Source organism: Martes martes (assembly GCF_963455335.1).
Source record: "Martes martes genome assembly, chromosome: 7".
Classification (NCBI taxonomy): domain Eukaryota; kingdom Metazoa; phylum Chordata; class Mammalia; order Carnivora; family Mustelidae; genus Martes; species Martes martes.
Window position 1 is genome coordinate 143,861,941 of NC_137894.1, and position 67,925 is coordinate 143,929,865.

At 65.6% G+C, this 67,925-nt stretch overlaps 4 protein-coding genes across 5 annotated transcripts in view; 3 read left to right on the top strand and 1 right to left on the bottom strand.

Annotated features, from left to right (window-relative positions):
* The window catches only part of CEP170B (centrosomal protein 170B), a 23,865-nt gene extending 20,003 nt beyond the window's left edge, over nt 1–3,862 (top strand). For both annotated transcript variants that reach the window (XM_080808719.1, XM_080808718.1), the window contains one exon: nt 41–3,862. In XM_080808719.1, coding sequence (XP_080664845.1) covers nt 41–276 — 236 coding nt within the window. In that variant the 3' untranslated portion in view covers nt 277–3,862. The remainder of the gene's footprint in view (nt 1–40) is intronic.
* A 6,170-nt stretch (nt 3,863–10,032) lies between these two features.
* On the top strand, nt 10,033–17,346 carry PLD4 (phospholipase D family member 4; the record flags this gene model as incomplete). The annotated part of the gene is made up of 11 exons (XM_080809773.1): nt 10,033–10,117; nt 10,163–10,209; nt 12,237–12,430; nt 13,193–13,376; nt 13,525–13,645; nt 14,184–14,311; nt 14,873–15,073; nt 15,706–15,845; nt 15,992–16,157; nt 16,236–16,332; nt 16,834–17,346. 11 exons carry the CDS (start codon nt 10,033–10,035, stop codon nt 17,034–17,036), a joined length of 1,566 nt encoding a protein of 521 aa, XP_080665899.1. The 3' UTR covers nt 17,037–17,346.
* Nucleotides 17,347–19,820: 2,474 nt separating this feature from the next.
* On the bottom strand, nt 19,821–60,327 carry AHNAK2 (AHNAK nucleoprotein 2; the record flags this gene model as incomplete). Its single annotated transcript, XM_080809774.1, has 7 exons — nt 19,821–42,031; nt 42,191–42,375; nt 42,661–42,802; nt 43,278–43,391; nt 43,979–44,077; nt 44,173–44,231; nt 60,273–60,327. 7 exons carry the CDS (start codon nt 60,325–60,327, stop codon nt 20,564–20,566), a joined length of 22,122 nt encoding a protein of 7,373 aa, XP_080665900.1. The 3' UTR covers nt 19,821–20,563.
* Nucleotides 60,328–66,060: 5,733 nt separating this feature from the next.
* Nucleotides 66,061–67,925, top strand: part of CLBA1 (clathrin binding box of aftiphilin containing 1) — a gene marked incomplete at its 5' end in the record, with an annotated part of 6,174 nt that continues 4,309 nt past the window's right edge. Inside the window, 2 exons of the mRNA XM_080809775.1 lie at nt 66,061–66,507; nt 67,787–67,917. Coding sequence (XP_080665901.1) covers nt 66,061–66,507; nt 67,787–67,917 — 578 coding nt within the window. The remainder of the gene's footprint in view (nt 66,508–67,786; nt 67,918–67,925) is intronic.

The following is a 67,925-nucleotide window of genomic DNA, read 5'->3' on the forward strand; positions in this document are numbered from 1 at the left end:
GACCCGCCAGCCGGCCTGACCCTCCCCGCCCGCCCCACAGTCATCAACGCCATCGTGGACCCCAGCGGGAACTTGGACCTGCTGACCGGGACCCGGGGCCCCGCGGGGTCCGCCCAGCTCGGGAAGGGCCGGCCGGCCGCCCAGAGCCCGTGCTCGCCCCCCTTGGCCCTGCCTCTGAGGAGCTGCCCACAGCGGGTGAACTGCGGCTCCCCAGGCCTCCCGGACCCTGCCGTCCTCCCCGGCTTCCTCCCCGACGCAGAGAGGTTCCTGCTCTAGGCGGCCTCCGCGTGCCCGGGGTCCAGCGCCGCCAGCGCCCCTTGTCTGCCGCCACGGCCCTTTCCGGCTGCGGACGGTTCACCGCAGACCCCCACATGTGCCATAACCCTGTGGGCAGGTGCCTCTGTGCCCAGACCCCCTCCCTAGCTCCCAGCCAGCGCCCCAGCTGGACGGTCCGGCCCCTGCGGCCGCCCCCGCAGGCCCTCTGGCCCAGCTCCTGTTGTGGCCGTCCCGAGGGCTGGCGTCCCAGGCGTGTACCCTGTCTCCTCTCTCCTCCTGTTATTTTCGTCTTTAGCTTTTAAGGACAGAGTGGTCTGTGCCACCACAGCAGCCCCCGGGCCTGGAAGGCCATCGTCCCGCCCGTGTGCTGGGGGCAACTGTTCTGCTACGGGCTCTCTGGGCTCCGGGGTCCTGTCCCTGTGTGCTGGCCGGGGCCAGGCCGAGGAAGACGGGCTGGACCGGGGGTGGGTATCACTCAGTGCCAAACACGGGCCGGGAGGGGCTGCTGGAGCCCCAGGACTCGAGGGCGGGGTGCTCCCGGCTGGGCACTTGCAGCCTGCTCTGCCACGGGGCCGGGCGGCTCCCGCTGCCCCAGGGTGGGGTGGCCTGTGGAGTTGTTTGGGGCGGGAACCCCACTACTTCAAGCCTTTGGTGCCAATGCAACTGCCAAACTGACAGGTGTGCGGGCCGAGGCCACGCAGGCCAGGCGTACGGGCACACGTGCTGGTCAAGCGCGCCCACTCTCACGGCTGGCCCAGGCACGCGCGCGCACGGCGGGGCAGCCCTTCCCGGCCACGGAGGCTGGGCTCCTGCTCGGCCTCCTGCAGTCTGAGGCCGGGGCTGGGGGGCGGGAGGGGAGCACTAGCCGGAGGCGGTGGGGGGTTTCCTGGGCTGCACCCCTCCCCCAGCCCTCACCCCTGTCCTCCCTGATGCCGTGGGCGTTCCTGGGGTGTCTGCAGCCGGCTCGGGGCCCTGCAGGCTGCTGTACTCCTGGTCCCGTGGGGGTGGGGGGCACGGAGAGCCCCCAGGGACAGTCTTGCCTTCTCAGGGTTCTTCCAGCTGGGAACGCGGGTGGGCAGAGCGTGCGCCCCCCCCCCAGGGCAGGGGGTGTTTCTGGAGCCTCTAAAGCCAAAGAGCCCATGGGGGGTGGCAGGTGGGGGCCGCTCCGCACCAGCCCGGCCCGTGTGAGTGGCGATTGCAAGGGGGGGGGGCTGGGCGGCGGGTGTCAGCCCAGCCCATGGGCGACGGGTGTGTCTGTTTACGTGTCGCCGACGCACAGTCGCGCACATGGGTCCTGGGCCCCTCCCGCTGCGTGTCCGCGTATGCGTGAGTGTGTGCGAGTGTGAGTGGTGGCTCCCTGCCAGGACCCCGCCCTGAGCCTGCCGTGTCCCCACGGAGGCGGCGCTGGGCCCCTCCCGCCCCTGCATGCCGCACGGTTGCCCGCAGCCCGTCCCTGGAAGCCCGGTGGCCGGTGGCCGTCTCATCCACACCCACACTCTGCCGTCGCCGCTTTTTCTTATTCAGCCCCTCCCGCCCCTCTCCCTTCAGCCTTCCACTTGGGATCGGTAACTTACTGTCTGGCTTCTTGGAGGTACTTCCGTCCGTCCGTCCTTAGGTGGTCTCATGGATGTCTTTCAGGAAACGGTTATTTTATATGCGTTGTCATGGGATTTGTTCTAATAAATCATTCTGTCACATGGCGAAGATCCTGGCATCTGCTGCCTTGGCCTGGGCTCGCCGCGGGGGGTCTGGGGTGGGGTCTCCCCTCCCTGGCCGGGGACGCGGCAATGCCCGGAGCCATCCGCCAGGGGGCGGCGCGGGCGAGGACGCGGCCCGAGATTTCACGTGTTTCTCCCCCAAGAGAGAAGTTGCTTCCTTCAAGGGCGCGCAGAGGCGCCCTCGGCCCGGCCGGGGACGTGCAGCGGTCCCGGCTCCGAGGGCCCAGCCGCAGCTCCTTCCCATTCCCTCACGCTTTTTGTGGCTTCGGAGCGTCTCTGACCTGACCCCGGGGCTGTGGTGACGTCCCGGGTCTTCAGACACCCCCCCCACCCCGGCTGCAAGGAGGACCCAAAGGAGCTGGACCAGCGGGCTGGGGAAGGCCCAGGAGGCCGGGGCCACAGAACCTGCCCTCCAGGTCCCTCGACCACGCCCAGGAGTCACTAGTATCTCCCCTGTGCCCCCCTCGGCTCTGTGCCCCCAGCCGTCCCCCTCCTCAGCTGTGGACACCCCAAACTCTGTGCCCCCCAACATGTGGACATGATGCTGCAATAAGAATTCAAAACAGTAACAAGGAACGGAAAATGAATGTATTAACAGAAAATGGTTCATAATATTCCTTTGCTTTTTTGAAGTGTCTGTAAGACCCGTTTCCGGGCTCTCGTTTTCACCCTAAACAGTGGTGATTCACACCTTCCTCTGTCTGCTCAGGTGTGCTGGGGTCTACAATCTTATTACTCTTTGTATGGAACCAGCTGTTTGGTTTTGTTGATTTTCTCTGTGATACACTGTTTTCTGTTTCGTTAATTCTCCTCTTCATCTTGGTTAGTTTCCCCCCTTCCCTGTTTTAATATTTTTTTCTTCCATGCTTTCTTCCTTTCTTTATTTTGTGAGATTAATTTTCAGCTTTCCTTATTTTCTGATCTATGGATTTAAGGCTACAAATTTCCTTCTAAATATAACTTCAGCTGATCTCACAACGTTTGATGCATTGTATTTTCATTATTATTAAGGTGAAAAAAAGTTGTAGCGTTCATTAGGATTCCATCCTTGGCCCATGCGTTATTTAGATGTGTGTTGCTAAATTGCCAAACATCTGAACATTTCCTAGTTACTCCTGTGTAATTAATTTCTAGCTTATTCCCACTGCGGTCAGATTATATACCTTAAGTTGTTTCAGTCTTTGGAGAGGCATAGAGTATTCTTTTCACCCAGAAAAGGGACAATTGTAACAAATGCTTCATGTGCCCGTGAAAGTAATACATACTTCCATTTTTTTGAGAGAGATGACCTTTTGTCAATTTGATCAGCTTCATTGTGTTCAGATTTTCACGTACATCCGTTAACGTTATGTCTCCTCCACCAGCTGCTGTAAGGCCGTATTAGTCCGCACTGACTATGGGTCTATTTCTCCCTTCAGTGCCATCAGTTTTTCCTTATGTATTTTGAAGTTATGTCATTAGGTGCATACAGTTTACAATTGTTGTATTCCTGATGGGCCCTTTCGTCGTCATGAAGTCGTCTTTTTTTTTTTTTTTTAAGATTTTATTTACTTATTTGACAGACAGAAATCACAAGCAGGCAGAGAGAGAGGAAGGGAAGCAGGCCCCCTGCTGAGCAGAGAGCCCGACGTGGGGCTCGATCCCAGGACCCTGGGATCATGACGTGAGCCGAAGGCAGAGGCTTAACCCACGGAGCCACCCAGGTGCCCCCATGGAGTCTTCTTTATCCCTAGTTATTTTTCTTGCCTTAAAGCCTATTTTGTATGATATTAGTATAGCTATGCTAGCTTTTTTGTTTGTTTGTTTAGTGTTATGATAACATCCTTTTCATCCTTAAACTTGTGTAGACTTAGTTTTATAAAATTCAGTGTGACAACATGTGTTTTTTAATTGGAGTGTTTTTAGTACATTTATTGCAATTATCAATGTATTTAACTTTGAATCTTCTGTATTACGTCTGTTTTTCTATTCTTTTCTTTTTTAGGATTAATGAAGTATTAGTATTATTATTCCGTATTTCCCCCACTTGCTTGTTTGTAAATGTACTTTCATTGTACTCTTTTTTTTTTAAAGATTTTTTTATTTTTTATTTGACAGAGATCATAAGTAGGCAGAGAGGCAGGCAGAGAGAGGGGGAAGCAGGCTCCCTGCCGAGCAGAGAGCCCGATGCGGGCCTCGATCCCAGGACCCTGAGATCATGACCTGAGCCGAAGGCAGAGGCTTTAAGCCACTGAGCCACCCAGGCGCCCCTCATTGTACTCTCAGTGGGTACTCCAACAACTATAAAATTCATCCTTCACTTATTATGGTCTAATGAAATTCTTCTTTTTACTACTTCCTGGCAATTACAAAACAATTCACAATTATAAAATTCAATGATAAAATTTATCTTTCACTTAGTAGGGCCTGATGTAAGTTTTCAGTTTTACCACTTCTTGGTCCCTGTAAAGACCTTCCAACACTTTAAATCTGTCTGCTTCTCCCACCTTTGTGCTACCGTGATCAGGCATTTTAACTCTGCAAATACCGTAAACCCTACAATGAACTATTTTATTAATTTCTGTAGTCGACACGGCCTGAAGGTACTGCCGTGTTCGTGTCTGCTGCTCCCCCCTCACTCCTGCGTGACCGTGTTCCCGCGTGGGATCATTTGCCAATAGACCGTCTTTGAGTGTGTTTGTGGTATCGGTTTGCTGTGATAAAATCTCTCAATTTCTTGAGTAGGGGGTGTTTGGAAAAGTTTTTATTTTGCCTCTCCCTTTCACCTGGTGTACTGATAGAGTGTTCTAAGTCACCAGTAATGCTTTTGGGCGTGCAAACGTGTTGTCCGTTGTCTTCCGGATTTCATTGCTTACGTGGAGAAGTCAAACGTGTTACTGTAGCCCTTCTAGATGGTGTCCTTTTAGACTTCCTCTTTCTTTGTAGTTTTTCTGTGGTTTTCCTACAACGACAGGCGTCTTCGCACTCGTCTGTGTGGAGGTTTGTGGTCCTTCCTCCAGGGGTGTCTGTCTGTCCGGCTTTCCCCGGTTTGGGGAACACCTCATCCATTTTCTCTTCAGACACAGTCAGCCCCGTCCCCAACTTTCTCTTGCTGGGATTCCCTTCCTCTGCGTGTCAGACCTTCGCGCGCGCCCTGTGCGTCTCTCGCGCCGTGGTCCGTGTTTTCTGTGCTTTTCCCACCTTTTACCCTCTGCTGACCCTATAGCGGCCGAGAAGTGCTTCAGTTCTGTCCGGCTGGCTCTTTACTTCGGTTATTTTATTTTTAGTTCTAGAGTTTCTTCGATTTAACAACACTATATGTCATTTCTGTAAGTGGCAATCTCCATCAACCTCGTCCGAGAGCTCTGCCACCTGGACCCCGGCCTCTGCGCTTGGTTCCGTGGTTGGATGTCAGGCGGCTCTTGATTTAAAGTGACAGACGCTGTGAATGGGGCAAAGAGGGGTCCCCTGGAGGAAGTCGCAGCTCGGAGAGGGTCACCGCTGAGCAGGGACCGGTCCCGTGCAGTCAGCGACGGAACTTCAGGTGTGATGAGGCGCGCTCGACCTCTTGCCTCTTGTCCGCCTGTCCTCCTGGGGCTCTGCTCTCCTGGAGCCAGCAGGAGTCCCACCTGTGGGTTGCAGCTGCCAGCACCCTCTCCCCCTTGGAAGGAGAGCCCGAACTCAAGTTTGAGTCCCCAGAACCGTAATAGCACTGAGCTCTGTTCAGCTTCTCAGGCTCAGGGCTCTCAGCCTCTTGTCCCTGCGCAGGACGTCTGTCAGCAAACGCCTCAAGAGGGGAGGTGGCCCAGGGCGTCCGGCGTCCAGCTCTGCTCCCCCTTCTCTTAAACACCTCAGCCCCCTGCGTCCGGGAGACTCGGGCCGACCGGAACCGCAGTGCTCTCGTCCCTGGCTCTGTGGGTCTCCCAGAACACGCCCCCGCTTCTCGGCCTCTCGCACTCCGCCTCATCTCTGCCCGCCGGGACATCTGGAATTGTTCGCTCAAGTAGCGCTGAAGCCACACGCAAAGGTGAGATTTAAGGAAGAAAGGGAAGCTCCCACGTAGCAGGCGTCGAGTGGGACCCTGAAGCTGCAGTGGCCAAGGGACTGTATTCTAGCCCCTCTGGGGACAGCTACGGGCCCAGAAATGTCCCTCACGGCCGAGCTCTTGAGATTTCTGTCCACACGCACCCAGGACACAGGACTCGTGTCCAGCAAGAGCAGAGGTGGAATTAAGAATCGCGCTCAGAGCCGAGTGTCCTCAAGGCTGATGCACAGGGAAAGGGGTGAGAGAGCCCTACCCGGGGCCCCGGGGAGCGAGCAGGCTCTGGGTGGGAGGAAAAACCTGCGGCAGAAACGGAAACCTCAGAGGATGCTGAGCAGCCGGTAAACGGAGCCAAGTCGCACCTGGGGCGGCAAGGCTGAGGCCAAGACGGCAGCCGGGGAGGGGGAGGGGGAGGCGTGGGACGCGGTGTAGAGGCTCACGGCACGCGCTGCCCGCGTTCCGCAAGGGGAGGGGATGGGAAAGAGGCAGAGGCCATAGCCGCGGAGAGCATGGCTGAGAATGTCCTAGAAATGATCACAGGCATACATCCTCCAGTTTGAGAGCTCCAAGCCCCAAGGTGAGAACCAGCCTCACCGAGACACGCCCCGCTGAAACCCAGAAGACCCCAGACAAAACCTCCAGGGCCAACCGGCCGGTGACAGAAGTGGCCTCAGAGGGACAGTCGGGGGACGGACGCCCGTTCCTCCCTGGGCGCCGCGCCAGGGTCGGATCGGGGCCTTCGGCGACGGGAAGACAGTTCTCACCCAGCTAAACTGTCCTTTCAGGATGAGGGAGAGAGAGGCAGTCTCGGGCGGGGAAGCCGGACGCGTTCGCTCTGGGGACGGGGACGCAGAGGTCCGGAAAGGGTGGCAGCGGAGCTCCAAGGAGCCGGGCTGCGAGCCGGCGGGGAGGAAACCTGTCCGTGGGCGGCAAGTCTCGGGACCCACGGAGTGTGGTCTCAGTAGCCACGACAGCCACTGGGGCGCATCCCCCAGGAAAGGGGGGCTGATACCCCAGAGGTAAAGGCACGGAATCCCCAGGCCGTTGCGGGAAGCAAGTTCCTCCTGTTCGGGGGGCGGAGCGAGCCCTCAGCTGGGCCGCAAAGCTGCTGGGTGGCAGGCCAGGGAGGGGCGCGGGGGCTCGTGTCCCGCCTCACGGTGGATTAAGGGCCCCCGTGCCCGTCAGCCTGCGCCAAGCTCCATGTTGGCCTGGGGGGACCGTGAGGAGAATGAACCGTCAAACTTTCCACTTGGGGAGGTCCTGCCTGACCTCCCCTGTGGGGACACGGTGGCAAGGGGTCGGACCGCACCCCCGAAGGTGTGGGAGCAGCAGGGCCCACCTGGGGGGCGGCCTCACCCTAGAGGAGCCTCGGTGTCAGCTCGTTCTTCCCCCCGTCTGCCTCGGAAGCCCGACACCGCATGCTTCTAAGTTCTCGAAAGAAGGAATGGAGAGCCCGGCGCGGAGCGGGGGTGGGGGGGGACCGGCCCCTCCGGCCTCCAGCGTGGGTCAGAAGCCACCGCTGTGTGCGTCGTGCGCTCGGCCGTGGGCTCCCGCGCCGTGTGCCGGACAGGATCTAGGATCGGAAACCAGACTGCCGGGGCGCCCGGCGGGCTCCGTCGCTACGGCGTGGACTCCCGATCTCAAGGTCGTGAGCTCGAGGCCTGCACTGGATGTAGAGGCGCCTGAAGTAAATAAACTTAAAAAGGAAAAAAAAAAAAAAAAAGGCAACCACCCCAGGAACAGTGAAGAATGCCTCAGTCAAGGGGAATGTTTTAAAACCAACCACAGAGCAAAGAAATCCCTTACTCAGGGATGACGGGGTTCTCACCGTACCGACCCCTAGGGCCCTCGGTTCCGGGGAAAACGACGGTCTGTCAAGGATTCTGCGCCTGGAACACGACCCTTCAATCTTGAAGGAAAACTCGACATTTTCACGTTCCCAGGGACTGAGTGTCACCAACACATGCCCGTGCAAGGACGATAACCGGCGACTGAGAACCGCGCGCCAGCAGCGTGCCTACTCCGGCCGGTTGCAAAGGATGTGTTTGGGGAGGGCGGGCAGCGGGCGGGTCTGACGTAGGACAAGGAAGGGTGAGCCGGTCATTCTTGCACGCCCCGACTGCACAAAATGATGGCAACGTGCACAATGTGCGGCGCTGAAAGTAATAATAATGGTAATAGTGTCACGACACAGGACACACGTGAGACCCCTGCGCTGGAGATCGGCCGAGGTCAAGGTCTCGAAGGTCCTTGCGCTACTCAAGAGGGAAAGACCTTCCTCGACGCCTCCTTAGGACGCAAGGCGAGCCCCGAGGCGAGCCGGGGGCAGCGCGGACACGGCCGCAGCACAACGGAAGGGCCTTTCCTGCGGGGGCGGACGCGCGGTGGCCTGTCCTTCAGGTGCGAGGCTGGCGCCCCGGCTCCCCCCCGGCTGCGTGGCCAGAGCCCGGGACGCGGCAGGAGGCAGCGGGGAGCCCCCTTCACCGGACGGCTCCGCGGGCGCGCGTGGCCCAGAACCCGCGCCGTGGCCGTCACGGGGACCCCCGCCCGCGGGAAGAGCGACCGTCTCGGCTCTCGGGAGCGCGGAAGAGCGGCGCGGGGGGCGCGGAGGGCCGGTCACCGAGAGGTCACCGCTCGAGCCGGACAGGAGAGCGGGAGAAGAACCCGTCGACCCAGACGAGCCGAAGAAGCGCAGGGTGGGGGCCCGCGAGAGAAGGACGGACAGACGGACGCGCCGCGGGGCGGTGGGGAGGACGGACGGACGGACGCGCGGGGGGGGGGGGGGGGAGGGGAAGGACGGACGGGCGGACGCGCCGCGGGGGGGACGGACGGACGGGCGGACGCGCCGCGGGGCTCCCCACCGACGTAGACAGACGCAGCCCGGGGTGGCGGCGCTTTCCACACTGGGGCCGGCGGCGCCGGGGCCTCGGGCGGGAAGCGTCTGCCTTGGACTCGGTCATCGCAGGGTCCGGGGATCCAGCCCCACGTCGGGCCCGGCTCCGCGGGGGGCCTGCGTCTCCCTCTGCCCCGCGCCCTGCTCCGGCTCGCTCGCTCTCCAATAAATAAATAAAATCTTTAAAACATTAAATTCCAGCGCTGTCGCTCACTAGACACATCTGAAGTCCAGGAGGCCCATCCGCCCAAGGGCGCGGATTTTGTTTACCAACCCCGCGGATTTTAAGCTAAAAATAGGACGACGCAGCCTTTCAAGACCGAAGTCCTTACCGGGGAAGTGCGAGCGCGGGGCGGGGGCGCGGTCAGAGACGCGGAGACCCGGTGGGCGGCCCGCGCTGCGGGAGGCCGCGGACCCGCACAGCCTCCACGGACTCGCCCGAGGACAGATCGTTCACGAGCGACACGTCGGAGGCGAAAGCACGTCCGCGAGCGGGAGCAGAGACTCCGTGGGGAGGGCAGGTGGATGTCCGGGTCGTGGCCAGGTCAGACGATGCAGCCGTTAGTGCCCTTATGAAAGAGCCCCCGGAGAGCCTCGGCCCTTCCCTCTCGGGAAGACACAGCGAGGAGAGAAGCAGGACCCAATCTGCGGGTGCCGTGACCTTACTCCCGGCCCTCAGAGCTGTGAGGAGCAAGTGCCTGCCGTCTCCAAGCTGCCCGGTCCGTGCCGCTTGGTTAGAGCAGCCTGAGAAGACTGAGGGAAGCCCGGACTACGCTCCTGGGAACACGGAGCTGACGGCCGAACCCCAGCAGCCATTGTGGGCCACGAGGCTGCTCGTCCACCCTAGGGTTCTGGAGCTGGGGCTCCCGAGGAGGGGCCTGGAGGGACCTGGCTCCCCATGGCCTTACAGCCAACACCGTCTTTCGGCCACTAGCCCCTAACCCTGGTTAGTGCGAGAGACAAATGAACAATCTCGCTCGAGCCAGGCTTCTCGGGTCTCTGGGGCTTGTGTCGAGCCCAGCTGATGCCTCGGGCCTCCACCTGGGGAGTGGGGCCGGGGGAGAGACTTTCTCTGGAGGTGGCATTTCCCCGCCGCACCCTCTGGCTGGCCCACCCAGCTCCAGATGTCTGTCGGGGGTGCCAGGGAGGGGGGTGCTCCAGACCGAGAGGAAGTGGCCGGAAGGGGAAGCAGCGGGCCGCGGGGAGGAGGCAGGTGGGCCGGGGGCGGGGGCAGCTGCCGGAGCTGAGGGCCAGTGGTCTGTGGCCGGAGCAAGATGAAGACCAAGGCGGCGCCCCCGGAGGTGAGTCCGGGAGCCCGGGGCCAGGGGGGACAGGCAGGCCGAAGCCGGCCGCCCGCGAGCCCAGGCCCGGGGATCACAGAGCCCCCCTCGGGGCCTGGCAGCCTCACCCCAGCTCCGCAGGGCAGGAAGTCGCACGCCTCCAGCCGTGACCACTGATGCCTGGAGGGCCCCAGCCTGGGCCCAGCCCAGGAACACGGCAGCTAGTGGGCCACCCTCTCCCCACGGCCGGCCCCACCCAGGGACACGGGCTTTCTGTCACTGCAGCGAGCCAGCAGCTCTGCAGCCGCCTGGAGGTGCCCCGGGGAGCGGCCTCCCCACACCCCAGTGCTGTTCCCAGGGCCCAAGACGAGGGGAGGATGTGCTCCGGGGAGCGGAGGTTGGGGAGGTGCCTGGGGCAGCTCCGAGTCCCAATGGGGCTGCGGCGCTCTGATCTGTCCTCTGCCTGAGACACTTGGGGAACAGGCCCCTTTCCCCTGTGGTACAGCGGAAAGGTGGGGGGAGGGAGCGGCCAGTCCAAGGAGGTTCCTGGGGCCCCTTCACTCAGCCCCCAGCCCCGGACTTCCCACTGACTGCCTCTCCTGAGACTCGGTGAAGGCTCGATAGATCCCGGGGCGTGGGCGGTCCCCTGAGCTGGGCTCTGCCATGTGGGGGGGCAGAGTGAGGTTCTGAACCCAGTCCGGTGGGGGCATCCTGGCTTCCCTCTGTGCCGGAGGCCTCGTTCTGGCTTCTGAGGCCCCTCCCTGCACTCCCGGCGGGCATCCGAACCCTGGAGTGCTTGGCCCACCGTGGCATTGAGGCCACTACGGGGGAGCCCTGTCCGCCTGGCTTCCAGCTCTCTGTGGGACTAGCTGCCCTGAGGGGGTAGAGTCCTGGGGCAGAGGGGGGCCCCCACACAGCACCCAGGTTCCCCAGTCCTCAGGCCCCCGGAGGGCAGCGAAGGATCCCCACTCAGCCCCTGCCCTGCCTTCTCAGGCAGGACGAGGGGTGCTCCCTGAGTCCCAAGAGAGGGCTGCTGAGGCCCCCCCAAGCTGGGGACCCACCCTGGGAAAGGAGGCAGCTTTTTACGGGCCAGTAAGGAGGGCCCAGCGGAAAGCAGAAATGGCTCCGGGTCTCACCACGCACATGGCTGAAAGAAGGAACCAAGAGTCAGACACGCGGGTGCCCGATGAGAGCGAGACGGCGAGGGGGGGCCTGAGGGCCGGGCTAGCTCCTCTAGCACAGACGGACATGAACACCCACGTGCACACACACGCACAGCCATGCACACACACACGCAAGCACACACATGCACACATGCACATACACGCACAACGCAATGCACACATGCGGTGCACACACACAGACACACATGCACACACGCACACAGAGGCACAACGCAATGCACACACATGCACACGTGCAGTGGACACACATGCATGTGTGTGCGCGCACAGACACACGCACACACATGCACACACGCACACACACGCACACACACCGGCTCCGGGCTCCACACGGAGTCACCATCTGCAGGGCCGGCGGAGGGCCGTGGAGGGAAGACCAGTGCTGGGCCTGCGGCTGCTGGTGACACCAGGTCGCCATGTCAGGGGCTGAGACCTCTGCAGAGAGCATCAGTGGCCCTGGCTCCCCTGCTCCACAGGCCCACAGCCCACAGGACAGAGAGCCTAGCACAGCAGAACAGGGGGCTCGAGGGAGGGGGCTCTGCAGCCTCGGTGGACCCTGCACCAAAGCGGCAAGGATGAAACCAGCCAGACCAGTGCGCTGCCCTCAGCTCCCCAATCCCTGTCTCGGGGGCCCCCAAGGGAAAGCCCCAGGCCACTTGGTCCCCTCCCCACAGGGAGCTCGGGCCCTGCTCAGTGCCATCCTCCCCTGTCCTTCGCCCCCCCCAGCCCCCCTGCAGGCCTGGCCCTCCCTGGGAGCCAGGGACAGTCTCTGTCAGCACCGGAAGGGCCACCTCAGCCCACCCAGAAGTAGAGCACACGCACGCCCTCCGGGGACCCCACGGTGACACCCTTCTCCTGCTGCAGGTGCTGGGAGCGCTGGCCGTGCTGTGGCTTGGTGCTGTGGCTCTTGCCTACGTCCTGTGGCAAGCGCGCCTCCCGCCCACCAGCGGCCAGCTGCACCCGGAGGAAGGGCCCACCTCGTCCCGGGGCCGAGGCTCCAGCCGGGCCTGGGAGCCCCCGAGAGGGCAGGCCGGGCCGCAGCCGCAGGACGCCTGCCGGTGAGTGTCTGCGAGGTCTGCAGCCCGTGCTCAGCTCTGCCCCTCTGTGATCTTCCCGCCCTTGGACCGGCCCCGCGGGGCCCGCACGGCCGTCTGTCTGCCACTTCTCAGAAGAGACAGCTGGCCGGGAAGGGCAGCCCCAAGGTGGGGATGGGCCGGAGCTGACGGACTTGGGGTGTTCTATGCAGCAAACACAGGCCGCGGCCCAGGGGCTCCCCGAGGCTGCAAAGCCCGGAGCCACCTGGGCAGCTTCTCAGCCTTCCCGTCGCGGTGTCGCTGTTCCCAGCTGCCGGGCCACCTGCCTCTCACGCTTTCTGCTGTGGGGGGAGTCCCGCTCAGAGCCCAGCCTGCGGAGCCCGAGACGTGCTCCCACCACCTCCCGGTCCGGGCCTTCCTCCGGCTCAGCTTGGGCCGCCTCCAGGGGCCTCCCTTCCAGTCGGCAGCCCAGACCCAACCTCGGCTCAGAGCGACGGCTCTCCAGCAGCCGTGCCTGGGACTGGGCCGGGCCCGGGTCCCCAGTCTGCGCTGCCCTCTCCCTGGCTCCCCCCACCGCCCCCGGAGTCGCTGCCCGCAGCAGGCTTGTTGGGGCTCATGCCTGCCCCATCCAGTCTAGTCCGTTCCCCTGCCATGCTCCCCTGGCCTGGGCTCGGGCCCCATGTTGGCAGTGACCCCCCTGGCCTGGCCAGTGGGGACGGGGCAGGGGATACGAGGTAGGTTGGCGGCCCCCGTGCTCCGCTCAGGCCCCATGGGCTCTCTCTGCAGGCTTGTCCTTGTGGAGAGCACCCCCCAGGACCTCCCTGCTGCGGCTGGCAGCCCGTCGGCCCAGCCCCTGGCCCAGGCCTGGCTGCAGCTGCTGGACGCCGCCCAGCACAGCGTTCACGTGGCCTCCTTCTACTGGTCCCTCACAGGGGCCGACATTGGGGTCAACGACTCGTCCGCCCAGCTGGTATGCCCGGCCCCGCCCACCCCATCTGGGTGCCGGGGTGCATCTCTCTCGCTCTGAGCTGTGGGTGGGCAAGGTGGCCTCCCGGGAGAGGTCTGGGTCCTTCCTAGCTGGCGGGGCGTCCCCCCTCACGGCTGGCCCGGCCTCGCAGGGGGAGGCCCTTCTGCAGAAGCTGGAGGGGCTGCTGGACAAGAGCATTTCCCTGGCTGTGGCGACCAACAGCCCGTCCCTGGCCAAGAACTCCACGGACCTGCGGGTCCTGGCGGCCCGAGGTAGGTGCCTGTCCGGCCTGGGCCCGCAGCCTCGGGGGCAGGCATGGCTCGGGACTTGCCGGTGCCACGGGACGAGGAAGGCGCGCAGAGCTGCGTGGGAGGCGCTGGAAGGGGCCCCCGTGCTTCCCTCGTTCACCGGGAGGGCAGGGGCCCGGGGTGGCGTGCTTAAAGTCAGCCTCACCCGGGACTGGGGCTGGTTCCAAGGGGCCAGACGATCATCCTCCGTGGTGGGCAGAGCCTAGGGTGGCCTCGGGGCCCCCCGAGCCCAGCTGCTCTGACCTGTGAGTGGGCTCAGGCTGGGAGCTCAGCTGGGGAGCCATTCTTGTAGCCCCGGGCTCTGGAGAGGGGCTGCCCCCAAGGATCCGGGGTCAGTCGATGCCTTCGTCGCCCTCCCTGCAAAGTGGGGACGATGACGGCTTGGGCTTAGCAGGACTGCTCTGAGGGCAAACGAGCCGTCCCGCCACGAGGGATCGGGCTCACCGCGAAGCGGGCACCTGGGGAGACCCCGGTGACAGCACGGTCCTCGCCTCCCGGCCAGGTGCCCAGGTGCGGTTCGTGCCCTTGAGGAAGCTCACCGGGGGCGTTTTGCACTCCAAATTCTGGGTCGTGGACGGACGGCATGTCTACCTGGGCAGTGCCAACATGGACTGGCGGGCCCTGACGCAGGTGAGTCCCGAGGGCAGGGAGACCCACCAGGAGCTCGTCCTCTGCCCGCGCTCCCGGGGCCTGGCGACGTCCCGTGCAGCCCTGGGTGGACCGGGGCTGGAGCGTCGCCCTGGTGCGCGGAACAGGCGCCGGGTGGGAGGTAGGGAACCCGCACGGCCCAGCCCTCGCACCCCGGAATGTCGTTCCACCCACGGGAAGACGCTTCAGTCGCTGCACCAGGGACACCCACGTCCCTGAAGGAAAAGCAAAGCATGAAAAACCAGTCCGAGAAGGGTGGCGGCAAACACAGCCACACCGGTCGTCTGTCGCCGGACAGGGAGGCGGAGAACGACTTCTCTTACACACTTTCTGTTCCCACGGTGACAAGCCCGAGCTGCTGCTTTGATAGTTGGGTACAACGTTCACGAGGAGCAGGGCCCCGTCACCCCCGCGGTCCTGCGAGCGCGCTGTCCCTCACACTGTCTGTCCTGACTCCCGCGGGCGGGCGCTGCCAGCGCAGGGGCCGCGCTCCGGCCTGGGGCAGAGGCCCCCCCCCCCGCAGCCGCTGTCCTGTCCCCGCAGGTGAAGGAGCTGGGCGCTGTCATCTACAACTGCAGCCGCCTGGCCCTCGACCTGGAGAGGACCTTCCAGACCTACTGGGTGCTGGGGACGCCGAGGGCTGTCCTCCCCAGAGCCTGGCCTCAGAGCTTCTCGTCCCACATCAACCGCTTCCGGCCTCTCCGGGGCCACTTTGATGGGGTGCCCACCACGGCCTACTTCTCCGTAAGAGCGGCCGAGGGGCCCTGCCAGACCCCCGGGGAGCCTGCCCTGCGGCCGTGCCGCCCAGCGCCCAGGACCCGGCTGTGGTCGCCCGGCCAGCGGCGGGCTGTTCGCAGACCCAGCTCCGGGAGAGGACACAGGCCGCACAGCCCAGGGGAGACAGGCAGCCTGGGAGGGGGCGGGGCTTCCCGTGGCCCAGGGAGGGGGGCTCCGAGCAACTGTTGGGTGGGGACGAGGGGCTTCTGCCTGGGGCCTGGGAGAGCCGGGGCGGGGGCGGGGAACCAGCTCACCAAGTGGTTCCGCACCTCTGTGGGCGGGGAAGGGGGCGGGGCCGGCTGACCCTCCATCTGGGCGAGTGGGAGCAGGGGCTGGTCTCTGGAGACCCAGCATCAGGCCGGGGGCGGTCCTCCGGGGGGTTGGGGGTGCGGCGCGGGACAGGCTTCCCAGCCTTCCTGCCCAGACTGAGGGCAGCCCCGAGGTCCGGTGCAGAGCCTCCCTCCCCCGTCCCCACCTCTCCAGGGGGCCCCTCTCGTCTTCCTCTGAGTTCCCACGTGCTGGAGGGTGAGGGCAGGCTGGGGTCGCAGGTCCAGGAAGCAAGCGGCTCAGTGCCCTCGGGGACCTCTCTGCCCGGACAGGCCTCGCCGCCGGCGCTCTGCCCGCACGGCCGCACGCGGGACCTGGAAGCGCTGCTGGCAGTGGTGCGCGGTGCCCGGGAGTTCATCTACGTCTCGGTGATGGAGTACTTCCCCACCACGCGCTTCAGCCACCCGGCCAGGTAGGGGGTGGGGGCCCGGGGTGGGGGGCCTGCTCTGCGGATGGGCAGCACCCGGCGCACTTCCTCTCCCACTGGGACCCCTGCTCAGCCCCGGCTTGCAGTCAGGGTCCCCGCTGGCCCAAGGACCCTGAGCCGCCTGCCCACAGGTACTGGCCGGTGCTGGACACCGCGCTGCGGACGGCGGCCTTCAACAGGGGTGTGCGCGTGCGCCTGCTGGTCAGCTGCTGGCCCCACACGGACCCCAGCATGTTCCCCAACCTGCGGTCCCTGCAGGCCTTCAGCAACCCCGCGGCCGGGGTCTCGGTGGATGTGGTGAGGACCCCCCGCCGGGGCCGGGCTGGGTCAGGTGGTCTTCCCCCTCCTCACGTGCTCCCTCTCTGTTCCCCAAAGAAAGTCTTCATCCTGCCGGTGGGAAATCACTCCAACATCCCCTTCAGCAGGGTGAGCCACAGCAAGTTCATGGTCACCGAGAAGGCGGCCTACATCGGTGAGCAGGCAGGGGCGCAGCCCCAGGACCCTGAGTCCTTGAGGGGCACCGAGCACGTGTGCATGACCACAGAGGCCACAAAAACCCACAGAAGGGGGACATGACCCCCAAGCAGTGGCTGGGCCAGGGTGCTGAAGGGGACTCTGCTCTTACGGGCGGCACGGACCCCTCAGGACAGAGGCGAGCGGGGGGGGGGCTCTCGGGACAGGACAGGTCCAGGCCCAGGACGCCGGGCGGGTGGGACGTCCTGAGCCCCAAGTTTTCAGGACACTGAGTCCGGTCACCTGCCCCAGGGGACGTGGGAGGAGCCGCACCCGCACGCGCAGAGAGCTGGTTGGCTCTTCTGCATCTGAGGGGCTGGCCCGGCTGCGGTTTCCGGCAGCAGAGTGGCCACGGAGCCCCTCTGTCCCCAGCGTCGTGGCCGAGCCTGATGACTGGGCCCTGCGGAGGGAGAGAGCCCCATCCCAGTCACACGGGACTCTCTCCCGCCCACTGCCCCAGGCACCTCCAACTGGTCGGAGGACTACTTCAGCAGCACCTCGGGGGTGGGCCTGGTGGTCAGCCAGAGAGCGCCCAGCGCCCGGCCGGGGCTCCTCACCGTGCAGGAGCAGCTGCGTCGCCTGTTCGAGCGAGACTGGGATTCCCGCTACGCCGTGGGCCTGGACGCACACGCCCAGGGCCAGGACTGTGCCTGGGGAGGCTGAGGGGCTGCTCCGCCCAGTCCTGGCCCCGCAGCTCCCGCCTCCCGCTGCGCCTCCCCACCTGCCGCGGGTCGGGGCTCCAAGCCGCCCGTCCTCACAAGCCCTGCTCACGTCCAAGACCTCCCAGCTCCCGGCAGGTGCAGACGGCCGGCTTGCCCTCGGCACCTGAACGGGCCCCTTGCACGCCCCACCTCCTCCAGGGAGCCTTCCAGGATTCTCCTCCCTGACCCACAGAGCCACAGTCCCCACCCACAGAGGGGGCTTTAGAATCCGCGCACCTCCCTGCCTGTCTGTGTGGGTCTGGCATGGGCTGCCTCCCCTCCTCCCGGCCCCAGGCCGGGGTTCTGCACCCCGCCCCCGGGACTGCTCTGCCTGCCTGTCGGTGCCTAGGCCTCACCCACAGGAACAGGGGTGGGGCTGGAGCAGGTGCCGGGACGGGGGGACCCAGGATGGGGGACAGGCGGAGAGGGGAGGGGTTGTAGGGCTGCTGTGTGGCCCCTAGGACCATGTGTAGTGAGGGCCGGCACTTCGGGCAGGGTTGAGAGAACCTGGTTTGGAGCCAGGGGGTGGGCGGTGGGGTGGGGTACTGGCACCAAGCCGGGGTGGGGCCTTGGACACAGACCTGCCCGGGGGACCCCGCCCCAGGGGGCAGGCTCTGAGTCCTGTTTGACACCTGGGTTCTGGCCCTTCTGCCGGATCAGAGGCCGTCCCAGCACACCCACTTGGCCTCTTCCGACGTCTGGTTTCTGACCAAGGCTCCAGAGCCCACCTGACCTGTGGAGACCACCCTGGGCGGCAGCGTGGGGTGAGCTCCGTGGCCAGGGGACCCTGGACTGTGAGGGAGCTGAGTGAGCAGATACCCGCGTCCAGCCCTCCCACATCCTGGGGTGCCTCTTCCCCGTCCGCCCCGTCCTCTCTGCCCCACAGCAAGTGGGTGGGCTGCAGTCGGGTCCCCACGCGTCAGCATCCTTGTTGGTGAGGAAGGTCCCCCACCCCAGACCTGCAGGGCAGCCCCGGCCTCTGGGAGCTGGTCTGTCTGTGAGCGGCCCTGGACCAAGCCAAGCCCCCGGGCCGACGTGGCAGCTCCCTGTGGTTCCTGTCCCCTGCCCGTGGACTGCGCAGCGACCCCCGTCAGGAACAGACCCCGTCCTGGACCCATGGTGCCCTCCAGAGCTATGTGGGGGTTTGCTCTCTGGTCCTGGCCTCCAGCAGCGGTGTCTCCGGGCCGGTCAGCCACGAGCCATCAGGGCCCCATGCTCCAGGCCGTGCCTGGACGACAGAGAAAAAGCCACAGCCATGACCCAGTGGCCATCGCCACGGACGGGGCTGGTGGCCACACGTCGGGGCAGCCTCTATGGCCTGTTGCAAAGCAGACCTTCCCCTCAGGAAACCCAGCTTGTGAGGCTCAAGAGAGCCCCCAGGGTGCCCGGATGTGGCTCCTTCTGGGCCACGGTGGACAGACTGATGTGGTCCTCACGACCTTGCCCCGGAAGCCATGTCCTGTGACCCCTCCCCTCGGCGGCGCGCACAACCCGTGTTTGCTTGTGAGCAATAGAACATAAAGGGGCCGATCTGTTGCTTCCGCGACTGTGTGACGCGCGTCTGTGAGCGCGCCTCGCGGGGGGTCCGCTCCTCGCTGGCCGGAGGAAGCTTCTGGGCTGTGGCCGGTCCTCAGCGAGGCGCCCGAGGCAGGGCACCGAGCGCTGCAGCAAGGCGCAGCGGCCCTCACCCATGCGGCCCGCAAGCGCTGCGAGCGGCCGGTGGCTCTTTCCCCACTCGGACGGAGGGGACCCCATCCCCGGCCCTCACACCGACCGCAGCCCGCAGGACCCTGGGCTGAGGACCCAGCTAAGTGGGGCTCAGACTCGCGATGCACAGGAACCGGGAGGTCACAAACGCGAGTTGTCTTCAGCTGCCCGCCTGTGGCAAGGCCGTCGTGCAGCACGGAGGCCGCGTGGGAGGACCCTGCCGCCCTTCCCGCCTCCAGCCCCCGGGGCCCCCGCGTCTCAGGCCCTGACTGCGGCTTCACAGGAGGCCAGAAGCCTGTGGCGCCCAGCTGACCCCTGCGGCGGTGTTCCCAGGAGGACGGCCTGACGCACGGGATAGGCTGGGAGCGTCTGCCTGGGGGTGCTGGTCTCTCCTGACTTCGGGACAAACGGACAAACGGACAACCGCCCCGCTGACTCCTCCCCCTTTCTAATTCACGGACTGCCCGTTCTCCGGAGGACGGCCTATCCTCAGGGTGGGTGGGCTTCCCACCAGCCAAGGGGAGGGCACAGCGTGCACACGGTAGGAGGGGAGCCCTCTGCTCTGCCTGCTGGGGCAGCACCAGGTGGGGGGCTCACCCACAGTCTGAGAGGGAGACGGAGCGGGTCATCAGGAGCCCCCCAGGCCAGGCGGGAGCGGGGCAGGCTACACTGGGGACGCTGTGAGCCCTGGGCCCGGGAGGGGCGTGCAGGGCTCTCAAGACGAGGAGACTGGGTACCCGGGAGCTGCTTGGGCGGAGGGGAGGGCAGCGCCTGAGCTGGGACCCCGTCACAGCCAGGGATGCCGGCCCAGCTCTGTCCCTGCGCTGCCTTTGTGGGTGCCGTGTCCCCCTGACAGCCGGCCTCGCTCTGAGCTCCCGGCCTGCTCCTCCTTCTGGCTGCCAGGCCCGGGAAGGACCTGATGGACCCAGGACAGGCGGAGAACCCACAACTCCTCTAGGGCCAGCCGGGAGAGGTTAGCTCTGGGAGCGGGTGGGCAGAGCACAGCGGGAACAAAAGACTTCGCAGCCGGTGCCTGGGGTGGGTCTCGTCCTTTATTGTCCTTTGCGGGGGGGGGGGTTCCAAGGGTGTCCTGGCTACAGCGTGTACAGTGGGGGCACGAGGCCACGCGGGGGGCTGTGCGGGCGGGACAGTGCAGACCTCCACCGGCTCCCCCCTCGGCCGCCACGCCCAGCCGCGTGCGCCCCATCTACACCAAGCATCCCCAAGCTTGCCCGGCGGGGGGTGTTCAACACAGGAGCTCCTTACAGGTAAGCAGGCAGGGGGGCTCCTGGAACGCACCCGGCTGCCTGGAGTCGAGGGAAGCCACGTTGCCCGAAGCAGCAGGGAAGGCAGGGGCCGCGGCACACTCTACATCTACACCCACGGTGGTTAACCACCCCCTTCCCCGAGAGCCCGGCTGGAACCCGCTGGACACTGCCTGTGGCTCCCCGGAGGACGGCTCAGGGAGGCCTCACCCCCGCAGCCGGCGCAGCACCCCCACCACGGACGGCGCCTGGGCCGTCGGGCTGTCCCCCTGCTCCCGCAGCTCGGCCGCACGTCGGGGGCCGGCCGTGTGTCATGCGCCTCGGGAGAGCGGCGGGTGCCAGCGTGGTCGGGTGGGAGCCTGGTGCAGCTGGGGTTCTGGGGCTTGGCGTGGGCGTCTGTCCCGTGTGGAACAGTCACCCCTTCGCAGCCCTCACGCGGTGGCGGGCCCGGGCGCGGACTGCCGGCGGGTGGCTGCGTCCCGCTCCAGCAGGACCCGCTCGGTTCTTGGCGCGGAGGTCACCGTGGTGCTGGAGCCGCGCCGGCCCCCACCGCCTCTGCCGGCTCCCCGGCTCCGGGCTCTTCCGGGGAGAGGCTTTCTCGCGCATCATAGAAGGTGCCTGCCTCCTCCTGGAGGTTTTCCTCGGCTGGGCTTGCCTCCTCTTCTGCGATTTTGCTTTTCTTGGTAGGGGAGGAGGAGAAGCCCAACTTGGGAAATCGGAACCAGCCCCCCTTCTCCTGCGAGGGAGGCGGCCGCGCCTCGGGCTGGGTCTGCACAGGAGCCGGTCTCGGGGCACTGGCTTGGGAATCGGCGCTGGTCGCGGAGACCGAGGAGGAAAAGCCGATGCTCGGGGGCCAAAACCTGAACAGACCAGAGGACCTTTTACCTTCCGATCTTGCTTTGGGAGCCTGGTCGTCCGCAGCCCGGGCCCCGGCCTCCTCTGTCTCCCGGTCCTCTTCCGGCAGGAGCTCGAGTATCTCCGCCGGCTCGTCGTCGGAGCAGCTGTCTGTGCGCCCGCGGCCGGAGCGCAGGTCGGACGGGCCCGCTGCCGGTCCCGGCTCATCTTCGCTGGGACAGATGATTTCGAAAGGCTCCCCGCTGTCAGGCTGGAGGTCTCCAGAAGTGGGGTCTGGTCCTGGGACCACCAGTTCCTGAGCCTCTCGATGTCCTGCTGGCCCGCGGTCTGCAGGCACCACGTGCACCCGTGCCTGAGTGGGGGGCTCTGGGACCCTCCCCTTTAGCAAGGAAAACCCATAAGAAAGCGTTTGGGTCTCTGACGCCGGGACCTCTGACTCCCGCACGATCTGGGTGGGAAAGACCTCGGGCCCCGAGAGTTCCGTGTACACAGTGGTCACCGTGCTGTGCACAGCCACCTGGCGGCTGGCCGCCTCCGCGCCCTGGATGTGCACCCTGACCTTACAAATGGGGGCAGCTTCTGAGGGGAGGCCGAGGGCCGGGGGGGCCTCCGGGGTGCGGGCGCCCCGCCCTCCAGCACTGTGTGTGAGCAGGGCCGTGTCAGGAGGGCTCTGCGGGCAGGGCAGCTCTCTCATGCTGGGCACGAAAACGACGGCCTCCGAGCCGGGGTCCGGGAAGCTGAACCTCGGGACCTTCAACTTGGGGATCTGGACGCGCAGCACGGAGTCTTCCCAGACCCGACCCACGCTGACCACGGAAACCTGGGACGGCACGTGCGTGCTGCAAGCCCGCAGTCTGAGAGGGCCCTCGGGCTGGGAAGGTGGCCCCTCGTTCCCCTCGGGCCCCCCGACCAGGCCCCGGCCCCCTGGTGCAGGAAGAGGGGGCTCTCCTGCTTCTCCTGGAGGTGGTCCGTGCAGCTGGAGGGGCAGGGAGCCTGCGCCCGGCCGGACCCTGACCTCGGGAGCAGGCGGCCCTGCAGAGATGCGAGGGTCAAGGTTCCTCCGCAGGACATCTGCGTAGGAAGAAGCCGGGCTGCCCGCGGCCGCCCCGTCTGCACCAAGCTCCCAGGGCTGAGGGGACTTAGCCGTGCCCACCTCTGCCGCAGGTGCGGGGGCCACTGCCTCGCCCTCCCCTGGCGCACCTGCAGACCCCGCCCGCTCCTTGGGGGCGCGTCGGAGGCTGGGCAGGCCGAGCGAGGGCATCCTAAACCAGCTCTCCCTGGGGCCCGCCGGCGCTTCTCCCACAACTGCTCCCTGCTCTGAGCGCCCCACCGCCAGGGACGGCGGGAGGGGCTCCTCTGCCGAGGCGGCTGTCCCTTCCCCGCAGAGCAGACCTGCTGAGCCGGTCCCAAGCCCAAGGCCTTGGGCGCTGTCTCCGGGAGACAGGCCATGTTTGGAAAGAGGGAGGGGGCCTGCGGCCGGGCCCCCCTGCGCCGCGGCTTCCCCGGGGCTGAGGTCAGGCTGGACAAAGTCCAAGCTGGGACTGGGGGCCTCTGAGAGGTGGAGGCTCACATCGGCCCCTTCAGGCGGGCCCACGGCTGCGCCAGCACCCCCAGCACCACCCTCACTGCGGGCCAGGCCCGGGTCTCCCTGAGGCAGGCCAGGCCCCCCTGGGGAAGCCTTCATTCCGGGAGGTACGACCTTCAGCAGAGCAAGGGCAGCCGCGCCGACCGCTCCCGCCTCTCCCTCCGTCCCCAGGGTCACGTCTGCAGCAGCCTCTCCAGGTGGAACGCGCCCCCCCGGCCGGCCGCCCAGAGCGCCCGCATCCCCCGGGCTGTGGCCAGGGTCTGCTTTGGCCTCCGCCCCCTTCCTCGGGGACCAGCTGAGCGAGGGAAGCCTGAGCCTCGCCGCTCTCCCCGGGCTGCCTTTCCCCTTGTGTGCGACACCTGTGCCCGCGGCTGCGGCTGCAGCAGGGGCTGCCGTCCCTGCCGTGCCCGAGGGTCCCTCTGCCACCTCAGAAACAGAGATCCCTGCGGGTGGCCTCAGGTGGCCTGGCACTGGGCGGGCCACGGCTTCCTCCGTGGAGGAGTCCGGTCCCTGCACAGCGAGCTGGGGAGACGTGGGGGACACGCCCTCCTGGGCTTCGGGCGCCGCCACTCCGGCCCCTGAGGTTGGGAGCGACAGGCAGAATTTGGGTCGATGAAATTTAGGAAAAGTCACCCGGCCGTAAGAGTCAGGAAATACAGTGTCCACGGGGCCTGGGGGCCCGTCAGCCCGGGACAGTAGGACGTGTTCAGTGGAGCTGGGGTCGCCTGCCCCTGCTGGGCTCAGAAGCTGAGAATCCATCTGGGACCCAGACGGGGCTTCACAAGGCAGCTCAGAGGGCACAGGGTCTCTGGGGACAGTCACCTGGTATTTTGTAAGAGTGACGCCTTCGCAGGGGCCGAGGCTGGAGGTTTCCACATGGAGACCCCTGAGCTGACCCAGCATGGACATCGGCAGCGAAGTCTCCACGGAAGCCACGGGCGGCCCCTGGGGCCCCCCAGGCCCGAACTCGAAGGAGGAGGCAGAGACACTCACAGGTGAGGGGACCTCGTGTTCCTCTGCAGAAGCTGCAAAGCCTTTAGCTGTTTTCCCTGGAGGAGAGAAGACTTTGGGCAATTTAAAATAGGATTTTTTGCTTTTGCTTTTTTCTCCACCTTTTCCAACTGACACAGCCACATCACCTTCCGTATGGGAAGCACGCTGATCGCTGCCAGAGACCACGGGAAGTCTGAGGCCGGAGGAGGACGAGAGACCACCCCCAGCAAGCAGAGAGGAAGCCACGGAAGGCTTGCTGGGGGAGGGGACAGAGGAGGAAACGCTGATTTTAGAAATCTTGAACGTCTTCCCTGCGGGAAAATCTTTCCCGTCCCCAGAGATCATACCCTCGGCCAACTGTGAGCCGGGGACCTGGGCGTCCAGCTCCACACCAGACACAGACACGTCACTGTCAGGGGCACTCACGACCTCTTTGGAGCCCTTCAGGTCCAGTTGCAGCACCTTGATGTCCATCTGGGGGGCCTTGACGTCCACAACAGGAATAATGACCGTGTGCATTCTCGACTCAGGAGGCGGAGCCATGGTGGTCACTGCTTGGGCTTTTTGAGACTTTGTGGACACAGCCAACTCTGCTTCCGGGAAGACCAGCTCCAGCTCTCCCTCAGGATAGCGAACATCCACAGTGTGCACAGGGAGAGCACCGGACACAAAACCTGGCTCCTCCTCCAGGACGAGCGGGGAAGATTCAGCTCTGAGTGTAGGCAGGAACGCGGCCACGGAGGACTCCGAGGACTTCCTCCGCACCGACGCGCCGAAGGACGGCATCTTGAACTTGGGCATCTTGAACTTGCTGTCTCTGGCGGCCACCTCCTTGTCTCCCAGGGACAGGTCAGCGTCCAGCCTGGCGCCGGCCACCTGGGCGTCCACCTCCACGCTGGGCAGGGACACCTCCACATCGGGGGCGCTCACCTCCCCTTTGGCGGCCTTCAGGTCCAGTTTCGGCCCCTTGATGTCCACCTGCGGGGCCTTGAAGTCCACCTTGGGCATTTTGATGCTGGGCATCTGCACCTTGGGCAGGTGCCCTTTGAGTCCGGCTCCGGCCGAGGGTTCCTGGAGCTCCCCCTCGGGCACTTGGCCCTCAGGGAGCTTCAGACCCAACGAGGCAGTCCTGACCTCTAGCTCGGCGGATGGCAGCTCAACGGTCACGTCACCGGTCTTGACGTCGGCCTGTACGGAGGGCACGGACACCTCAGCCTGAACCTTGGGCAGGGACGCGTCCACTGAGGCCTCCAAGGTCTTGCTCGGCGCCGACGCGCCGAAGGACGGCATCTTGAACTTGGGCATCTTGAACTTGCTGTCTCTGGCGGCCACCTCCTTGTCTCCCAGGGACAGGTCAGCGTCCAGCCTGGCGCCGGCCACCTGGGCGTCCACCTCCACGCTGGGCAGGGACACCTCCACATCGGGGGCACTCACCTCCCCTTTGGCGGCCTTCAGGTCCAGTTTCGGCCCCTTGATGTCCACCTGCGGGGCCTTGACGTCCACCTGGGGGGCCCTGATGTCCACCTTGGGCATCTTGAGGCTGGGCATCTGCACCGTGGGCAGCTGGCCCTTGATCTTGACCCCTTCTGCTTTGCCCTTCAGCCCGGACACAGCCACCTCTGCCTCGGGGACGGACACCTCCAGCTCTCCCCCAGGGAGCTGCGTATCAGCGGCGGGCAGTTGGACGGCACCCTCTGGGGCTCGCGCCTCCCCGCCCAGGGACGGCAGTGTGGCCTCGCCTCCGACCTTGGGCACCGTCACGTCCACGGAGGTTCCCAAGTCCTTGCTCGGCGCCGACACGCCGAAGGACGGCATCTTGAACTTGGGCATCTTGAACTTGCTGTCTCTGGCGGCCACCTCCTTGTCTCCCAGGGACAGGTCAGCGTCCAGCCTGGCGCCGGCCACCTGGGCGTCCACCTCCACGCTGGGCAGGGACACCTCCACATCGGGGGCGCTCACCTCCCCTTTGGCGGCCTTCAGGTCCAGTTTCGGCCCCTTGATGTCCACCTGCGGGGCCTTGAAGTCCACCTTGGGCATTTTGATGCTGGGCATCTGCACCTTGGGCAGGTGCCCTTTGAGTCCGGCTCCGGCCGAGGGTTCCTGGAGCTCCCCCTCGGGCACTTGGCCCTCAGGGAGCTTCAGACCCAACGAGGCAGTCCTGACCTCTAGCTCGGCGGATGGCAGCTCAACGGTCACGTCACCGGTCTTGACGTCGGCCTGTACGGAGGGCACGGACACCTCAGCCTGAACCTTGGGCAGGGACGCGTCCACTGAGGCCTCCAAGGTCTTGCTCGGCGCCGACGCGCCGAAGGACGGCATCTTGAACTTGGGCATCTTGAACTTGCTGTCTCTGGCGGCCACCTCCTTGTCTCCCAGGGACAGGTCAGCGTCCAGCCTGGCGCCGGCCACCTGGGCGTCCACCTCCACGCTGGGCAGGGACACCTCCACATCGGGGGCGCTCACCTCCCCTTTGGCGGCCTTCAGGTCCAGTTTCGGCCCCTTGATGTCCACCTGCGGGGCCTTGAAGTCCACCTTGGGCATTTTGATGCTGGGCATCTGCACCTTGGGCAGGTGCCCTTTGAGTCCGGCTCCGGCCGAGGGTTCCTGGAGCTCCCCCTCGGGCACTTGGCCCTCAGGGAGCTTCAGACCCAACGAGGCAGTCCTGACCTCTAGCTCGGCGGATGGCAGCTCAACGGTCACGTCACCGGTCTTGACGTCGGCCTGTACGGAGGGCACGGACACCTCAGCCTGAACCTTGGGCAGGGACGCGCCCACTGAGGCCTCCAAGGTCTTGCTCGGCGCCGACGCGCCGAAGGACGGCATCTTGAACTTGGGCATCTTGAACTTGCTGTCTCTGGCGGCCACCTCCTTGTCTCCCAGGGACAGGTCAGCGTCCAGCCTGGCGCCGGCCACCTGGGCGTCCACCTCCACGCTGGGCAGGGACACCTCCACATCGGGGGCGCTCACCTCCCCTTTGGCGGCCTTCAGGTCCAGTTTCGGCCCCTTGATGTCCACCTGCGGGGCCTTGACGTCCACCTGGGGGGCCCTGATGTCCACCTTGGGCATCTTGAGGCTGGGCATCTGCACCGTGGGCAGCTGGCCCTTGATCTTGACCCCTTCTGCTTTGCCCTTCAGCCCGGACACAGCCACCTCTGCCTCGGGGACGGACACCTCCAGCTCTCCCCCAGGGAGCTGCGTATCAGCGGCGGGCAGTTGGACGGCACCCTCTGGGGCTCGCGCCTCCCCGCCCAGGGACGGCAGTGTGGCCTCGCCTCCGACCTTGGGCACCGTCACGTCCACGGAGGTTCCCAAGTCCTTGCTCGGCGCCGACACGCCGAAGGACGGCATCTTGAACTTGGGCATCTTGAACTTGCTGTCTCTGGCGGCCACCTCCTTGTCTCCCAGGGACAGGTCAGCGTCCAGCCTGGCGCCGGCCACCTGGGCGTCCACCTCCACGCTGGGCAGGGACACCTCCACATCGGGGGCGCTCACCTCCCCTTTGGCGGCCTTCAGGTCCAGTTTCGGCCCCTTGATGTCCACCTGCGGGGCCTTGAAGTCCACCTTGGGCATTTTGATGCTGGGCATCTGCACCTTGGGCAGGTGCCCTTTGAGTCCGGCTCCGGCCGAGGGTTCCTGGAGCTCCCCCTCGGGCACTTGGCCCTCAGGGAGCTTCAGACCCAACGAGGCAGTCCTGACCTCTAGCTCGGCGGATGGCAGCTCAACGGTCACGTCACCGGTCTTGACGTCGGCCTGTACGGAGGGCACGGACACCTCAGCCTGAACCTTGGGCAGGGACGCGTCCACTGAGGCCTCCAAGGTCTTGCTCGGCGCCGACGCGCCGAAGGACGGCATCTTGAACTTGGGCATCTTGAACTTGCTGTCTCTGGCGGCCACCTCCTTGTCTCCCAGGGACAGGTCAGCGTCCAGCCTGGCGCCGGCCACCTGGGCGTCCACCTCCACGCTGGGCAGGGACACCTTCACATCGGGGGCGCTCACCTCCCCTTTGGCGGCCTTCAGGTCCAGTTTTGGCCCCTTGATGTCCACCTGCGGGGCCTTGACGTCCACCTGGGGGGCCCTGATGTCCACCTTGGGCATCTTGAGGCTGGGCATCTGCACCGTGGGCAGCTGGCCCTTGATCTTGACCCCTTCTGCTTTGCCCTTCAGCCCGGACACAGCCACCTCTGCCTCGGGGACGGACACCTCCAGCTCTCCCCCAGGGAGCTGCGTATCAGCGGCGGGCAGTTGGACGGCACCCTCTGGGGCTCGCGCCTCCCCGCCCAGGGACGGCAGTGTGGCCTCGCCTCCGACCTTGGGCACCGTCACGTCCACGGAGGTTCCCAAGTCCTTGCTCGGCGCCGACACGCCGAAGGACGGCATCTTGAACTTGGGCATCTTGAACTTGCTGTCTCTGGCGGCCACCTCCTTGTCTCCCAGGGACAGGTCAGCGTCCAGCCTGGCGCCGGCCACCTGGGCGTCCACCTCCACGCTGGGCAGGGACACCTCCACATCGGGGGCGCTCACCTCCCCTTTGGCGGCCTTCAGGTCCAGTTTCGGCCCCTTGATGTCCACCTGCGGGGCCTTGAAGTCCACCTTGGGCATTTTGATGCTGGGCATCTGCACCTTGGGCAGGTGCCCTTTGAGTCCGGCTCCGGCCGAGGGTTCCTGGAGCTCCCCCTCGGGCACTTGGCCCTCAGGGAGCTTCAGACCCAACGAGGCAGTCCTGACCTCTAGCTCGGCGGATGGCAGCTCAACGGTCACGTCACCGGTCTTGACGTCGGCCTGTACGGAGGGCACGGACACCTCAGCCTGAACCTTGGGCAGGGACGCGTCCACTGAGGCCTCCAAGGTCTTGCTCGGCGCCGACGCGCCGAAGGACGGCATCTTGAACTTGGGCATCTTGAACTTGCTGTCTCTGGCGGCCACCTCCTTGTCTCCCAGGGACAGGTCAGCGTCCAGCCTGGCGCCGGCCACCTGGGCGTCCACCTCCACGCTGGGCAGGGACACCTCCACATCGGGGGCGCTCACCTCCCCTTTGGCGGCCTTCAGGTCCAGTTTCGGCCCCTTGATGTCCACCTGCGGGGCCTTGACGTCCACCTGGGGGGCCCTGATGTCCACCTTGGGCATCTTGAGGCTGGGCATCTGCACCGTGGGCAGCTGGCCCTTGATCTTGACCCCTTCTGCTTTGCCCTTCAGCCCGGACACAGCCACCTCTGCCTCGGGGACGGACACCTCCAGCTCTCCCCCAGGGAGCTGCGTATCAGCGGCGGGCAGTTGGACGGCACCCTCTGGGGCTCGCGCCTCCCCGCCCAGGGACGGCAGTGTGGCCTCGCCTCCGACCTTGGGCACCGTCACGTCCACGGAGGTTCCCAAGTCCTTGCTTGGCGCCGACACGCCGAAGGACGGCATCTTGAACTTGGGCATCTTGAACTTGCTGTCTCTGGCGGCCACCTCCTTGTCTCCCAGGGACAGGTCAGCGTCCAGCCTGGCGCCGGCCACCTGGGCGTCCACCTCCACGCTGGGCAGGGACACCTCCACATCGGGGGCGCTCACCTCCCCTTTGGCGGCCTTCAGGTCCAGTTTCGGCCCCTTGATGTCCACCTGCGGGGCCTTGAAGTCCACCTTGGGCATTTTGATGCTGGGCATCTGCACCTTGGGCAGGTGCCCTTTGAGTCCGGCTCCGGCCGAGGGTTCCTGGAGCTCCCCCTCGGGCACTTGGCCCTCAGGGAGCTTCAGACCCAACGAGGCAGTCCTGACCTCTAGCTCGGCGGATGGCAGCTCAACGGTCACGTCACCGGTCTTGACGTCGGCCTGTACGGAGGGCACGGACACCTCAGCCTGAACCTTGGGCAGGGACGCGTCCACTGAGGCCTCCAAGGTCTTGCTCGGCGCCGACGCGCCGAAGGACGGCATCTTGAACTTGGGCATCTTGAACTTGCTGTCTCTGGCGGCCACCTCCTTGTCTCCCAGGGACAGGTCAGGGTCCAGCCTGGCGCCGGCCACCTGGGCGTCCACCTCCACGCTGGGCAGGGACACCTCCACATCGGGGGCGCTCACCTCCCCTTTGGCGGCCTTCAGGTCCAGTTTCGGCCCCTTGATGTCCACCTGCGGGGCCTTGACGTCCACCTGGGGGGCCCTGATGTCCACCTTGGGCATCTTGAGGCTGGGCATCTGCACCGTGGGCAGCTGGCCCTTGATCTTGACCCCTTCTGCTTTGCCCTTCAGCCCGGACACAGCCACCTCTGCCTCGGGGACGGACACCTCCAGCTCTCCCCCAGGGAGCTGCGTATCAGCGGCGGGCAGTTGGACGGCACCCTCTGGGGCTCGCGCCTCCCCGCCCAGGGACGGCAGTGTGGCCTCGCCTCCGACCTTGGGCACCGTCACGTCCACGGAGGTTCCCAAGTCCTTGCTTGGCGCCGACACGCCGAAGGACGGCATCTTGAACTTGGGCATCTTGAACTTGCTGTCTCTGGCGGCCACCTCCTTGTCTCCCAGGGACAGGTCAGCGTCCAGCCTGGCGCCGGCCACCTGGGCGTCCACCTCCACGCTGGGCAGGGACACCTCCACATCGGGGGCGCTCACCTCCCCTTTGGCGGCCTTCAGGTCCAGTTTCGGCCCCTTGATGTCCACCTGCGGGGCCTTGAAGTCCACCTTGGGCATTTTGATGCTGGGCATCTGCACCTTGGGCAGGTGCCCTTTGAGTCCGGCTCCGGCCGAGGGTTCCTGGAGCTCCCCCTCGGGCACTTGGCCCTCAGGGAGCTTCAGACCCAACGAGGCAGTCCTGACCTCTAGCTCGGCGGATGGCAGCTCAACGGTCACGTCACCGGTCTTGACGTCGGCCTGTACGGAGGGCACGGACACCTCAGCCTGAACCTTGGGCAGGGACGCGTCCACTGAGGCCTCCAAGGTCTTGCTCGGCGCCGACGCGCCGAAGGACGGCATCTTGAACTTGGGCATCTTGAACTTGCTGTCTCTGGCGGCCACCTCCTTGTCTCCCAGGGACAGGTCAGCGTCCAGCCTGGCGCCGGCCACCTGGGCGTCCACCTCCACGCTGGGCAGGGACACCTTCACATCGGGGGCGCTCACCTCCCCTTTGGCGGCCTTCAGGTCCAGTTTCGGCCCCTTGATGTCCACCTGCGGGGCCTTGACGTCCACCTGGGGGGCCCTGATGTCCACCTTGGGCATCTTGAGGCTGGGCATCTGCACCGTGGGCAGCTGGCCCTTGATCTTGACCCCTTCTGCTTTGCCCTTCAGCCCGGACACAGCCACCTCTGCCTCGGGGACGGACACCTCCAGCTCTCCCCCAGGGAGCTGCGTATCAGCGGCGGGCAGTTGGACGGCACCCTCTGGGGCTCGCGCCTCCCCGCCCAGGGACGGCAGTGTGGCCTCGCCTCCGACCTTGGGCACCGTCACGTCCACGGAGGTTCCCAAGTCCTTGCTCGGCGCCGACACGCCGAAGGACGGCATCTTGAACTTGGGCATCTTGAACTTGCTGTCTCTGGCGGCCACCTCCTTGTCTCCCAGGGACAGGTCAGCGTCCAGCCTGGCGCCGGCCACCTGGGCGTCCACCTCCACGCTGGGCAGGGACACCTCCACATCGGGGGCGCTCACCTCCCCTTTGGCGGCCTTCAGGTCCAGTTTCGGCCCCTTGATGTCCACCTGCGGGGCCTTGAAGTCCACCTTGGGCATTTTGATGCTGGGCATCTGCACCTTGGGCAGGTGCCCTTTGAGTCCGGCTCCGGCCGAGGGTTCCTGGAGCTCCCCCTCGGGCACTTGGCCCTCAGGGAGCTTCAGACCCAACGAGGCAGTCCTGACCTCTAGCTCGGCGGATGGCAGCTCAACGGTCACGTCACCGGTCTTGACGTCGGCCTGTACGGAGGGCACGGACACCTCAGCCTGAACCTTGGGCAGGGACGCGCCCACTGAGGCCTCCAAGGTCTTGCTCGGCGCCGACGCGCCGAAGGACGGCATCTTGAACTTGGGCATCTTGAACTTGCTGTCTCTGGCGGCCACCTCCTTGTCTCCCAGGGACAGGTCAGCGTCCAGCCTGGCGCCGGCCACCTGGGCGTCCACCTCCACGCTGGGCAGGGACACCTCCACATCGGGGGCGCTCACCTCCCCTTTGGCGGCCTTCAGGTCCAGTTTCGGCCCCTTGATGTCCACCTGCGGGGCCTTGACGTCCACCTGGGGGGCCCTGATGTCCACCTTGGGCATCTTGAGGCTGGGCATCTGCACCGTGGGCAGCTGGCCCTTGATCTTGACCCCTTCTGCTTTGCCCTTCAGCCCGGACACAGCCACCTCTGCCTCGGGGACGGACACCTCCAGCTCTCCCCCAGGGAGCTGCGTATCAGCGGCGGGCAGTTGGACGGCACCCTCTGGGGCTCGCGCCTCCCCGCCCAGGGACGGCAGTGTGGCCTCGCCTCCGACCTTGGGCACCGTCACGTCCACGGAGGTTCCCAAGTCCTTGCTCGGCGCCGACACGCCGAAGGACGGCATCTTGAACTTGGGCATCTTGAACTTGCTGTCTCTGGCGGCCACCTCCTTGTCTCCCAGGGACAGGTCAGCGTCCAGCCTGGCGCCGGCCACCTGGGCGTCCACCTCCACGCTGGGCAGGGACACCTCCACATCGGGGGCGCTCACCTCCCCTTTGGCGGCCTTCAGGTCCAGTTTCGGCCCCTTGATGTCCACCTGCGGGGCCTTGAAGTCCACCTTGGGCATTTTGATGCTGGGCATCTGCACCTTGGGCAGGTGCCCTTTGAGTCCGGCTCCGGCCGAGGGTTCCTGGAGCTCCCCCTCGGGCACTTGGCCCTCAGGGAGCTTCAGACCCAACGAGGCAGTCCTGACCTCTAGCTCGGCGGATGGCAGCTCAACGGTCACGTCACCGGTCTTGACGTCGGCCTGTACGGAGGGCACGGACACCTCAGCCTGAACCTTGGGCAGGGACGCGTCCACTGAGGCCTCCAAGGTCTTGCTCGGCGCCGACGCGCCGAAGGACGGCATCTTGAACTTGGGCATCTTGAACTTGCTGTCTCTGGCGGCCACCTCCTTGTCTCCCAGGGACAGGTCAGGGTCCAGCCTGGCGCCGGCCACCTGGGCGTCCACCTCCACGCTGGGCAGGGACACCTCCACATCGGGGGCGCTCACCTCCCCTTTGGCGGCCTTCAGGTCCAGTTTCGGCCCCTTGATGTCCACCTGCGGGGCCTTGACGTCCACCTGGGGGGCCCTGATGTCCACCTTGGGCATCTTGAGGCTGGGCATCTGCACCGTGGGCAGCTGGCCCTTGATCTTGACCCCTTCTGCTTTGCCCTTCAGCCCGGACACAGCCACCTCTGCCTCGGGGACGGACACCTCCAGCTCTCCCCCAGGGAGCTGCGTATCAGCGGCGGGCAGTTGGACGGCACCCTCTGGGGCTCGCGCCTCCCCGCCCAGGGACGGCAGTGTGGCCTCGCCTCCGACCTTGGGCACCGTCACGTCCACGGAGGTTCCCAAGTCCTTGCTCGGCGCCGACACGCCGAAGGACGGCATCTTGAACTTGGGCATCTTGAACTTGCTGTCTCTGGCGGCCACCTCCTTGTCTCCCAGGGACAGGTCAGCGTCCAGCCTGGCGCCGGCCACCTGGGCGTCCACCTCCACGCTGGGCAGGGACACCTCCACATCGGGGGCGCTCACCTCCCCTTTGGCGGCCTTCAGGTCCAGTTTCGGCCCCTTGATGTCCACCTGCGGGGCCTTGAAGTCCACCTTGGGCATTTTGATGCTGGGCATCTGCACCTTGGGCAGGTGCCCTTTGAGTCCGGCTCCGGCCGAGGGTTCCTGGAGCTCCCCCTCGGGCACTTGGCCCTCAGGGAGCTTCAGACCCAACGAGGCAGTCCTGACCTCTAGCTCGGCGGATGGCAGCTCAACGGTCACGTCACCGGTCTTGACGTCGGCCTGTACGGAGGGCACGGACACCTCAGCCTGAACCTTGGGCAGGGACGCGTCCACTGAGGCCTCCAAGGTCTTGCTCGGCGCCGACGCGCCGAAGGACGGCATCTTGAACTTGGGCATCTTGAACTTGCTGTCTCTGGCGGCCACCTCCTTGTCTCCCAGGGACAGGTCAGCGTCCAGCCTGGCGCCGGCCACCTGGGCGTCCACCTCCACGCTGGGCAGGGACACCTTCACATCGGGGGCGCTCACCTCCCCTTTGGCGGCCTTCAGGTCCAGTTTCGGCCCCTTGATGTCCACCTGCGGGGCCTTGACGTCCACCTGGGGGGCCCTGATGTCCACCTTGGGCATCTTGAGGCTGGGCATCTGCACCGTGGGCAGCTGGCCCTTGATCTTGACCCCTTCTGCTTTGCCCTTCAGCCCGGACACAGCCACCTCTGCCTCGGGGACGGACACCTCCAGCTCTCCCCCAGGGAGCTGCGTATCAGCGGCGGGCAGTTGGACGGCACCCTCTGGGGCTCGCGCCTCCCCGCCCAGGGACGGCAGTGTGGCCTCGCCTCCGACCTTGGGCACCGTCACGTCCACGGAGGTTCCCAAGTCCTTGCTCGGCGCCGACACGCCGAAGGACGGCATCTTGAACTTGGGCATCTTGAACTTGCTGTCTCTGGCGGCCACCTCCTTGTCTCCCAGGGACAGGTCAGCGTCCAGCCTGGCGCCGGCCACCTGGGCGTCCACCTCCACGCTGGGCAGGGACACCTCCACATCGGGGGCGCTCACCTCCCCTTTGGCGGCCTTCAGGTCCAGTTTCGGCCCCTTGATGTCCACCTGCGGGGCCTTGAAGTCCACCTTGGGCATTTTGATGCTGGGCATCTGCACCTTGGGCAGGTGCCCTTTGAGTCCGGCTCCGGCCGAGGGTTCCTGGAGCTCCCCCTCGGGCACTTGGCCCTCAGGGAGCTTCAGACCCAACGAGGCAGTCCTGACCTCTAGCTCGGCGGATGGCAGCTCAACGGTCACGTCACCGGTCTTGACGTCGGCCTGTACGGAGGGCACGGACACCTCAGCCTGAACCTTGGGCAGGGACGCGCCCACTGAGGCCTCCAAGGTCTTGCTCGGCGCCGACGCGCCGAAGGACGGCATCTTGAACTTGGGCATCTTGAACTTGCTGTCTCTGGCGGCCACCTCCTTGTCTCCCAGGGACAGGTCAGCGTCCAGCCTGGCGCCGGCCACCTGGGCGTCCACCTCCACGCTGGGCAGGGACACCTCCACATCGGGGGCGCTCACCTCCCCTTTGGCGGCCTTCAGGTCCAGTTTCGGCCCCTTGATGTCCACCTGCGGGGCCTTGAAGTCCACCTTGGGCATTTTGATGCTGGGCATCTGCACCTTGGGCAGGTGCCCTTTGAGTCCGGCTCCGGCCGAGGGTTCCTGGAGCTCCCCCTCGGGCACTTGGCCCTCAGGGAGCTTCAGACCCAACGAGGCAGTCCTGACCTCTAGCTCGGCGGATGGCAGCTCAACGGTCACGTCACCGGTCTTGACGTCGGCCTGTACGGAGGGCACGGACACCTCAGCCTGAACCTTGGGCAGGGACGCGTCCACTGAGGCCTCCAAGGTCTTGCTCGGCGCCGACGCGCCGAAGGACGGCATCTTGAACTTGGGCATCTTGAACTTGCTGTCTCTGGCGGCCACCTCCTTGTCTCCCAGGGACAGGTCAGCGTCCAGCCTGGCACCGGCCACCTGGGCGTCCACCTCCACGCTGGGCAGGGACACCTCCACATCGGGGGCGCTCACCTCCCCTTTGGCGGCCTTCAGGTCCAGTTTCGGCCCCTTGATGTCCACCTGCGGGGCCTTGACGTCCACCTGGGGGGCCCTGATGTCCACCTTGGGCATCTTGAGGCTGGGCATCTGCACCGTGGGCAGCTGGCCCTTGATCTTGACCCCTTCTGCTTTGCCCTTCAGCCCGGACACAGCCACCTCTGCCTCGGGGACGGACACCTCCAGCTCTCCCCCAGGGAGCTGCGTATCAGCGGCGGGCAGTTGGACGGCACCCTCTGGGGCTCGCGCCTCCCCGCCCAGGGACGGCAGTGTGGCCTCGCCTCCGACCTTGGGCACCGTCACGTCCACGGAGGTTCCCAAGTCCTTGCTCGGCGCCGACACGCCGAAGGACGGCATCTTGAACTTGGGCATCTTGAACTTGCTGTCTCTGGCGGCCACCTCCTTGTCTCCCAGGGACAGGTCAGCGTCCAGCCTGGCGCCGGCCACCTGGGCGTCCACCTCCACGCTGGGCAGGGACACCTCCACATCGGGGGCGCTCACCTCCCCTTTGGCGGCCTTCAGGTCCAGTTTCGGCCCCTTGATGTCCACCTGCGGGGCCTTGAAGTCCACCTTGGGCATTTTGATGCTGGGCATCTGCACCTTGGGCAGGTGCCCTTTGAGTCCGGCTCCGGCCGAGGGTTCCTGGAGCTCCCCCTCGGGCACTTGGCCCTCAGGGAGCTTCAGACCCAACGAGGCAGTCCTGACCTCTAGCTCGGCGGATGGCAGCTCAACGGTCACGTCACCGGTCTTGACGTCGGCCTGTACGGAGGGCACGGACACCTCAGCCTGAACCTTGGGCAGGGACGCGCCCACTGAGGCCTCCAAGGTCTTGCTCGGCGCCGACGCGCCGAAGGACGGCATCTTGAACTTGGGCATCTTGAACTTGCTGTCTCTGGCGGCCACCTCCTTGTCTCCCAGGGACAGGTCAGCGTCCAGCCTGGCGCCGGCCACCTGGGCGTCCACCTCCACGCTGGGCAGGGACACCTCCACATCGGGGGCGCTCACCTCCCCTTTGGCGGCCTTCAGGTCCAGTTTCGGCCCCTTGATGTCCACCTGCGGGGCCTTGAAGTCCACCTTGGGCATTTTGATGCTGGGCATCTGCACCTTGGGCAGGTGCCCTTTGAGTCCGGCTCCGGCCGAGGGTTCCTGGAGCTCCCCCTCGGGCACTTGGCCCTCAGGGAGCTTCAGACCCAACGAGGCAGTCCTGACCTCTAGCTCGGCGGATGGCAGCTCAACGGTCACGTCACCGGTCTTGACGTCGGCCTGTACGGAGGGCACGGACACCTCAGCCTGAACCTTGGGCAGGGACGCGCCCACTGAGGCCTCCAAGGTCTTGCTCGGCGCCGACGCGCCGAAGGACGGCATCTTGAACTTGGGCATCTTGAACTTGCTGTCTCTGGCGGCCACCTCCTTGTCTCCCAGGGACAGGTCAGCGTCCAGCCTGGCGCCGGCCACCTGGGCGTCCACCTCCACGCTGGGCAGGGACACCTCCACATCGGGGGCGCTCACCTCCCCTTTGGCGGCCTTCAGGTCCAGTTTCGGCCCCTTGATGTCCACCTGCGGGGCCTTGAAGTCCACCTTGGGCATTTTGATGCTGGGCATCTGCACCTTGGGCAGGTGCCCTTTGAGTCCGGCTCCGGCCGAGGGTTCCTGGAGCTCCCCCTCGGGCACTTGGCCCTCAGGGAGCTTCAGACCCAACGAGGCAGTCCTGACCTCTAGCTCGGCGGATGGCAGCTCAACGGTCACGTCACCGGTCTTGACGTCGGCCTGTACAGAGGGCACGGACACCTCAGCCTGAACCTTGGGCAGGGACGCGTCCACTGAGGCCTCCAAGGTCTTGCTCGGCGCCGACGCGCCGAAGGACGGCATCTTGAACTTGGGCATCTTGAACTTGCTGTCTCTGGCGGCCACCTCCTTGTCTCCCAGGGACAGGTCAGCGTCCAGCCTGGCGCCGGCCACCTGGGCGTCCACCTCCACGCTGGGCAGGGACACCTCCACATCGGGGGCGCTCACCTCCCCTTTGGCGGCCTTCAGGTCCAGTTTCGGCCCCTTGATGTCCACCTGCGGGGCCTTGACGTCCACCTGGGGGGCCCTGATGTCCACCTTGGGCATCTTGAGGCTGGGCATCTGCACCGTGGGCAGCTGGCCCTTGATCTTGACCCCTTCTGCTTTGCCCTTCAGCCCGGACACAGCCACCTCTGCCTCGGGGACGGACACCTCCAGCTCTCCCCCAGGGAGCTGCGTATCAGCGGCGGGCAGCTGGTCGGCACCCTCGGGGGCTCGCGCCTCCCCGCCCAGGGACGGCAGTGTGGCCTCGCCTCCGACCTTGGGCACCGTCACGTCCACGGAGGTTCCCAAGTCCTTGCTCGGCGCCGACGCGCCGAAGGACGGCATCTTGAACTTGGGCATCTTGAACTTGCTGTCTCTGGCGGCCACCTCCTTGTCTCCCAGGGACAGGTCAGCGTCCAGCCTGGCGCCGGCCACCTGGGCGTCCACCTCCACGCTGGGCAGGGACACCTCCACATCGGGGGCGCTCACCTCCCCTTTGGCGGCCTTCAGGTCCAGTTTCGGCCCCTTGATGTCCACCTGCGGGGCCTTGAAGTCCACCTTGGGCATTTTGATGCTGGGCATCTGCACCTTGGGCAGGTGCCCTTTGAGTCCGGCTCCGGCCGAGGGTTCCTGGAGCTCCCCCTCGGGCACTTGGCCCTCAGGGAGCTTCAGACCCAACGAGGCAGTCCTGACCTCTAGCTCGGCGGATGGCAGCTCAACGGTCACGTCACCGGTCTTGACGTCGGCCTGTACGGAGGGCACGGACACCTCAGCCTGAACCTTGGGCAGGGACGCGTCCACTGAGGCCTCCAAGGTCTTGCTCGGCGCCGACGCGCCGAAGGACGGCATCTTGAACTTGGGCATCTTGAACTTGCTGTCTCTGGCGGCCACCTCCTTGTCTCCCAGGGACAGGTCAGCGTCCAGCCTGGCGCCGGCCACCTGGGCGTCCACCTCCACGCTGGGCAGGGACACCTCCACATCGGGGGCGCTCACCTCCCCTTTGGCGGCCTTCAGGTCCAGTTTCGGCCCCTTGATGTCCACCTGCGGGGCCTTGACGTCCACCTGGGGGGCCCTGATGTCCACCTTGGGCATCTTGAGGCTGGGCATCTGCACCGTGGGCAGCTGGCCCTTGATCTTGACCCCTTCTGCTTTGCCCTTCAGCCCGGACACAGCCACCTCTGCCTCGGGGACGGACACCTCCAGCTCTCCCCCAGGGAGCTGCGTATCAGCGGCGGGCAGCTGGTCGGCACCCTCGGGGGCTCGCGCCTCCCCGCCCAGGGACGGCAGTGTGGCCTCGCCTCCGACCTTGGGCACCGTCACGTCCACGGAGGTTCCCAAGTCCTTGCTCGGCGCCGACGCGCCGAAGGACGGCATCTTGAACTTGGGCATCTTGAACTTGCTGTCTCTGGCGGCCACCTCCTTGTCTCCCAGGGACAGGTCAGCGTCCAGCCTGGCGCCGGCCACCTGGGCGTCCACCTCCACGCTGGGCAGGGACACCTCCACATCGGGGGCGCTCACCTCCCCTTTGGCGGCCTTCAGGTCCAGTTTCGGCCCCTTGATGTCCACCTGCGGGGCCTTGAAGTCCACCTTGGGCATTTTGATGCTGGGCATCTGCACCTTGGGCAGGTGCCCTTTGAGTCCGGCTCCGGCCGAGGGTTCCTGGAGCTCCCCCTCGGGCACTTGGCCCTCAGGGAGCTTCAGACCCAACGAGGCAGTCCTGACCTCTAGCTCGGCGGATGGCAGCTCAACGGTCACGTCACCGGTCTTGACGTCGGCCTGTACGGAGGGCACGGACACCTCAGCCTGAACCTTGGGCAGGGACGCGTCCACTGAGGCCTCCAAGGTCTTGCTCGGCGCCGACGCGCCGAAGGACGGCATCTTGAACTTGGGCATCTTGAACTTGCTGTCTCTGGCGGCCACCTCCTTGTCTCCCAGGGACAGGTCAGCGTCCAGCCTGGCGCCGGCCACCTGGGCGTCCACCTCCACGCTGGGCAGGGACACCTCCACATCGGGGGCGCTCACCTCCCCTTTGGCGGCCTTCAGGTCCAGTTTCGGCCCCTTGATGTCCACCTGCGGGGCCTTGACGTCCACCTGGGGGGCCCTGATGTCCACCTTGGGCATCTTGAGGCTGGGCATCTGCACCGTGGGCAGCTGGCCCTTGATCTTGACCCCTTCTGCTTTGCCCTTCAGCCCGGACACAGCCACCTCTGCCTCGGGGACGGACACCTCCAGCTCTCCCCCAGGGAGCTGCGTATCAGCGGCGGGCAGTTGGACGGCACCCTCTGGGGCTCGCGCCTCCCCGCCCAGGGACGGCAGTGTGGCCTCGCCTCCGACCTTGGGCACCGTCACGTCCACGGAGGTTCCCAAGTCCTTGCTCGGCGCCGACACGCCGAAGGACGGCATCTTGAACTTGGGCATCTTGAACTTGCTGTCTCTGGCGGCCACCTCCTTGTCTCCCAGGGACAGGTCAGCGTCCAGCCTGGCGCCGGCCACCTGGGCGTCCACCTCCACGCTGGGCAGGGACACCTCCACATCGGGGGCGCTCACCTCCCCTTTGGCGGCCTTCAGGTCCAGTTTCGGCCCCTTGATGTCCACCTGCGGGGCCTTGAAGTCCACCTTGGGCATTTTGATGCTGGGCATCTGCACCTTGGGCAGGTGCCCTTTGAGTCCGGCTCCGGCCGAGGGTTCCTGGAGCTCCCCCTCGGGCACTTGGCCCTCAGGGAGCTTCAGACCCAACGAGGCAGTCCTGACCTCTAGCTCGGCGGATGGCAGCTCAACGGTCACGTCACCGGTCTTGACGTCGGCCTGTACGGAGGGCACGGACACCTCAGCCTGAACCTTGGGCAGGGACGCGTCCACTGAGGCCTCCAAGGTCTTGCTCGGCGCCGACGCGCCGAAGGACGGCATCTTGAACTTGGGCATCTTGAACTTGCTGTCTCTGGCGGCCACCTCCTTGTCTCCCAGGGACAGGTCAGCGTCCAGCCTGGCGCCGGCCACCTGGGCGTCCACCTCCACGCTGGGCAGGGACACCTCCACATCGGGGGCGCTCACCTCCCCTTTGGCGGCCTTCAGGTCCAGTTTCGGCCCCTTGATGTCCACCTGCGGGGCCTTGACGTCCACCTGGGGGGCCCTGATGTCCACCTTGGGCATCTTGAGGCTGGGCATCTGCACCGTGGGCAGCTGGCCCTTGATCTTGACCCCTTCTGCTTTGCCCTTCAGCCCGGACACAGCCACCTCTGCCTCGGGGACGGACACCTCCAGCTCTCCCCCAGGGAGCTGCGTATCAGCGGCGGGCAGCTGGTCGGCACCCTCGGGGGCTCGCGCCTCCCCGCCCAGGGACGGCAGTGTGGCCTCGCCTCCGACCTTGGGCACCGTCACGTCCACGGAGGTTCCCAAGTCCTTGCTCGGCGCCGACGCGCCGAAGGACGGCATCTTGAACTTGGGCATCTTGAACTTGCTGTCTCTGGTGGCCACCTCCTTGTCTACTAGGGTCACCTCCCCTTTCTTCTGTGTGTGTGCGTCCGTTGCACGCGGCTCTCTCCTTTCAGGGTGTAATTTTTCTTCTTGTTTTTGTCCCAGTCTGTCTTTGTCTTCTCTCTGCAGTGTCCACCCTATTCCGGTGCCTCCTTTCTCCTGGTCCAGGTCCTCTGTGGGTTTTTCGGAGGCCGCTCTCGCTTCCTTTCTGGGCGACCATCCGAAGGAGGCAATGTTGAACTTGAGCACTGTCCTCATGTCGTCCCTCCCTCCTTTGTCTTTGTCCCCATCCTTCATGTCTCCCGTGGGACCTGACTCAGCTCCCTCTGCTCCTCCTACCTCGCGCTGTGGCAGGTGCCCCGAGGGCTTCCTGGGAGCTGCCCGCTCTGGTCCCCGTTCCCCGTCTTCCGCGGTCCTTCCCTGCCTGTGGTCCGGCACCTGCGCTAGGCCTCCTTCTGGGTCTTGCTTGCTTTCTTTGGAAACTTTAAACATGGGTGTTTGTAAGCTGGGGATTTGGATACGGAAATCTGCATGGAGGCCCCGTGCGTCTCCCTCGCCTTGCCCAGCGGATCCAGCAGTCCCCACTTCTGTGCCCCGGGCCACCTGTCTGCAGCCGTCCACACCGTGTGCGGCTGAGCCCACCCCAGGCCTCCCCTCGGACACAGCGTCCTCCTGGTCCTTCGCCTCCTTCGTTTGTTTTCGGCCCCTGGATGCCATGCTGGCCCCTCCCCCCAGGGCTCCCAGGGTGAGGGCAACAGGCTCTATGGGCAGCTCTGCCATCAGAGCAGGTGTCCCCTCCGGTCCCTCTACCATCTGGTCCTCTCTCCTGATGAGCACAGTGGCCTCGGCGGCCTGTTGTCTGTGCTTCCCAGACCCGGCCTCCTCTACGACCCCGGCCTGGAATGCTCCCCCTGGGCCCCCTCGGCTGGGCCGCCCCTCTAGCGTCGGGCCCTTCCCTGAGCCCATCCTGAATCTCAGGTTCAGGAACCTCTTTCTGCGCGGACCGTCCGGTCCTGCCTTCCGTTCCTGCTCCTCTGCTGGGAGTGGGGCTTCCGTGTCGGTGCTGGTGGGTGATACGTTAGGGGCGTCCCCGTGCCCGTCGGCCTCGGAGGAGCTGTGGGACCTCCGCGGTCCTGGCCTGCGCTTGCTTGTTATGGATTGGAACTTGGGCCAGGATAGCCTCTCCTTCTGGGCCCGCCTGCCTCTGCCCTCCCTGGGCTCGGCAAGGAGTCTCTCCTGGTCTCCGCTCCCTTCCAGGGTCTGTGGGGGGGTCTCTGTGGAGCTGTCGGCCACATCTTTGTCCTGAAAGACAAGGAGCATGAACTTGCATGTACTGGGACCAGACAGCTGAGCCCCGGGGCTCAGGGGAGAGAAGAGGGTGGGGTGGGACCCCCACCTCGGCCTCAGCCCTGCAGGTGGGGAGCTCAGTGGGGCCCAGCCTCCCGGGCTGTGGTGCCTCACCTGCTTCTCCCTGTCCTTCGGGCCGGGCTGAGCCCCCCCAGTGGCCGCATCCTCGTCGTCTGGGGCGGGACGTTTCCGTCTGACTTGGAACTGAACCCTGTAGGGCTCCGAGTACTGCAGGATTTTGAGAGCGTCTTCATACTTAATGTTGTCGAAGAACACGGTGGCACTGAGCAGCTGGTCCCCTGGACAGACAGAGCCTCGGGTTGGTCCCTGGCCTCGCCACGACCCCGAGAGACGCGTCTACCGGGCCAGGTGAGGCAGGCCCCAGAGCGGGAGCCCCGCACCCCCTCCACAGAGCCCCACGTGGGCGGGAGGCCACCCCACCCCGCACGGGCGGCGGCCCAGGCCTGGGGGTGGCCAAGCCATCTCAGCAGGGCCGTCCTGAGCACCAGGTACGGCCCATTTTCCTCCAAGTCCCTCTGTCCTCAGGGAGGCTGTGGGGGCCCAGGGAGGGGCAGTCGAGGCACCTTCTCTCAGGCTGAAGAGCTTGGCCGCTGACGAGTCCTTCAACACCTGCTTCACAAAAATGCCCTGGTGCCCGCCCCCTGTGACGCTGTAGCCGCTCGCTCCGGCTTCCACCTCGGTGGTCAGCGTCACCTCGGTCGCCTCCTGCACAGACCGGAGCACAAGCACATCAGGTCCGTGGTGCGCTTCTGCCTACGCCACCGTGGGCCTCAGAGCTGGGGACCGACCCTCCCAGAGCACAGGGACCCCAGAGTCCCGTGCACCCTCCCGGTGACTTAGGGCAAGCGTAGGGCCCCCAGCCAGGGCCGGGACTGTCGTTTCCAGGCCTCGGAGGGAGCCAGCTGCAAGCCACCTCCGGCGGGAGCGGCCTCCTCTTATCTCCATCCCCAGCTGCCGGCTCTCTGGAGCTGCCGTCTAGGCCCAATGGGCGCGGGGAGCAAAGCCGAGCGCCTCCTGCTTGCAGGGTGGCCACAGCCCCGTCCATCCTCTGCAGCGCCCACCTCCCCACCAGGCCCATCCCTGGCCTCCTTGCCTCTTTCCTGGCTCCACCCCGGCCCCGCCTCCCCCAAGCTGGGGCCCATGCAGAGAGACCACCTTTGTGACCCTCAGGCCCTGCCACACTCACCTGGGGTCGACTCATTCTGGAGAATGTCCGTGAGTCCCCTGAATCTCGCTTCCACCAGGACCTCCGTCCCCCGGAGCCTGAAGAAGCCCGCCGCCTCGGTGTGTCCTCCTGCGGCCGCAGAGGCCAGAGGTCACGCACCTGTCCACGCCCCGGGCATGGGAGGGACTCAGGAGACCAGGAGGCCCCAGAGCAGTGCTGTTGGCCGGGGGACCTGATCTCATGGCTTGGGGGGCGGGGCGGAGGGGGGTGACTCTTTGCCCTGGTGCTGCCTGACCAGGCCGAGCCCCCACCTCCAGAGCAGACCCCCCAGGACTGGGGTTTTGTGTGCAGGGTAAGGAGACACGGCAAGAAGAAGTCTTAGGAAACAGCCCTGCTCCCACCCCTCCCCAGGCCCTCTCCAGGGACAGCCCACGTGTGCACACATCCAGAGCACGGCCTCTCTCTCCCACATGCGCACACGCGTGCACAGTCTCAGCCGCGTCCCGGCCCGCTGAAGGGAGGGGCTCCCGGCACAGGACGGCCAGAGAGGATGGCGGAATGGGCATAACCGTGGCCCAGCGGGCAGCAGGGCAGGGCCGCGTGGCTGCCCAAACGGGAAGGAGTTGTCCACGCAGGGTGATGAAGGAGACGTGGCCACCCGTGGCCCCACACCTGCACGCCCCCTCGGCCCATGGGTCTCTGTCCCGCAGGCTTACCGGGAGTCCAAAGCCGGTACCCTCGGCCACGTATTCATACACGGGGGAGGACCCCTGTGGTCGTGGCCGAATGATCTCGTCCACGGGCCCTGCGGTCACCTGGCAGCAGAGAGAAAGCAGGCAGCCCTCAGCCACCCGGGGTCTGAGCAGGGGCTGCGTAAGGTGGGCGGGCGTCCTCCAGGGGCCTCGCTTACCGAGCGGTCGCCTTCCGTCTCGGCCTCCGGCTCCTCGGGCTGCAGCTGCCGGCCGGACTCTGTAAAGAGAAAGGCCGAGTCAGGGGGCCGTGCAGGCGGGGAGACCAGATGGCGGACCCAGGGGCAGGGCCAGGCGTGTCCGTCCCTGCGCCGTGTTGGTGCACGTGTCACCCCATTCTGGACGCTGGGTCTGAGAGCACACGCAGGGCTGGGCAGGTTGTGACACCAGGCTGGGTGGCAGTGAGCCCGCACGAGGGGAGCTCAGGCCGGGCCGCCTTCACAGATCCAGTCCAAGAGAGTCACTAAGCAAACACAGAGAAACAACACTCACCGCCCCGAGGGGCCAGAATCCAGAGACGCTGCGGCATCTCACCCACAGTGTCCAGCATCCAGCCGGAACTTACAAGACGTGCGGAGCAACGAGAGCGTCCGACCTGTTCCGGGGAACGGGGCCACCCGAGGCAAGTCTCCGAACGCCCAGGGAGGAGGGACCGGGCGCCGACTACAACGACTCGAGATGGAAAATGCTGTGGCTCGGCGAAGGGAGGTTGTCACAAAGAAACAGAAATTGTAAAAGGGCTCCATGGAAATTCTGGAGTCGAAAATGTACTGCAGAGACTCAGTAGCAGAGCTGACATGCCTGGAGAAAGCATCGCAAAACTTGTAAATTAATAGAAATTAACCCACTTCGAGAATGGAGGAGAAAAGATTCGAGGAAGTGGCAGTGCCTGAGGGCTGTGCGGGAGCAGGTTCAGCGCATCAGCACGGAAGTGGCCTGGGTCTCCTGGGGAGGGGGGGGACGGGCGGGGGCGGGGAGGGCGTCCGGGTCTAGCAAACCATCCTGCACGAAGAAAGGCGCACGAAGGGATACGCAAATGAGTCAAGACTGGGAGAATCCACGGCTGGGGCGTCTGCCCACCAGCAGCGTTGAAGAAAAGACACGGTTGCCGGGCGCTAACTCAAGTCCGCAGGGAGGACACACAGAATGTGGAAAATGCCGCACACGTGGGCGAGCGTCGGACACTATAAATACATGTTTTCCCTCCGTCCATGTCGTCACTTCTTTAAAAGACATGAGGTCGTAGGAGGCAAGGGTTGGCAAAGTTCTTCTGTAGACGGCCCAGATAGCTTGGGCTTTGCAGGCCACGTGAACTGTGGCCAATGAGTGGCAGTGGCGACGAAAATGAGCCACGTGACCACTGCAACAGACTTAACTCCCCAAACACGCAGTGGGCAGGGTTCAGTGCACAGGCCAGTCCTCCCGCTCCCTGGGGAAGGCTATCATCCCAGGGCCCTCTCGCTGGGATGACCACACATATAGATGCGTTCCGTACGTGATGACTGCAGTGAAGGGAGGGGGAGGAAAGCACGTATGTTGGATCGAAGTTTTTGTATTTTACCAGAAGGAAGTAAATGTCGCTAGGGTTACAGCTGGGCGCAGGCGTGGACCATAAACAGGCCCAGGGGAATGTGGGGTGATGGAATGTCCCAGAAGTGGATCACGCTGATGGTCACTTCGTGAAGTTCCTAAGAATGATTGAACTGTACATTCACGATGGGTGGGTTTTATGGTATATAAAGTATCCCTCTATTAAGCCGTGAAAGAAAAATGGAATTAATTGCACAAAACGGAGGTAACAAAATGTAAAATTTACCATGTGTAGAAGTAAAGCTATGAAGACTATAATTTGGAGGATGGGGTTGAGGGGATAGAAGTTGCCATAAAGTTGTAAAGTTCTTACCTTACATGCGAGGCAGAATACTGCGATAGGTGCAGAGTCCCTAGTATTACCATAAAGGAGCCATTGAAGAAGATGCAGAGCTGATAAGCCAACAGTGGGAACGAGACGGAACCCTAAACACACGTTATCTGTAAGCACACATAATACATGTATGTATATACATATATAAAATGTACATTCCTGAATAATTATGTATGTGTAAGTGGATTTAATTAATCCTAAAACATGGTAAGCAAAGAGGGAGAGAGGAACAAGGATAAAATAGAAACCCATTAACAAGATGGTGGGATTTTGACCAATCACGTTGACAATCACATTAACTGTATAGGGGCTTAAAATTCCAATCAAAAGAGAGAGATTGTCAGAGGTGATTTAAAGAGGCAAGACCTATTCTTACGTTCTTTACAGGAAAGGGACTATAAATGTAAAGATATAGATAGGTCAAGTGAAAGGAAAGAAAAGTATACACCGCGCACTAACCATCCTAACATTTTATAATGATAAAAGGGACGGGGGGACCTAGGTGGCTCAGTCGGTTAAGCATCAGACTCTTGGTTTCAGCTCAGGTCGTGCTCTCAGGGTCCTGAGATCGAGCTCTGTGTCAGGCTCCTCACTGTTTACAGAGTCTAAGACTCCGTCCCTCTGCCTGTGCCCCTCCCCACTGTGCACTCTCTCTCAAATAAATAACCCTTTTAAAAAAAGGAATAATTAATCAAAAAACACAATAAATTTATGTCTGTATACACCTAATAACAGAGGTTACAAACACAGAAAAGTGGCCACACTGGCAGGACACTTAAATCCACGTGGTAACAGGAAAGCCCAACACTCCCTTCGGTACAAAATAGGACAGGTAAGAACAGGGGAAGCACCTGTGAATCAGTGAGACCAAACTGGCAGTTGGAGACCCGTCCACCTGCTGACAGCAGCATACACATTCCTCCCACGTGCACAAGACATTCACCAAAATAGACTATTTGTCTCGGTAAGTTTAGAAAAAAAGGGGGGTCACCTGGGGGCACAGTCGTTTGAGCGTCCAACTCTTAGTTTCAACTCAGGTCATGATCTCAGCTCCGCGCTCACCAAGGAATCTGTTTAAGATCTCTCTCTCCCTCTGGCCCTCTCATGCACTCTCTCTCTTTCTCTCAGAAATAAATCAGTCTTTTTAAAGAATAAAATAAATAAAATGTCTCAGTAAGTTTAAGACAATTTAAATCACACTAGGTATTTTCTCTGATCCCCAGTGGAATCAAGACAGTATGATATAAATATAAAAGATCGATGAAACAGAACAGAAAGTCCAGAATAACCCCACACGTTGTGCAGTCGATTGATTTCTGACAAAGTAACCAAGTTATTTCAATAGAAAAATGATTGTCTTTTCAACAAATGTGCTGGGACAACAGGGTATGTGTTTGGAAAATAAAAAACAAAAAAAAATCCTTGACTCTCACCTCACATCACACATAAAAAATGAATTCAAAATGAATCAGAGAGATAAATGTAAAATATAAAACTATAAACGTTCCAGAAGAAAACACAGGGGACATTCTGTACCACCCTGGGGAGGCAATGTTTTCTTAGACCAAGGGTGTGACCCACAAAAGAATATGTGATAAATTACATGTCATCATAATTAAATACTTCCGGTCTTGAAAGGCATTCTTAAGACAATGAAAAAGCAGTGCGTAGATCTGACAAAGGACTTGCATTCCAGATAAACTCTGATGGATCAATAGATAAAGACCAAAAAAAAAAAAAAAAAAGCTCACCTCAATCAAACATGGGCAAAAGATTTGAACAGACACTTGACAAAAGAAAATACACTGATGCGCACTAGAAAAGATGGGCAACTTCCTCGGCCGCCAGGAAAATGCAAACGAAAACCGAGAGACCAGATCAAAGACCCCAGAACCACGCACAGATGCAAAGCGGTGGGAAGCGGATGATCTTTTCAGCTACTCGCGTGGGCCCGCTGGCTATCCGCGTGAAAAATGTTACTCTCAACCCTATGCCAGCCGCAGAAAGTCCTAATTTCATGCAGATTGTAGGACCAAAGCAGAAGGCTTAACCATAAAGCTCCCAGAGATAACCAGAAACGACTGGGGCGGGGGGGCAGCAATTCCTCCGCAGCGCGCCGGAGCGGCCAGGCCGACGGGGTCCGGCCGAGAGGGGCCCACGGTGACCTCAAGAGCTTCCGCCCATCCAAAGGCTGCGCGGCGGGAGTCGGCCGTCGGGCCGCGCGCTGGGCAGGGCCACGCAACGCGCCCAACCGAACCGAAGCCTCCTGCCCGGAAAGCACGAAGATTTCTTGCCGACCAAAAGGAAAAGATCAACAATCCAATAGGAAAATGGGCCAGAAAACCTTGGAAAGGCAACTCACCAAAGAAGACATCCAGTGGCCAATTAGCATCCGAGCGCAGCGTGCTGGGTCACGGGGACAAGGCCAGGAGAACCCCGCGCAGAGACGCCTCCGCCCGCCGACCTAGGCCCCGCCCCAGACCAGCCCCCCCTCCGCGCGCCCCCCTCGCGCGCCCCCCTCCGCGCGCCCCCCTCCGCGCGCCCCCACAGGACCGGAGGCGAGGACCGCGGCTGCCCTGCCGCCGGCTGCTGTCTGGCGTGGGGGGCGGCCATGGAACACCCGTCCTGAGGGGCGGGTGGGGTGACCTGGCACGACCACTTTGGGAAAGAGCCTGGCACGTCGCCTGGAAGCTGAGTGGCCCCCTCTACGGCCTAGAGCTCCGCACCCGCGGACACGACCGACAAGATGCACCCCCCAAAGGCGGGTACAGAAGTGCCCATCTGTGGGCGCCGGGGGGCCCGGCCGGTGAAGCGACCGCCTTCCGCGCAGGTCCTGACCGGGGGTCCTGCTCGGCGGGGAGCCTGCTTCTCCCTCTGCCCCTCCCCTGCTTGTGCTCGCACGCGCTCTGGCTCTCCCGTTCGGATGCGCACAACTTGTACTCCTTTCAAGAAAGAATTTTTGAAATTCTCCATGAAACTGAAATGAGGAAATGGCCAGCTTCATGCCAATGAGTCGGAACATCCCCACGAACTAGACGGGTCCGTGGAGAAGCGCGGGGCCGGCGCGGCGCGAGAAGTGGGCCGTGGGCGTGGTTCCGGCCCGACCCGACAACCACAGCCTGTTCACCGCCTTTCCACAAACACGACTCCAGCCCGACTCCCCGGAACTGGGCCACATGTTCCACGAAGACACAGCAGGGATGGACACCAGCTCTGGCACGCGGGCCTGGGCTTGGGGACACCCTCTCTGCTGAGGCCCACACCACCGGTGATGAGGGGAGGAAGCCCGAAGCCCCCAGGCCCCGCAGCCCCCAGCCCCCGCAGCCCCGCAGCCAGCAGGGCGCCAAGTGGGAGGAGCGACTCCCTGCCCCATGGGGTGGGCACCCAGCCTGGGGGACTGGGCAGGTCCCTGTCCCTGCAGAGCGGATAGGGGAGGCCCAGGAGAGCGGATAGGGGAGCCCACAGGAGTGTGGCTTGGGTGACTACTCTCTGGGCAAGCTGCTGTGTGACCCTGAACAAGCCTGTCCCTTGTCCAGGCCTTGATTTCCCTAGGGACGTCTGAGGGCCGCTGTGCCCACCCAGAAGCCCCAGGGGGACTGCCAAGATGGGGAATGGACAGTCGGGAGCAAGTCCCTCCCTCTGATTCCAGACCTCGCCTCTTCTCCCGGGAGCTGGCTCCCCTGTTTGGCAGCTAAAGGCAAGGACAGCTGACCCCACTCTGCTGCCTCAGTTTGTCTCCAATTCTGCCCAGGCCCGTACTCCCAGCCCGCGGCGGGTATGCTGTGGGTAAGCAGCGAGACGTGAGAGCCGGGCCTGGAGGAGGGGAAGCGTCTTGCCCGAGGTGGCTCGCCCCCGGGGGTGGGGGAGGGCGGGGTGAAAGAGGTGGGGCGCACCGCCACCGAGCAAGGGACAGCAGTGGGGGCTGCGTGGAGGAGGGTCTGGTCTGGGGTGGGGCCTAGGCCGGCAGGTGGAGGGGTTCAGGCAGGCCCACCAGCAGGGGGGCTTGGAGAGGGCTGCCAAGCTCCCCCGCCTGCCCCGAGACGCTGCCGCCCGCCCTCGCCGGCCCTCGCCCCGTCCTCCGCGGCCATCCGGCCGCAGCGCTTCTGTGAGTCAGACAACAAAACAAGGGCGGGTGACCGCCCCCTCCCGGCAGGCAGGCAGGCGTGTCCCCCCACCCCGTCCCGCCCCCCACCCCCGCTGGCCCGAGAAGGGGACCCCAGGCAGGGCCTCCAGCTAGACGCCGGGTGCTGGGGAACTGGGGGGCAGGTGGCCCCACACCACAGTGGAAGCGTCCGTGGGGGGGCAGGGACCCCCGCCCCGAGAACCTGCACCCCCAGATCTACTCCAGAGGCGTCTCCAGCGTCGAGGCCAAGGTGCTGGCAGCGTGGAGGCGGGGCCACACCCCGCGCCGGGAACCTGAGCGGGGGTCCCCGCTGGCCCTGCTCCAGCCCCAGCCCCGCCGTGGCCCCGCGCCGCCACCACCCCCGCCCCGTGCCCCTCGCCCACCGCGGGGCGGACGGCAGGCTCCAGGAGGCGGCGGGACCTGCTCCGCACTCGGTTCCCCGAGGCCACAGCACTAGGAGGACGCAGGCTGTGGTTCAAGCGCTGGGTCCCTCTGTGCCCCCTCAGGCAGGACAGCCACTGGCCAGCGCCTGGCCCGGGACGCACAAACAGGAAGGAGGAAATCCTGCCCGCCTGCTGCGGGGCCAAGCTGCCCGCAGCCTGCCAGCCTCGGACCTGTTCCCCGGGGAAGGAGGAAGAGGCACCCAGGATCCCCCACTGCATCGTCCTATCTGTCCCCATCAGCCAAGGCCTCCCCCCGCCGCCGTGAGCGCAGGGCCGGTGACCTGCCAGCCCGACCCGGCCCCCTGCCCGCTGCGGCCCCACAGACAGGCTCTGCAGGCAGCCCGGGGCGGTCGCCTCGAATAGTGACTGATGACGAACCAAAGCCCCACCTGGCAGAGGAGGACGGGGGCTTCCCACACACCCCGTCCCGCTTCTCGGCGCAGGCCCTCACCCTGACCCTTCAAGGCCTCAGACGCTACTGCTGTGTCCAGCTCCCGCCGGGGCTGGCATGACGGCTCAGGCCTTACGCACCCTGCGGGGGAGCGCCCGAGCCCTTCCGGTGAGGGACGAGGGACGAGGGTCTACGCTCCCAACAGCTCCACTCCTCAGACCATGGGAACGTTCTGGGGCAGGGTCTCAAGGAAGCAGGTCTGGAGAGAGGGCAGAGCCAAGGTGGGGAGGTATGCGGACTGGGGGGCCAGGTGGAGGAGGGGGCAGAAAGGGGGGGCGCTGGCCCAGGATGCCCTCCCCACACTCACCTCACCCGGGGGCTCCAGGCCTGCCCGGGGACTCTCCTGCCAGCCCCTGGCCAGAGTAGGCCGCTTGTGGTGGGGCCATCTTCCTTAAACAAAACCCTGGCTGCCCTCCAGGGGGCCGTAGGGTGGGCACCTTTGCATGTCGCCAGGGTGATGGCGGGCCTGGGGGACTGTGAGACGGCAGGGAGGACAACTGCAGATGGGGACACAGATGGGGGCCTGAGAGGTACAGTGTGTGTGTGTGTGTGTGTGTGTGTGCACGCCCATGAGGGCGTGTGCGTGGACCCGTGGGCCTGGGCCCGGGCCCCTCCCTGGAGCTCCAGCGCACAGTCCGGACGGGGCCCCCCTGCTCTCCCAGGCTGCCCAGGGAGCCGTGGGGGCGGGAGCCCGTGAGGCAGGCTCCCCGCTCAGGGGATGCTGGCCTTGGGCTTAGAGCCCAGCGCCCACACAGGCGCACAGCACGCCCAGGCCTCACCCCATCCTGGAACCTCACGAGGAAAGTGCTGGGTCATGAGACCTTCAGACTTCCCAGAGCGGCAACCACAGGCAACTCGGGCCTGCCTCCCCTCCCCGCCCCCCTTCCCGGCTTTCTCAAGGTAACTCTGTGGCTTGGGGAAGCCAGCCCAGCTCCCGCTCTGTCCCCAAGGCCCTGGCCTGGCTGCCCAGGCCTGCCAGGGACAGTTGCCGCCCCCCACACCCGCGCCCACTGCTGCCCGGGCTGCACCCAGGACACGTCCACATCAGCCGGCATCACTCCCGGATACCCAGCCCGCCCACAGCTGCCTGGGCCCAGGCTTCCCCCAATCCCCAGCCCTGGCACTTCTCACCTGTGGCTTCCCCTGACAACTCACAGACCCGGCATGGCCACCTTGCCATCACTTCTCCTCTGGTCCCAAGCACTCAGAGCCCCGCACACAGTAGGTGCATAATAAATGCTGGTGCCAAGAGCAGACGGGGAAAGGAAGGGAAGGAGCAGGGCAGATCTCCAGGAACGGGGCAAGCCCCACCCAGCCTGCGGGTGCGACCGAGCTGTGGAACTGGGAGGGCAGCAGTGGGCTTAGCACGTCTCCTTCTGTACCTGGAGAAACTAAGGCAAGCCCGCCCGCCTCCCCACGCCAGAGGGCCCCGCAGCCACAAGGAAAGGCCCCACCCTCCTGCCCATCCCAGATGCAACAGTGGGCCTGGGCCTGTTTCTCTGAGCTGAAAAACCCATACCCCAGACGTCCTGCCTACCTCTCACGGGCCACCTGCCGTGAACCTGGGCTCCCCAGACCTTTAGGGCGCTCAGTGCACCGAACAAGGACAGTGGGCATCCCCAGAGGAACCCTGCCCGGCCACATGGTCCCACCTCGGGGACCTACCCTGGGACTTCAGGGGCTGTGCTAGAGCCCTTGGCCCCCAAGAATTGAAAGCCTGTCCCTCCAGCATGGGCTCGGGTTGAGGCAGGGAGGAGGGTCGGGGAGATGACAGCCTGGTTTAGCCCCCAGCTTGAGCCCCCCACCCGGCCCCCACAGGCCTCCTGGGTGGTGAGGTGGGCAGGCACACAAGGGCCGAACCCGGGAAGGGGACTGGCACCTGGGGGCAGGGGGCTGCGGGCAGGGGGCAGGGGGCTGGGGGCAGGGGGCTGGCGGCTGCGGGCAGGGGTCTGGAGGCCAGTGGCTGCGGGCTGGGAGCAGGGGGCAGGGGCCTGTGGGCAGGAGCAGGGACAGAGGACAGCTGCAGTGGCTTACCCAGGTCGATGTCCTCCCAACTTGCCCAGAAGTGAAGATCCCAGCTGAGCTCCGTCCGCCGCCCTCCCGGGTCCCTCCCCTCCACAGCCCTCGCTCCAGGCCCGCCCTGGCCTCCTCCCTAGGCAGGCCTGGAGCCCCGCCAAGCCCCCCTCCTCGCCCCAGCAGAGGGATGGGCAGCCCCCTCATGGCCCGGAGCTGGGCCAGGCCCCGCCCCCAGCAGCTTCAAGGAGCTGGGGAGCCTGCCCCGCCTCCAGATTGCACCCCCCCGCCCCCCCCCGCCCCCACCCAGCCCAAGCAGCTGACTGGGAAAGGAAACGCCCGCCTGCCTTGGGATGTCTGAGTCACTACCACCCGCCAGCGCAGTCCAGTCCAGTCCTGCTGTGTAGACAGGTAGGCAGGCCCAGATGTCAGATAGGACCCCCCTGCCCCGGCCGGGCTGTTCATGGGCCCCGCGCCTCAGTTTCCCAGTACGTGCGGGAACAGAGGCTTGGGGCTGGCCAGGCTAGGGGTACAGGGAAGGGGAGGCACGGCCCGAGGGGTAGATAGGCCCTCCCAAGACAGTCCTGCGATGGGCACTCATCGTGACTCCATGAGGGGGACACAACCCCTTGGGCTCTGTGGAGACCCCTGCCCGGGGCACAGCCAGCCCTTTCCGCTGCACAGACCAGCAAGGCCAGAGCAGGGCCGGCCCAAGCCCACTCATGGCCCCGGGCCGCCGGGTGCCCTCAGGGAAGCCCCGCTCATCCGCCCATGTCCCTCGGGGGCAGCCTGACCCCGCCCGTGTCCCTCAGCCCAAACCCAGCAGCTACCACTTCCCAAGGCACCGGGGACTCTGCTGAGCTGGGGGGGCAGGCGCTGGAACCTGCATTTCTAACCCCCTCCCCAGCCACGGGGCTCGAGTGCGGCCGAGGAGCGCGGCCTCTGAGTCATCCGCTCCCTGGAGCACTGCCCACCTGGCCTGTTACCTCCTGTCCCCTGCCCTGCTGACCCCCAAGACTCAGCCCGACACTAGCGGCCAAGGTGGCCGGTGGGAGGAGGCAGATTCCTGCTCCTAGACCCCTCCCTGCCCCAGGAGCCCCGGCAAGCCCGGGCAGGACCCTACAGGCTGTGCCATCAGCAGATCTCTCACTGGGTCCCGAGCTGCCCCGCCCTGCTCCCCACGAGCAGGTTGCAGCTGGCCCACACAGTGGAGGAGCCCGGCCTGGGGCTCCAGGGCAGTGAGGGGTCAGGCCCAGCCCCGGGGAGGTGGTGGTGGACAGCTGCACCCCGGCCAGGATCAGCGAGGCAGCTGCGGGCCAGGGGCTCTGGGGACCGCCGAGGGCAGCAGGCCCCGTACCGGGACACGAGCAGCCGGGAGCAGCGGGAGGTGAGGGGACAGTGAGGCAGGGCACCTGGCCCCTCAGGTGAGGAGAAGGCTCTGGCCAGCCTGGGTCAGCGGACCCTCTTGGCTCAGCGCTGGTCCACCATGCAGGAAGGAGGGACGGTACCCAGGCTTCTCCCAGCTTCTCCCTCTCTAAAAATTTAACGGTCGCAAATGACTCTATTTACAGTGAGACGGGAAAGCCGGCCAAGCCTGCTGGCCCGCGACCTCACCCCCTCCCACAGCCCCAGATGGTGCTCGCCTGGAAACTGTTTACTGCCTGACACCCAACGGGCCGTCCCCTCCCCCAGGGCAGGGCTGAGCCCCACCGGAAGGGAGGCTGCTGCTGGTCCAGAGCAGGGCCACCCCCTCTCCCTCCCTCCCTCCCAAGCCTGGGGCCCCAAACCCACAGAACCCTGTCATCCCCATCCCTGGGGACCCCACCACCCCCCACCTCCCTTGCCACCGGCCTTTTGGCCTTGGAGCGCTGAGGTGGCCTGGGCTGGACCCCACCTCGCACCGCCAGAGGGAGGCGCGGCCCGATCCTCCCCACTCTCCGCTCCACGGCCTGCAGGCTGGGGCCTGTCCTCCGGCCCCACCCTCCCCCCAGACGGGGCTCTGCTCCCTGGCTTGCACGGACCCCTTCCAGACTCTCAGTGGGGGCACATTTCCAGCCCGGACCCGGGCTCCCCCCATGGCAACTAGCACCTGCAGCCCATGGCAAGCGCTGTGCGCTCGTGGTCACCCCGCCAATGGGCGATGGGGGCTGACAGCACCTGCAGAGGGGCTGGCCAGCCGGGAGCCCTGGGAAGGCACAGAGTCAGGCCGGGGGCTCAGGGCTCTGGGTCCCGTCTGGGAGCTTGTAGGGGCAAGAGTTGGGGGCTGCCTGTCATCCCTTGCCCTTGAGCTGGTGTCTCGTCCCACGGGGGTCAGACCTGGCTCTCCAGCACGCAGGGGCCCCGGGGCAAGGCTCTGCCCACTTGTCTCAGCCCCCAAGGGCCCCACACGGCCTGGTGGGGTGGGCAGGCGGGTGCCAGGCTGGCTGCTGGGTGTCTGCTGACCCGCCACACCACGGATGCTGAGACCCAGGCCGTCCCGCACGTGCCAACCGACACCCACTACCCAGGCTGTTGTAGCTCAAAGCCGCGGGCACCCCAGGCTCCAGCTCGGAGTCAGCGTGGGCAGGCCCAGGGCCAGCTGATAGTGAATCAGCTGGGGAGGCCGCCAGGGCTGCGCACGGCGTTCCTGGGAGATGTGTCACGGAGGGGCCCGGGGGGCCGGAGCCACCGAGGGTGAGGCCGGCCAGAGAGGGAGCTGCCCCTCAAGCCAGCGGTCCCGTGGCCAAGTGCCTGCGGGGGGCCCTCCTCACCCCCACCCCAGCAGGGGCCCAGCGAGGCTGGCGGCTCTCGGGAAACACGGGCCTCAAGCAGAGACCGAGGCGCAGGGCTGAGGGCGGGACAGAGCTCGGTACAGGCGGCCCGTGGTCTAACCCCCACTTAGGGCAGCAGCCCGCCGGGGTCTGGAGCCCCAAACAATGGAGACATGACCTGGCCAGTGGGGGCTGAGTCCCGCCACTCCCCCCACCCCACAAGATGCCAGTACCCGGCAGGTGAGGCCCAGACAGGGACCCCAGGCGGTCCTGTCCCTGGCTGCTCCCCACAGAACCTCAAGTGTCCTCTTGACAGTGGACACCCGCACCCGGGGCCTCATCCAGGCAGGAGGGCTGCTTGCCGCTTGTGGGTCCCTCTCGGGATCCCTGCCCCAGACCCGAGTGGGGTCCAGGAGGCCGCCAGCAGGCCTCTGCTCTCTGCCTGCTCTCCCTCAGGCACCCGGGTCCCTCCGAAAAGCTCTGTGGACAGGTGGCCCATGCCGCCCGCTCCCCCTCATACACACACTGGGGTCAGCGCAGGGCAGGAAGCAGGGTGGGAAACCGAGGCCCCGCGCCACCCCTATCCCAGCCCCTCAGGCCTTTCCATTTGAGAAATTGCCTCTAACTAGTAAATATTTACCCCAGCAAGGCGGACCCTTGGCTCCCGGCCACCTGCGGCTTCCAAAAACAGACAAACAGGGAAGCCTGGAGGTAGCAGAGCTGGGCTCACCGGGAGGCAGGCTCAGACTCCCGCAGAAAGTGCCCCGCCCTTCGCCCTTCTCGGGGGCTGTCGGGGGCACGTCAGGGAGGTCAGGGTCACAGCCAGGTCTCACTGTGCCCCCAGCTAAGCACTCCCGCCCCAGCTCTCCCCACTTTCTCTGCGCCTCCATTTCCTCCTCCTCCTGCCTGGCCTCAGCTCTTCCCATGCAGACTGCCCGGAACAAACCTCACTCCTGACAGCTGACCCTGCCTCTCTACCCTTCACCCCTGCCCTGCCCCTAGATCCATCCTGTTCATCTACTCGCCCTCCAGACAAAGCTCTCCCCAGCCCTCTTGCACTGCTCTGTTCTCCCTACCACACGCCCCTTCCTCCAGGAAGCCCTCCCTGACTCTTCTGCATGCCTGTGGTTGGACGAATGACAGAAGCCGTGCCTGACTCACCTTCCCCGAACAAACAATGGTATGCTGTTCCCTCCTGGGTGACCTCCCAGGGCTCAAGGCCCCTGACAAGGCCCTGAGTGCAGGACCCAAGGCCCCCGCCACCGCCACCGGGGACATCCGGGCTTTCACTGCAGTGAGAGTCAGGGCCTCCAGACGGCTAATGCTTGGCTCCTCCCCCCGACGCCTCCACTCCCCAGCCTGGGCAGGCCGGCCCGGGCTCAGGCTGAAGCACAGCAGCTTTCAGCCAAGGGTGGCCATGGGAGAAAGGATGCTGAGAGGGCCGGACTCAGCAATCCACAGGGCTTCCCGGAGGAGGGGGTTCCTCGCCAAGTCAAGGGTGGAGGGAGAGAAGGCCATGAGGGCGTTCCTGCCACAGGCCCAGGCCGGAGCCCCAGCCGAGTGGGCACACACGCGCTGTGGTGCACAGGGGAGGCAGGAAGCGCTGGGGCAGCGGACTGCTCCCCCCCAGACCTTGGGGCAGCGGCAGGTGGTCCGGCTTCAGTTCTCCCACAGGGCGAAGAACGAGGGTGCTGTCGGGAGCACATCGGCCGCAGCAGCAGGGCTTGGAGAGTCCGCCTCGGTCCCTACGGGGCCGTGCCCCCGCCCCCCCAGGATGCCCTCTGCGGTCCCCTCCGCGCAGCCCGCTCCTGCCACGGACACTTCAGGCTGCAGGGGGCACCCCAGATCTCTACCCTGGTGGCGGTTGGGAGGCGGCGCCAGCACCTGCTGGCCACGCGGCCCTAAGCGTGTGGTGTGGCCACTCAGCACCCGTGGAGGCCAGAGAGGCCCCACGCTGGTGCAGGGCTCTGACTCACTGCCCCAAGATTCAGTGTCCCTGTCTCCAAAATGGGGACCCATCCCTCTGCCAATGTGGACAACCCGGGGAGAGCTGCCAGTGAGGACAGTGCGGAGACACCTGCCGCCCACACGGCCCGTGGCCTCCGTGACCACACAGCTCTGGCTCTCTGCCCCGCCTCTGCAGTGGGCAGCCACGGCCACTTCTGTTCCCAGACACAACTTCCCAGACACAACTTCCCAGACACAACTTCCAGCCCAGGGCCACACAAGGCCACCAGCCCTGTTGGGAGGAGGGAGGCCAGCATAGGGATGCCCTACACTGTGGCGCTCCTGGGAAGGGCCCCAAAGCTACCACGGCCCCCCACAAGGAGAGACCACCCAGACCCTCCCTCCTGGTGGGGCCTTCCTGGACCCAGCGGGGGCTTCTGAGAGTGCGGATGGGAGGGGGGCTGAGGCCAAGCCAGGGGCTTCGGGGGCAGGGCACGGGCCCAGAGCAGGAGTAGGGGCTCCCCGTCAGTCCAGCCGCCCAGGACCTAGTGCTGCTCGGGCAGAAACTGGCTGCCTCTGGGGAAGAAAGCCCTGTGATGGCTGTTACCCATCACAGAGTGGAGTGGGGGCAGGGCCCCCAGGTGGAGCTCCATTCCCACGCCAGCAGGGGCCTGGAAGGAGCTGGGGGCCAAGCCGCTGGGAGAGGATGGCCAAGGTGCCCTGAGGCCGGCCGGATCACCCGCGGGTGTGCTCCCAGGGCAGCCACCAGGGGGCAGCCTCCGAGGGCAAGCTGGACGGGCGCCGGCTTCCTCCCCCGGGGCTGAGTGGGGAAGCACACCCAGGCTCCCGGAGGAGTCTTCAAAGGACCTAGCGGGGCTGGCCCAGGAGGGCAGGTTTGGACTGGGCAGGACGATGAGGATGGGGCAAGGCCTACTCGTCTCTGGCCTGGAAAGAGGGAACCGGGCTGGGAGGACCTGGACCAACCCCCACCCCGCCGCCCCACCCAGGGCCTTATCTGAAATGCATGTTCCCCAGCCTTGGTGCAGGGCAGGGGAGGGCCTGGGAATCTGCTCGGTGACCCAAGCCCCAGCGGCTCTGATCCAGCAGGTCTCCTGTCAGTGCCCATGAGAGCCACTGACATTCCCTAAGAGCTGATGATTTCGTAGGCACAGCATGAGGAGGCCTGGCCCCAGAAGCCAGTCCCAAGTCCAAGCAGAAAATTAGGGTCTCAGCTGGGGAGGGGTGTCCAGACCAGGCCTCTTCGAGGCACGAAGGTGGACGAGATGGCCTTGGACCCTGCACCTTGGGAGTCTCTGGGTAACCTGGGAGTGAACATTTGGGCCCATGTGGGATGCTGGAGGGAGCCCCATGTCCTTCTGCCCCCTCTCCTTTCCCTGTGATGCAGCACATTCCCAGGGATGTGGGCCAGGGCCAGCCACAGCCAGGGGGAGGGGGCTGGAGGCCCCCTGCAGCCACCATTCTCACATGCTTGTCCAGGGAAAATCCCCGGGGCCAAGGGAGGCCCAAACAGGAGGCCAGCTAGGCCTCAGTGTGCACCAGACAAATGGGCAGCAGCAGGGACCATGGGAGCTCCTGCTGCAGGTGGAGGGGCGTGCCCAGGCCAGGGGGCCCCCTCCCCCCTCTGCATCAGCAGCCCCATCACCGTCTTCCCTCTCAGTTCCCCAAGGAGTGGGGTCCAGTCTGCGCCACTGCAGCAAAGCCCAGCCCCCCTCGCTGGCAACTGGCCCGATGCCCTGGGTGTGGCTGCCGCATCACTCGCCCAGCACTGGGAGAACGGCCCCTGCCTCACGCCACCCTGCCCCCAGGACGCAGAGACACCCAGGCTCTGGAACCAGACCTCGTGCAGGGACAGACGGATAACAAAGCACCTGGCTCCCATTCAGCAGCCGGACGCATGGGGAGAGGGCAACACCCACCTTCCCCTCCCTCGCCCAGCACTGGGTACTCTGTGACCTGAGCTCTGATCCCACTCGGGCCCCTCACCACGCCCCAGACCTCAGCTCTCCGCCTGCCGTAGCCACCACCTAGCCAGTGACCCAGCCACACAGAGGCCACACTGTGGACCCAGCCCCTCCTGGGACTCTGGACCAAGGCCAATAGCCCTAAGTCCTATTCTGGCCAGGCTGCTCTCCCCCAAGGCAGGGCAGAGGACGAGCCTGGCAGCAGGTCCCCAGGCCAGGTGACCCACAGCCCTCACGCCCCACTCGCACGTGCAGCCCTCCCCACGCGGCCGCCTCTAGGGACAAGACTGCGTCCCAGAGGGCCAGAGCAGGACAGTGGCAGAGGGAGGGACAGGCAAGGAGCGAGGGACAGAGGTGGGGAGCGAGAGTGAGCGGTAGGGATGAGTCAGCGACCCAGAGAGACGGAGTGCGCGGCAAGACGAGAGAGGCAGAGCCAGGTCCGGGCGAGACGCGGCGGAAGGAGGCGGCCCCGCGCAGCCCCGAGGCGCACCCCGCGCGCGACGCCCCGGGCCGGTCCCCAGGCGCCCCACCCCTGCCCGCACTGCGCACCGCGACCCGCCCGGCGCGCGCCCCCGCGCAGAGCCCACCCTCCCGAGGGGCGCGGGCTGCAGGCGGGGAGGAGGCGCACCGCTGCCGGGGGCTCCGGCCCAGGTGGGCAGCACCATGTGGAAACAGTCGCACATCGCGGCGGCCGGGCGGTGCGGGCCGCCGGCGGCCCGTCGCGTCCAGTCGCGGGTCTCGGCTCCGGCGCGCGGGCGGCCGGGGAGCCTCCGCCGGCTCGTGCTGCCGCGGGCCGCCCGCCTCGGACTGCGGACCCCGGGGGCGCACCCGGGACCCCGCCGCCGCCCGGACCCCGCCCCGCCCCGCCCCGCCCGGCCTCATTCAGCCCATTGGCTGCCGCCCGCCCGACCCCGCCCCGGCCCCGCCCCCCGACCCGCCCCCGGCCCGGCCCCCGCTGCAGGCCCGCCCCGCGCCCTCCGCCGGCCTCTCTGGGTCCCCGCGTGTGAGTCTGGGCGGCTGCCGGGGAGGGGTCTCCCGGCCGGACCCGCGCTCCGCGGTCTTACCGCCCAGCCCAGAGACGGACATTTTAGTGACAAGATGGGGTGCGAGGCCCTCTGGGGGCCACAAGGCAGCGCGAGCCCGTGGGGGCGCGGGGCATGTGACCCGACCCCACCGGCCCTGCCCCGCCCCGGGGGCTCCCAGGCTAGAGGCGTGCTCTGCCGGTCCGCGCGGCGCCGCGGTGGGGATGCGTGGGGCGGGGGTCCTGGCAGGCTCCCAGGGGACAGGGTGAGCTGGGACTTCGGGAGTGCGGGAGGGGTGCTGGGTCCAGAGGCCAGCGTGGCGTGCGTGCCCAGGACAGGGTAAGACAGCCCAGGCTGAGGATTAGGGGCAGTGGGGCCAGGGCAGCAAGCATGGGCAGTGGGAACCGAGGAACGACCAGCCCGGTGGTCGGGGGGCGCAGGGTGGTTGTCCCTGGGGGAGTTGCTGGAAGTCAGGAGCCTGCAGAGGGTGGGTGGGGCTGGGCCAGGTCAGCAGTATGAGGAGGGAGCCAAGGACCCAGGATGTTCCAGAAGCCGCCAGAGGCCCTTGGTAAGGACTGCAGTGGGATGGTGGGGGGCCCCTGGGCTCCAGCTTGGGGAGCGTGCAGAGGATGGCGTCCTTGGGGAAAGGGCAAGGAGTGCCCGGCAGAATTGTTTCCACAGAAGCAGGGAGTTAGCTGAAGCCCAGTCTGATGCAGACTTGAGGAAGGGGACCTTGGAGCTGTGGGTCCTGCCGGGGCTGGAGGGGGCGGGCCTGGGCCAGAACCGACCCAGAAAAGCCCAGCTACTGGGGGGGACCATTCCTGGAGGCTTTCTAGGACTGGTGCCAGTGCTGCTGGGACAGACAGAGGGACACACACACCACACGCACCTGTTCCTGGGGCAGAAAGAGGCTGCAAGGGGGCCACTGAGACACACAGACTAGACACAGAGAAGTGCATCGGACGCACACATGACACACACATGGACACACGACGACGCACATACTCACACCGCACACAGACACAGATCGACTTGGATATGTCTCCGTGCACACACACTCCCACACGTACTACGCAGGTGTGTCCGTGTGCCCAGAGATGCACAAGAGGACACAGACACACCCAGGCACACACACCGGCACCCTCTGCTCCCAGGCTTCCGCGGGACGCGCACAGCCAGCCAGGCCCAGGTGAGCCCGCCCGGCAGGATGACTCATGCGTGCCCGTTCCCGTTAGCTGGGCTGCAGCCGGGCACCGGGCCAGCAGCAGGTCGGACAGACACGCACATCAGTGCTCGGAAGATCCTCTGGAGGCCTGTCTCCCACCGCGCCCGTGGCCCAACAGGGCCCAGCCCTCTCCCTCCTGCCCTGCGGTTTTTCTGCGGGCAGCATTGCCCTGGAGATGGAGACCCTGAGCCCCGCTCTGTCCATCTGGGAGTCAGTCGCTCATGGGTGCGGGCAGGGTGCACTCTTTGTGTCCCCGGGTGTGTCCCACATCTGTCCAGATCTGTTGGGATCTTGGCCTGCCTGTCCGTGTATGCGAGTCCGGCAGCGGGGGCCTGGGAACAAGCGTCACTTGTATAATCGGGGACCTTAGGACACAGACCCAGTTCTGTGTCCCCCTGCGCCGTTAGGTGAGTGACCTTGGCCAAGTTGTGTGGACCCTGGCTCCCTGTCCAAGTGAAATGGCCTCATTCCATGTGACCATGGTGCCCCTGGGGCTAGGCTGGCTCCTCCCAGCTCTGTGGGGAGGGGGATGATGGGGTCCTGGGGCGAAGGCCAGGGAGCTGCCCCTCCTGAGCGGAGGTCAGGAGCAGGGGTCTCACACAGCTACTTCAGGAACAGCCCTCAGCCAGCCCCTGTGCGGCTGGGCGGTCCCTGGGACCCCTGGTTGGCCAGGGACCCTCTCTGGGGCCACTCCTGCACTCGGCCTTGCTGAAGGCCGGGTGGGCTTACACTGCCCTGCTGGGGCCTTGCTCCCTCTGCAGCAAGGCGGTCGGCTCGGCATTGGCTCGTGGCCCAGATCAGGACACTCCTGTCCCAGAGACCGTCCCGTCCCCTCTCCTGCCTGCTCTCAGGCAGAAGGCTGGCCTCACCTGTTATGTTCACCCCTACAGCCTTGGGGGTCCCTGGGGGCCCCATTTCATCTCTCAGAGGGCCTGGTGCCTCAGCAGTGTATGCTGTTGTGTATGGGGCGGGGGCGATGGCCCCTACGTCGGCCCTCACCCCTCACCCCCACCAGGGCTAGCCAGACTCAGCCCGGCCTCCTTGTACCCAATCCCTCCCCCGTCCTGCAGGGGTCTTGAAGCCCCAGGATGAACCCAGGGTTACAGGGTCGGCCCCAGGAGAAAAGCTCATGGATGAGACAAGCCCATCCTTGTCCCCCTGCCACTCCCCGCCCGTCCCTACACCCCCAACCACCACCAGTCCCCACCCCCGCACTCCCCACCCATCCTTACCACACCGCCCCCCCCCAACCCCAGCCGAAGCCTGGCTGTGAGCCTGCCGCAGGGCCCTGAGCTGCCAGGAGCTGCCGTCATCACATCCCGCTACAGCCCTGCCCCAGTGGCCCCTCCAGGGACAGACGCCCTGCCGGGAAAGGTGACAGCCGCTGGACATAACCCAGGAGTCACTGTTACCCCAAAAGCCTGACTCACAGCCGCCCCGGCCCGGCCCCTACAAGGCTCGCACCCTCGGAGCGCTGGGCGGGGTGTGGCAGTTCTGCAGTGCCCCACACCCTGTCCCATTGGCACACACAGGCTCGGCCTCCTCCCTGGGACCACCATGCTAGGCCACACGTCAGCCTGGGGTGGGGGGTCTGACTGACGGGCGGGGGTCTCAGGCTCGCCAGCAGCCTCCCAAGACCACGTGCCTGGGAACTGGGGCCCAGGATACGCGACACAGGTGGGGCCAGGATGAGGAGCCGTGGCCGCCCCCTCCACAGGCCGTGGCTCCTCAGCAGGGCCCCCCCCGCCCGGCCGGCCGCTCCCCGGGCCTCTCTAGGCAGCGGGGACACCCAGAGCATCAATGATTGATGTCTCTGTGCAGCAGCCGCTGCACCAGGAGCAAAAATAGCTCCGCGTTGTCCCTGCCCCAGCCCGGCCCGGCCCGAGAATCACAGCGGAGCGGGGGGCCCTGTAGGACCGCATCAGCGGCCCCCTGCCCTCCCCTTTAGCCCTACACGGTGAGGAGGTGGTGGGCTTCGGGTCTGCTGACCCCCGGTCTCTAACTGCTTCTGTCTCCCCCAGGCTGAGGGCCTGCTCCAGCCTGGGGAAGGTGGACTCCCGGACTCAGCCCAGTGGGGTTTGGGTCTGAGAACCCCAGACGAGCAGGGTGCTCCTGGGAGCAAGGACACCGCCCCTTCGCTCACCAGGCAGTGGCTGGGAGGCTCCAGGAGGCTGTGGGGCTCGGGGCTGAGGGGTGGCCCCTTCCTCCTGAGGCTGGCACGGGGGAGGCTTAGCTTGGTGGCAGAGAAGCTGCCTCCCACCCCTGTTGGGTAGAGCCGAGGTCAGGGATGGACTGAGGTGTCCCGATAGGAGCCTGGAGGGGCCACATGGGCTCTTCCTCCTGACTACACTGTGCCCACCCCCTCCATGGCCCCTCGGAGACTCGTGCTTGTGCCCCCTGAATCCCCACCTGAAGGGCGCCATGCTCCCCTCTGACCAGTCTCCCTCAGCAGGTGAGGCCTTTTCAACCTGAACAGGTACCTCCCCCGCACCCCCCACCCGGAGGCCTGACCCTCGGCTGGTGCGTCTCGTGCCCAGTTTGCCCAGTGGCTGGCAGGAGGAGCCGGGGCTGCCCGTCCGGTCCCTAGCTCACACCCCCCACACTGCAGCCGGGGCTGAGCACCCTACGTCAGGTCACCTCGGCCACCTCCTCAGAGTCTCGCCCCCCCCCCCACCCGAGGCAGCACGTTTTCAGTAGCCAGAGGTCATCCAAGTCTGCGTGTTCCCGGTGAGCGCGGTGACATAACCGCAGGGCGGCTCGCCGCGGCGCGCCCACTCCCTTGTGGTTCCGGGCGTCGGTGGGGCTGTTTTCCTCCCGGGGTTTCTGGCCGGGGGTGTGTCCTTGCCCTTTTCAGGGTCTTGGGGGTTCCTGCATCCCTTTGTTGGGAGCCCCGCATCACTGGGGCCTCTGCTTCAGTCTCTCGGGCTCCCCAGACCCTGACCCCTGCTTCCACCTCGTCAGGGCACCGGGCTCAACCGCATAACCCAGGACTTCGACCCTGTCCCAAAAGCCTTAACGTAATCATGTCTGTAAAATGCCTCGTAGGACCGCATAGGGTCCCGTCTTCGCGGGTTCTGGGGACAGGGTGTGGCCGTTTCTGGGCGGCATTACTCAGCCGCCACAGCTAGTGCGACAGGTCAGCCCACCTGCACCCTGAAGGTCACAGGCCGTTGTCCGCTGAGGCCCAGACAGGGTGTGGGGAACCGCGGCGCTCCCAGAGCTGGCTGCAGCCCCAGCAACACTTCTCACTGCGGCCTCTGGGCCTGGGCCTCAGCTTCCCCACCTGCACATGCGGACGGGAAAGGGGTAGGAGCCACAACGGGACTCGGAGGAGGCACAGCGGAGGAGGGGTCCGAGCGCCGGCACTGTCCCTGGGATGACAGCCAGGCGGGAGAGGCGGCGTCCTCCCCGCAGGTCACCCAGGCGTCCGCCCAGAGCCGGGCAGTCGGACTGCGTTGCTTGCGCAGCGCTGCCGGCCGGGGTACCCTCGGGAGGCACAGGAGGGGCAGGGGCCTGCAGTCCAGGGGTCAGGGATGATCTCATCTGGCCACTCTCAAAATTAAGATTTTCGGCAGCTGGGCTGGCGGGGACCAAGGACAGCGGGTGATTCGTGCCCACGGGGCCGGGCCCGAGGAGGTCACAGGGTGGAGAGGTGGGCGCACGCCGGGGCCGGGCGGGTGCGGGGCGGGGTGCGGACCGGGGTTGCGCACGCCTCCCGGGGGGTCCGCGGGCCGGCTGGGGGCGCACGGGGAAGGGTCCGCGGGGGCCGGGAGCGAGCTGGGGGCGGGCCGGCCAGGGGCCTTGCCCCGGGGGGCGGGGGCAGCGGGGGGCGGTCGGGGCTCCAAGGGAACCGGACCCGCCTCGCGGGAGGGGGAGGACGGGGCGGGGGCGGGCACGCAGGCGCACGGCGGGCGGGCCGGCGCGCTGACGTCACGGCGCCGGACGCAGGCGGGCCGGCGCGCTGACGTCACGGCGCCGGACGCGGGACGCGGGGGCCGGCGCGCTCCGTTGCCGGGCAACGGGCGGGCGTGGGGACGGCGGCGTCGGCTGCTCCCGCGAGCCGCGGTGGGTGCGGGCCGGGGGCGCAGGCCGGGCCCTCGCGGGGACCCCCGCCCCGGGCTGCCGTCAGCCCCGCGCCCGCGCCGCGGGCAGCCCCGGGCGGCTCCGACATGCAGGGCCAGCGGCAGCGGGGCGCAGCGGCCGGCCAGGCGCCCCCTCCCCGCGGGAGCCCGAGCGACCCGGCCGCGGGCGCAGGCGACGTCTCCCCGCGCCCCGCTTCTGAAGAGCGCGGCGCGAGCAGGGCGCCCGGGGCGCGGGCAGGGGCAGGCGCGCAGCGGCTCTCCGGGGAGCGCCTCTCCGGGGCGCGCGAGGGCCCTGCCCCCTGCCCGGCCGGCGGCCCGGACCCCGCGGAGCCCGGCAGCGCCTGGGGGGAGTTTGAAGGCTTTCGGGACTCTTCGGCCCCGTCTGAGCGGTTCCCCCCAAACGCTGAGCGCCCGGAGAGACCCCCGCGTCCTCGGCGGCAGACAGTGGCTTCTCCCCGAAAGGAGCGCGGTGCTCGCCAGCCTGCCCAGCGCGGGCCTGGGGCGCCGGGAGCCGCGGGCAGCGCACCTCGTGAGGTATTTCTGCAGCGGACCTCCGCTTCGGTGGGCTGGCCCGGGAGGGGGTCTGCTTCTGCCCCGCCCCGGCCCCTGCCTGTGCGGCCGGCTGTCCTGTCCTCCTGAGCCGGGGAAGGAGGCCGGGCCTCGCGGGGGGCCGCTCAGGAGCCGGTGCTGCTGTGCCCGGCGCTCCCCGCGCCAGCCCACTTTCCCTGCTCCCTTCAGCGCACACTGGGAAGGAGCTTTTGGTCCAAACTGTCACGCTCCTTACTCAGAAAGCCTCACCCTCCAGAGTCCGTCCCAGCCCGTGTGTGACGACCGGGCACCGGAGTTGGCCCGGAGAGCCCAGGCCCCGGCCCTGTCGTCTGTCGTCTCCGCGCTGCCCTTCGTGGCCCGAGTCGCGCACTGAGGCCTCTGAGGCCTCTCTTCTTCCTCTTCCTCCCTCGCCCCTCTTTCTCCGCCCTCTCTTCCCAAGGGCTCACCCCCAAGCCCCCAAACACCACGAGAACAGGAGGAGTCAGAAGAAGGGGTGAGAGAAAAGGGCTCACTGGTTCTAGGGATGAACCGTTTGCTTCCTGAACCGGTCCGTGTTGCCCTGGAGCTCTGGCGGGAGGCACTCTCCACGCCGGCCGCTCCGCGAGCTCGCTTGTTGTGAAAACAGGACTTGTCTCCCCGCGGGACTAACAGATCAGGGAACAATCTGACCATGATGTGAACTTTGCAAGAGACACTAGGTGACGACAGAAAAGAGCCCCACACTGACGTGCATATATGCCGCGCACACACGCGTGCCTCCAGGAGCTCTCGGGGCTCCCCGTCCTCCCAGCTTGCACACCCACCTCCCCTCCCGCCCGCCCCGTGTGCACACCTGTCCTCCCCTCCATCCGCCCAGTGCACACCCGCCCTCCCCTCCTGGTTTGCACTCCTGTCTCTTCCTGCCAGACTTCGGACAGCCCTCACTCCCACACTTCACACTAACTCCCCACCTTCTGACCTCGGGTCTCCGCCCAGGAGAGGCCTCCTTGACTGCCGTGTGGATAGCCTTCCCAGCCGGCTGACACACGGAGAACGCTAATTTTTTCATCGGGTGCTGCTCTCGTGTGTCCCTGCAAAGCTTATGGGTGCTGTGCCCTAAGCCCACCTGCCACGCTCTGGGCTTCCCATCGGAGCGTGCAGAGCAGAGATTTCGGGGAGCGAGTGGGCCATGCTACAGCAGCTGTGAGGGCACGATTGTCTGCACGCGCCATCCGCGCCTTGCCGGCAGCGAGGTGACCTGACGTGCGTTTCTCTCTTCCTCCAGCCTCCGCACAGCTCCGAGGATGTGTTCCCGTTTATTTTTCAGGACACACCAGTCCCCCAGGCAACTGAGGGCGTCTCCCCCTTGAACCACATCTTAGAAGCGCCCGGCTGGGAATCTGGACGGCAGCTGTGGTAATGAA